The sequence below is a fragment of the Prinia subflava genome, chromosome 32, assembly GCF_021018805.1.
Source record: "Prinia subflava isolate CZ2003 ecotype Zambia chromosome 32, Cam_Psub_1.2, whole genome shotgun sequence".
Classification (NCBI taxonomy): domain Eukaryota; kingdom Metazoa; phylum Chordata; class Aves; order Passeriformes; family Cisticolidae; genus Prinia; species Prinia subflava.
Window position 1 is genome coordinate 1,180,534 of NC_086278.1, and position 69,890 is coordinate 1,250,423.

Consider the following 69,890-nt stretch of genomic DNA (forward strand, 5'->3'; position numbering starts at 1 on the left):
TGATCCAATTCCAGGAAAATTGGGATAAGCTGGGAAATCTTCTGGCTCATCCCCGGGATGCAGCTGGGGTGCACATCCCCCTAAAATCCCATTTTCCCAACATTTCCCTGATTCGGGAATGTCCTTTTGTAACATCATTAAAACTGACACTGGTTCCCCGATATTCCATTTCCATTTCCCCTCCAAAATCCCATTTTCCCACCATTTCTCTGATTCAGGAAGGTCCTTTTTTCCCAGTGCTCATTCCCTGATATTCCATTTCCTTTCCTCCTCCAAAATCCCGTTTTCCCAACATTTCCCACATTCAGGAACGTCCTTTTTTTTAACACCGCTAAAACCGATGCCTGTTCCCCGATCCCGATTCCCCACGGGGATATTTTGGGATGGATTTTTCCCGCCACACATTCCCAGATCCCGGCTGACCTGGCGGATTCCTTCCACTCCATCTCGTCGCCGTCGTGCTGCAGGGTGTCCATCTCCGTGAACAGCGTGGGGTTGGGGGGCTCGTCGTCCTCCCCCAGGATGTAGCGGAGCCGTTCGGCGGCCGGGGACACTGCCAGGGAGGAAAGGAGTTAATTCCATGGAAAACAGGGAGATCCCGCTCCGTTCCCACAGGGAAAGGCCCCGGGGGTGGTTTGGGGTCACAGAAAAGGGATAAAAACAGAGGGAAATTGGAGAAAAATGTTTTGAGGAGGAGGAATGAGGGAAATCCAAATGATCCCATCCCGAATTCCCTGTGGGAAGAGGTGCGGGATGCTGGGGAAAGGAGGAGTGGGATGAAGATCCAGGAACCGATTCCCATCACATTCCCCTTTCCAGGAGTTTCCTGTGCCCCGTTTCCAGGGCCATCCCACATTTTCCCTCCCACAGATCCCTTTTTTCCAGGCTCCATCCGCTCCCCACCCTTCCACCACAGCACGTTGGGATTTCCCACTTTTCCCACTGTATTCCTGAGGGGAAGCGGGGAATGACACAAATCCATCATTCCTGCAGGAAAAATTCCATTTTTTTCCCTGCCAACAACTGGGAAGGGGCATTTATGGCCCCCTGCTCCCTGTGGAGCAACCTGGGAATGGGACTGGGATCACGGCACCCTCGGAGCTCCTGCCAGGTGGGAAAAGGCTTTTCCATCCCAGCACATTCCCGGTGCCCAGGGGAGGGTGACGAACTCCCAGGAAAGAAAAAAAAGTTGGATTTGCTCTTAACCCTCTCCATCCTCGGGGATTTTTCCAGCAAAACTTCCCAGTTTTGGTGGATTTGGGGAGAAATCCAAGCCCTGGGTGTGGCAGGGATGGGGATGAGCCCTGGATGCGCCAAGGAAGGGGTGAAAATCCACCTGAAATCCATGGAAAAGGGGTGTTCGGAGTTAAATCCTGTATTTCCTAATTCAGCAGGAATGATCCAGGCTTGAAAAATGTGAAATGTTTTTTGGAAAATCCTCCTTTTCTCCAAGCTGAGAATAATAAAGTTGGGTAATGCAGCACTTAAAAATCAGGGAATTCAATTACTGTGGATAAATGGAGGGAAAAATGGGAATATTGCAACTTGTCCATGGAAATGGTGTATTTGGAACACAATCCTGCACCTCCCAACACAGCAGGAATGGTCCAGGCTTGGAAAATGTGATTTTTTTTTTTGGAAAATCCTCCTTTTCTCCAAGCTGGGAATAACAAAGTTGGGTAATGCAGCTCCTCAAAAATCAGGGAATTAAATTGGACAAATGGAGTGGGAAATGGGAATTTTGCCCCTTTCCCTGCACGAAGCAGACGAGCCCAGGCTCGAAAAGAAGAGGATGTCCCTTTAGGCTGAGCCTACTTAAACCACTTAAGCCCCTCTAAGCCGAGCCCAAAGCCCCACAGTCCAGCCCTGCCGCCATTCCCATGAATCCCTTTTTATGATTATTAATATTCCCGGGAATTCTGGAGCCGGGCTCCGTGCCTGGAGGGTTTCAGGCTCCCTAAGCCCGGCGGTTGTTCTCGGAAAAGGGATGAAATGGGTGAAATCCTGGTCAATCCCCCACCAAGCCTGAAATTCCCAAAACAACCCCAAATTTGATGAGCTAAACAAACAAAAAAATTTGGGATTTTGCTGGAGATCTCTGTCCTGGGTGGGATCTGTGGCAGAAAAAAAATTGGGATTCTTGTCCTCAATTTTGGGGTTGCTGCTCCCGGCTCTGCCCAAATTCCCTCTTTGGAGGTTTAAAATGGATCCTTCCTCCCTCAGCCTCTCCCAGGGCCTCATTTTGGGGTCTCGGGGCTGTGTCACCCCTGAAACCCCCAAACCCGAAGGAAATCTTGCACAGGAAGAGCTTTTTTAGCTTCTCTTCCTTATCCTCCCAGATTTTAGGGAATAAATCCAACTTCCAGCTCCCAGCTTGTGTTTCCCTCGCTGCCCACGGTGCTCAACCAACCCCGCCGGGGCTCGGCCAGGCAGCCAAAATTCCTGGGATTTGTTCACCTGGAGAACCCTTTCACGCCCGGGAGGGCACCCGGCTCTCCCTGCTTTGGGGTTTTAATTCCTGGGAATTCGATCCAGCTCGGAAAATCCCGGGAAGCCGCAGGTGTTTGTTGGACAGGGGGAAAGTGATGGGGAAGAGGCCAAACCCCGCAAACCACCCCAAAATCAGCCCCCGCTCCTTGAGGGGGATCCAGATCTCCCTGAACCAGATTTTAGGATGGGGAAAACTCTGGGATTTCCCGCTGTGGATTCCCAGGGAATATTTAGGATCATTTCCACAGGAAGCAGGACAGGAATGATTTAAATCTCCTTTATCCGAGGTGCAGCCGCCCCTTCACATCCCAACCCTGACCCAGCAACAAAACCTCGTCTCGGGATCCTTTTCCAAGCCGAAATTCCTGCTCTGGCTTTGGGTAGAGGGAATAAAACGGGATAAAATTTGGGAATGAGGGAATGTGGCACTGCCGGGGCTCCGCGCTCCGGCCAGGACTGAGCCTGGTTTAAGGTCCAGCGTTATCCAGGGGCTGCCGTGGATTCTGCACAGCTTTTCCCTGGATTTTCCTGCCTCAGACGAGTCCCCACCTCCCCAAATCCCAGGAGACCCGGGATGCACATCCCACGGGATTCAACGCTCCTTCCCTGCTCAGAAACCCCCAGGTTTGAGACATTTCCAACCCTTTCAAAAATCAACATTTCCACCGAGGAGCGGCGGGAGCCGGGAGCTCCCCTGTTTATTTTGGGGATGAGCTTTGGATCCCCGTGCCCAGAGCTCATCTGGAAGCTCCCAAGTTGCTTTTATGAGAGAAAAATAGGGAAAAAAAAAAAACCCACGGAGCTTTTCCCCCTCCCACCGCGGCCACCACGGAGCGCCGGGAAAAAAAAAAAATCCAACCCCAAACCCTACCTGGAGTTGTTTCCATTTCTTCCCCCATTTCTCCCCGGCTTAACCCCAAACCTTCGCTGCGCGATCCCAAAAAACGCCAAAGCTCCGGAGTTCCTTTATCCTTTATCCACTGCGGCTCGCTAAACTCCCGCGGCTTAGGGAGCAGATTACCGGGAATAAAAACCTTTCCTCTCCTTTGGCTCCCATGACGGGAAGTTACCAAATCGCCGGGATGCACTCGGAAAAGCAGCGGGAAGCGGGAGGAGAAGCGCAAAAATCCAAGATCTGGGGTCGCTCTCCGTGGGATTTTTCTTTCCCGCTGGCAGCGGGGTGGGAGAGGCCCCTCCGAAATCAGGGGTTTATTTTTCAGGGAAAAAAAAAAAAAAAAAAGCAGTGGAATGAGGGAGATTTCCTGGCATTTTGTGGGGCTGAGGGGGTTTGGGGTGGGTTTTTTCCTCCATTAAATGAATTTTTCTGTCCAAACCCCCAAAGCAGCCCAAGAGTTATCTCCGAGTGGCATTTGGTGCCTGTGGGAAGGAGGGAAAAGGAGGGAAACGGAGGGAAAAATAGGGAAAAAGAAGGAAAAGGAGGGAAAAGAGGGAAAGGGAGGGAAAAGGAGGGGGGGAAAGGGAAAAATAGGGGAAAGTAGGGAAAAGGAGAGAAAGGGGGAAAAAAACAGGGAAAAGAAGGGGGAAAGAAGGGGAAAAGAGGGAAAAGAAGGGGAAAAGAGGGAAAAGAAGGGGAAAAGAGGGAAAAGAAGGGGAAAAGAGGGAAAAGAAGGGGAAAAGAGGGAAAAGAAGAGGTCGTGCTCCCGCTCCCGCCTCCTCCGGGGGCACGAAGGAGCCACCAGCAAATAAAAAACCTCTTCCCGTGCAAAAAAAAACCCTGGAAAACTTCGGCTCCCGGAGGGAAAAGCGGAGCTGAGCCCCCGCCCGCCCCGCTGGGCCTGAACCCGAATGCAAATTTCCAGCGGGGGGGCTGGAAAAATCCCAGCCCATGGAGGGGCTCGGCAGCCGCTTTCCCGAGCGAAATGTTAATCTTCCCTAAGGAGATTTCCCCGGAGCGGCAAAACCCGTCGGGAACAAGGCGTGATTCCCGAAAGTTGTCTGGATCCTGAACTCCAGCAGGAAAACCCCTCCAAACCCACCCCAATTCCATTTAAACGGGAAAAAGCCATCAGGAACAAGGTGTGACTCCCAGAGCTGGTCTGGAACCTCAATTCCAGAGGGAAAACCCAATCCAAATCCCATTTAAATAGGAAAAAACCTGTTGGGAACAAGATGTTATTCCCAGAAGTTTTGTGGAACCCAAATTCCAGCAGGAAAACCCCATCCAATCCCATTCCAATGGGAAAAAGCCATCAGGAACAAGGTGTGATGGCCAGAGCTGGTCTGGAACCCCAATTCCAGCAGGAAAATCCCATCCAATCCTATTTAAATGGAAAACCCCGTTGGAAATAAGGTGTGATTCCCGGAAGCTTTTTTGAACAACAATTCCAGCAGGAAAACCCATCCAAATCTCATTTAAATGGGACAAACCCATCGGGAACAAGGTGTGATTCCTGGAAGATTTTTGAACACCAATTCCAGCAGGAAAACCCCATCCAAACCCATCCCAATCCCATTTCAATGGAAAAATCCATCAGGAACAAGGTGTGAGGCCCACAAGTTTTCTGGAACCTCAATTCCAGCAGGAAAACCCCATCCAAATCTCATTTAAATGGGGAAACCCATCAGGAACAGGGTGTGATGCCTGAAGCTTGTCTGGAACCCAAATTCCAGAAGGAAAACCCCATCCAAATCCCACTTAAACGGGAAAAACCCATCGGGAACAAGGTGTGAGGCCCACAAGTTTTCTGGAACCTCAATTCCAGCAGGAAAACCCCACCCAATCCCATTCCAAAGGGGAAAACAAACCCGGGAATGGTCGGGAGAAGCAGCACCAACCACGCGCTCAACGAATCGGAGACTCAACGGGTTGAGCTGATTCCAACCTCACCCGAGGCCCCCGGGGTGCTCCACAGCCCTTCCCGGTCTGTTTTTTTGGGAACTCACTGGTCCTGCTGGCGTTGTCGTTGCCGCTCTCGGGCCAGCCCTGGCCGCCGTCGTCGGTGTCCGAGTGCTCGCGGTGCCCGAAGTGCCGCTCGCTCTCGCTCCGGTCCCGGCTGGAGCCCGGCGACCTCCGGCGGCGCCGCTTCCTGCGGAACCCGCGCGGCACCGGCACGCCGATGTAGATGGAGTGGTAATCTGGGAATTACCAGGGGAGAGAGAGCCTGGGATCCCGGTTCAAATAAACCCAAAATTCGGATTTCAGGGAGAAAATGGTGTGGGCGGGGCGGGAATTGCAGGGGGAAAAGATCACGTCAGAGGGAGAAAAATTCCTGGTGGAAATGATGTGTGTGGATCGACAGTTGGAATAAAAAATCCCCTTTTCCAGATAAAAAAAGGCAGGGAGGAGTTTTCCCTCCTCCCACCAGGCCTAAAGCACTCCCAGGAGCCTTTTCCAGGGATTTACCAGGAGCTTGGATGGATCCACAGGCACGGAGAGCCCACTGCCATCTGAGACATTCCCAGGATTTCACTCACCTTCCTCATCCTCGAATTTCCACTCTGGGACATTCCCAGGATTTCACTCACCTTCCTCATCCTCGAATTTCCACTCTGGGACATTCCCAGGATTTCACTCACCTTCCTCATCCTCGAGTTTCCACTCTGGGACATTCCCAGGATTTCACTCACCTTCCTCATCCTCGAATCTCCTCCGGGAGCCGCCGAGGCCGCGCTCGCTCATCCCATCCTCGTCCTCCAGCATGGTCCCGCTGCTCTGGGGGAGCTGGGGAAGGATTGGGAATGGGATTTGAGTAGGATTGGGGATTTTTATGGGATCTGGGAGGGGAGGAAGCTCTCTGCACACCTGACAGGACTCCCTGCTGTGGAATCCTTCACCCAGGAATATCCCAGTGGAATTCCTGGTGGGAGAGGCGGGAGCTTCCCTGGGATCAGCGGGGACGCTCCAGCACCGCCTGTGCCATCCCTGTCCTGTCCTGTGCCACCCCTGCTCTCCTCTCCCCATATTCCCGAAATTCCAGCTGGATTTCCCCAGGATTCCATCCCCGGCCTCCAATTCCTGCTGCTCAGGGGGTCCATGAAGTGTAGGAGAACATTCCAGAAATTTCCCGGCACAATTTCGCACACAAATTGCGAGGAATTCCAGAGCCCGGCACAATTTCCAGACAGGAATCACCCGGAATTCCAGAGCCTGGCAGAATTCCCGACACAAATTTCCAGGAATCCCAGATCCCCCCATTATTCTGGGGTGGCCTCACACATTCCAAGGGATTTCCCAGCACAGATTTTCCTTTCCCCATCCCAAATCCCACATTTCCCTGGAATTTCCTGGAATTCCAGAGCCCCCCGTTATTCCGGGGTGACCCAGCACATCACTAAGGGATTTTCCAGTGCAAATTTTCCTTTCCCCATCCCTGATCCCACATTTCCTTTCCACTTCCAGCTGTTTCCTTGTTTGATTCCGGTGGGATTTTTCTGGCCTTTTGCCAGGGATGTTGATTATTAATTAATTAACGGCTCCCTAATTAGCTGACCTCCAGTGATTGCCTTTCACACTCGGCTGCCCGGGCATGGCTGTTTCTATTCCCGGCCGCCGGTCGATGCCACCCAAAGTCACTTGGAGGGCGATCCCGAGCGGCATTCCCGCATTTTCCATCTATTTCGGGGAGAAAAATCCCAGGTCCAGCCAAAAACCTGGGAATGGTGGGAGCTGCTGGGCCTGGCAGGGTGGGCTGTGCTGGGGATGGATTCCTGACGCTTTTCCCCTTCAGAAAATCCAGTTTATCCCGGTCCAGATCAAACCCAGTTTATCCTAGTCCAGCTCAAACCCAGTTTATCCCGGTCCAGCTCAAATCCAGTTTATCCCAGTCCAGCTCAAGTCCAGTTTATCCTGGTCCAGATCAAACCCAGTTTATCCCAGTCCAGCTCAAGTCCAGTTTATCCTGGTCCAGATCAAACCCAGTTTATCCCAGTCCAGCCCAAATCCAGTTTATCCCAGTCCAGCCCAAACCCAGTTTATCCCAGTCCTGCTCAAACCCAGTTTATCCCAGTCCAGCTCAAGTCCAGATTATCCCAGTCTAGCTCCAGCCCCATCCTGGTTAAGATTAAAATTCTGTTTCCAAGATTTGTAATTTTTTCCGTCAATCCAACGCTTTTGGCAGAAATTGATTTCATTCAGGGGCAAACAAATTTAAGGGCTTTCCTCTGGAGGGAAAACCCAAACTGGGGAGTTTTAGGGATAACGTCACCCACAAGCCTTGGCTTCCCAAAAAGATTTGGGGTGAATCCTGAGGATTTTAGGAAACTGGAAAAGCAGAAAAAGCAGGAAAACACCCTCCAGCCTCAGGCAGGAATATTTGTACTCTAAAAATGACCTTTAAAAGATGAAGGGTCACAACCCCCAGGAAATTCCGGCAGGTCGGGGTTCCTGGGTGATGGACTGGGATACAAACCCTTCCAGCTGGGATAATATCGGGAAAACCAGGATTTTTTGGGGAATCTGGGTGAGCTGGGAAGCACAAAGAGCCCCTGGGGTAAAGCCAGGCTTTGTTAGGCACAGATAAATGAAAGGTCCAGATCGATTCCGGGCTCGGAGAATCTGGGATTTTTCCATTTTTCCGTTGGGTATTTCCCACACGGAGCTTTTCCCCCTGAAATCCCTGAAAACCAACCCGGAGCAGAACCGCTGGAAAACCCAACCCCAATTCCATGGAAATCCAGGCAGGGAAAGCAAAGCGCTGCCACCATTCCCATTAAACCCCCCAAAAAAACGAGGCCTTCCCCCTCCAAACTCACCTTGAGCTCCCCAAAAAAGTGTCCGGGAAGGGGCTGCGGAGCGGGATCAGGGAGAGCCGGGATTGCCTGGAGTCAGAGCTGCTCTTCCCAACATCCATCGACCGCGGTGCCGGCGGCTGCGGCTCCGATGGGTTTTGGGCAGCGCCGATCGACGCGGGGGGCGCGGAGGATCACGGGGCGCCCCGGGAGGAGGAGGGAGCGCGGAGCCCACGGAACCCGGCCTGCACCGGGATGGGTTTTCCATGTGGGACCACCGGGATGTGGATTTGGGTTTTCTGGGGTTGTGGGGGGATTTTTTTTCCATGGATTTTGGGTTGTTGTTGAGGGATTTGGGAAGGGAACTGCTCTGATTTCCGTGCTCTGGGTCCGGATCTTAGGGAATGGTAGGAATTTTCAGCAGTGGGATGATCCCAAATTCCCCTCAGTGGGATGACCCCAAATCCCTCACTGGGATGACCCCAAATCCCCATCCATGGGATGATCCCAAATCCCCAGCACTGGGATGATCCCAAATCCCCCATCCATGGGATGATCCCAAATCCCCCATCCATGGGATGATCCCAAATCCCCAGCACTGGGATGATCCCAAATCCCCAGCACTGGGATGATCCCAAATCCTGCGCAGTGTGATGAACCCAAATCCCCTCAGTGGGATGATCCCAAATTCCCATCCATGGGATAATCCCAAATCCTGCTCAGTGCGATGATCCCAAACCCCCTGAGTGGGATGATCCCAAACCCCATCCATTGGATGATCCCAAATGCCCACACTGGGATGATCCCAAATCCCCTGGAGAGCCGGGATCAGCCCTGGCAGACCCCCCCCAGCCTGGGCGGGTTTAGGATCAGGATTGCCCCTGGAATTATTCCCAATTCCACATTTTCCTTTCCACATCCATGAATTCAGGGTTGGGAATCTCGGCCATGACTCCGCTCCCGTTTCCGCCCGGATTCCTCCGCTCCCTCCAGCCTTTTATCAGGAATATCAATCAATCCCCATCCAACGGCTCCCGGCCCTCCATTCCAGAGAAAACCGGGATTGGGAAATGGGATTTGGAGCTTTGGGCTCATCCCAGAGTGGGGCTTTTCCCTCGGGAATGATCCCATGGCCCGGCCCGGGTGGGATCCCAGCTTTATCCTGACTCCCGTTTTCCTCCCGGCTCCCCCGGATTGGATTTTCCCTTCCCTATGGAGCAGGGACGGCTGCATTCAGCAGGAATTTGGGAATGTCCTCAGCACCCCAGTAATGTCAGATTCTGAGGAAAGATTTCAGGATTTCCTGCTTTTCCCGTTTTCCAGGCATTTTGTTCTCCGTGGGAATCGCTGAGCTGGGAGCCCAAGCTGAAGGAAAATCCATTTTTCCCAATAATGTCAGGATGAATCCCGGGATGAGAATCTGCTCCCATCCCCATCAGGAAACTGGAATCCAGGTTTTGTCCTGGAAATCAAGAGAAAATTACGGAATTTTGCTCTTTCCCCTCCAAATCCACAGAAATTTATTGGAATTTATCACCTTGCATCCCTTGACGTTTTATTAAATTCCCAGTTTTTATTAAATTTCCTGGAGAGAGGAAGGTGAAAGGAGCAAAGGAAAATCCCTGGAGCCCACAAAGAAATAATTCCCTGAATATCCGAGCTCATCCCAGGAAAAAGCCAAATTCCCTGCACTTCCCATCTTTTACCTTTCCCACCTCCAAAAACCGCCGGATTTTGGCCCAAAACGTTCTCCAATGTCCCGAAGGTGTTCCAAGGGGAGAATCCCGGATCCAGAGGGGTTTGCCTGGGAATCGGGGCTGGTTTGGATCAGGCTGGGAATGGTCGGGAGAGGGAGACAGAGCCCGGGAGCCGCGCGGGCTTTGGGAATCCGCGGGCTCCAGGCCGAGCTCCCGTTCCCAAACTTCCCAATCCATGAGAATCGCCACGGAATTTCCACGGGATTTCCACGAGATTTCCCCTGCTCTGGGGAAAAATGGAATTTGTGCCTCTTTCTTTCACTTTTCTCCCTCTTTTTTTCCCCTTTTCCCTTCACATTTTCTCCTACTTTTTTCCCTTTTTTTTTTTTAATTTTACACTTCTGTCCCAATCCCTTTTGCTTTTCCATTTTTAACTTTTCCTTTCCCTTTTTTTCCCCTTTCCCATCCACTTTTTTCCCTTTTCCCTTCACATTTCACTTTTTTACTTCTCCTTTGATTTTTCCTTTGTTTTTTCCTTTTCCTTTCACTTTTCCTCTTTTTTATTTCCTGTTTTTCTCTTTCCCTTTTTCCTTTTTGTTTCTCTGTCTCCGTTTCCTTTCACTTTTTCCTTTTAATTTAATATTTTCCCTTTTCCTTTCCCTTTTTGTCTCCATTCCTGTTATTTCATTTCCAGCTCCCAGGACACCTTTGCCATCCCCAGGTCATGGATGAGGCCCTGGGGCCTCGGCACAGGGATCCAGTGGGGTTTTCTGGGATAAAACTCCACATTTTTTGAGATAAAACCCCAACATTTTCTGGGATAAAACCCCATATTTTTGGGGATAAAACTTCACATTTTCTGGGATAAAACCCTACATTGTTTGGGATAAAATCCCACATTCTTTAGGATAAAATCCCACATTTTGGGCGATAAACCCCCACATTTTCTGTGCTAAAACTCCACATTTTTGGGGACAAAACCCCACATTCTTTGGGATAAAACCCTACACTGCTTGGGATAAAATCCCACTTTTTTAGGGATACAACCCCAACATTGTTTGGGATAAATCCCCACATTTTCTGGGATAAAACCATACATTCTTTGGATAAATTTTCCTATTTTTGTGATTCCTCTGCTCCAGGGTCACAGCAATCCCTCCCCAGTTTTTAATTCCCAGATCCCAAGAGATCCGGGAGGGAATTCCCACCTGGATCAACAAAATTGGGCTGAAAAATGAAAACATTGGGAAAGGCAATTCCTCACCTGCTCCTTCCAGCTCGGGCTCCAGCAGAGGGAATTTCCTCCATCCCAGGAAATATCCCAAACAAACCCATCCTGGTTTTAAACATTCCTGGATTTTCCCAGGAAATCGGCGGGAATAAACGCCCCCAACCCAACAAGGACCTCCTGTCCCTGACAGGGTGGAAGTGACCTTGGAAAATTCCATTTATTGGGAAAAAAAAACCTCAAATCCCCCCTCACAGCCCAGTGAGGAGTTCAGGCATTCCCAGGTTTTTACAGTTTTCCCAAAGAAAGTTCAGGAGCCCAAGAGGAAAAAACCCCATTTTCCCACAGTTTTCCAAATAAAATCTTCAGGACCTGAGAGGGAAAATCCCATTTTCTCACAGTTTTCCCAAAGAAAACTACGGAAACTGAGAGGAAAAAATCCCATGTTTTACAGTTTTTCCAATGGGAGCCGAGAGGAAAAATCCCATTTTTTCCAGGTTTTCCCAAAGAAAGTTCAGGAGCTGAGAGGAAAAAACCCTTTTTTTTCCCACAGTTTTCCAAATAAAACCTTCAGGATCTGAGAGGGGAAATCCCATTTTTTTAGTTTTCCCCAATGAGAGCCAAAAAAAAAAAAAAAAAATCACATTTTTTACAGTTTTCCCCCCAAAGAAACTTCAGGAGCTGAGAGGAAAAATCCCATTTTTCACAGTTTTTTATAAAAAAACCTCTGGACCTGAGAGGAAAAAACACATTTTTTTTCGTTTTCCCCAATGACAGCTGAGAGGAAAAAAACCCCATTTCCCCCATAGTTTTTCAAATAAAACCTTCAGGACAGAGAAGGAAAATCCCATTTTTTTACAGTTTTCCCAACTGGAGCTGAGGAAAAAAAAAAAACCCACGGTTTTTTTCCCAGTTTTTCCCCAAGAAAGTTTGGGAGCTGAGAGGAAAATCTCCTTTTTTTCCCACAGTTTGTTCCAAAGAAACTTGGGAAGCCAAGAGGAAAAACCTCATTTTTCCACAGTTCTCCAAATAAAAACCGTCAAGACTGGAGAGAAAAAAAAATCCCATTTTTTACAGTTTTCCCAACAGGAGCTGAGAAAAAAAAAATCGCATTTTTTACAGTCTTCCCATAGAAACTTCACAAACTGAGAGGAAAAATCCATTTTTTTCCAGTTTTTCCCAATGGGAGCTGAGAAGAAAAATCCCATTTTTTCCAGTTTTCCCAATGGGAGCTGAGAAGAAAAATCCCATTTTTTCCAGTTTTTCCCAATGGGAGCTGAGAAGAAAAATCCCATTTTTTTACAGTTTTCCCAATGGGAGCTGAGAAGAAAAATCCCATTTTTTACAGTTTTCCCAATGGGAGCTGAGAAGGAAAAATCCCATTTTTTCCAGTTTTCCCAAAGAAAGTTCTGGATTGGAGAGGAAAAATCCGATTTTCCCGCACGTTCCGCTGCGAGCTCCGAGTCCTCCTCACACGTTGCTGCAGCAGGCGGCTCCTTCCTCCTCCTCCTTCCTCCTCCTCCTCCTCCTCCTCGGGGTTCCCGGGGCTCACCGGGGCGTAGCCCGCCCTCGCGGAGGGCAGGCACCAGCACCAGCCGGCGCCGCGCAGATCCAGCGGGGCCCGGCCCGGCTCCGGGAGGGGCGCGAATCCAGGGAATCCAGGCGGGGAGCGGATCTCGTTGAGCTGCTGCCAATGGAGCCAGGCCATGGCCAGGCCCAGCACCTGCGGGAAGGGACGGAGGGGTCAGCGGATAATTCCCACTCCAGGGATTGGGGCATTCCCAAAATCCTCCCAAAATCCTCCCAAAATCCCGGCTCAGCCTGGGTGAGGTTGGGGTGGGAGGGAGCTCGAAGCGCACCCTGGTCCCACCAAGGGTCCCGCAATTCCCGAGATCCAGGGGGATCCAGCCTGGCCTTGGGCACTGCCAGGGAATCAGGGGCTCTCACGGCTCCTCTGGGAATTCCAGCCCAGCTCCCGCCACCCCTCAAAGGAGGGAGCTTCTTCCCAAAATCCCATCCAAACCTGCCCATGGGAATCCTGGATGGGTTTGGGCTGGAAGGGGACCCCAAAGCCCATCCAGTCCCACCAGGGGGCTCCAACCCGGCCTTGGACATTCCCAGGGATCCAGGGACAGCCACAGATGCTCTGGGAATTCCAGCCCAGCCCCTCCCCACCCTCACTCCATCCCAAAATCCCACCCAAATCTCCCCTTTCCCCAGTGGGGAAGCCATTCCCTGTGTCCTGTCCCTCCAGCCCTTGTCCCCAGCCCCTCTCCAGCTCTCCTGAAGCCACTTCAGGCCCTGGAATGTGCTGAAAGCTCTCCCTGGATCCCTCCCTTCTCCCAGTGAACATTCCCGGCTCTCCCAGCCCAGATCCAGTTCCAGTTCCCAGTTCCAGTTCCGAGTTCCTTTCCTTTCCTTTCCTTTCCTTTCCTTTCCTTTTCCTTTCCTTTCCTTTCCTTTCCTTTCTTTCCTTTCCTTTCCTTTCCTTTCCTTTCCTTTCCTTTTCCCTTTCCTTTCCTTTCCTTTCCTTTCCTTTCCTTTCCTTTCCTTTCCTTTCCTTTTCCTTTCCTTTCCTTTCCTTTCCTTTCCTTTCCTTTCCTTTCCTTTCCTTTCCTTTCCTTTCCTTTCCTTTCCTTTCCTTTCCTTTCCTCCTGGAAGTGGATCCCAAGGGGATTTCTGTGGATCAACAGCCTCACCAAGCCAGAAAAAAGCAGAAAATCCCATCCCTGGAATTCCCTCCCAGCACTGAGCCCATCCTGGAGCCTTCAGCTGGCTCCTGCCCCATTCCCACTTTCCCAGTCCCTCCGTGGATCCTCAGGGATTCCGGGATTTTTGGGATCCCTGGGAACGGGATCAATCCCAGTCCTGCGCTGGCGCGTGGCTCCAGGGCTTTCCCCGCTCTGGGAATTCGGGATTCCTGCCCTTGGGGTTGGAACAAGCACTGCAGGTGCTGAAGGGAGAAGTCTGGGAATCTCTGGGGATCTTTGGGAATCTCTGGGAATCTCCCGTTATCCCAGAGCTCCGGAGCGCGGCTGCCTCGCCCTGTGTGGGATGTTGGGAACGCCGGGATAACGGGATTGCGCCGAGCCCCGCCCAACGGCAAATCCTTCAAAACTGAGATTTACAATCCCATTTCCACGGGTGTCGAGCTGCAGCCTCATTCCCATTGTTCCGCTGTCATCGTTCCCAATTAAAATCCCGCTCCCGATCCCGTGAAGCCAGAAAAACCCTTTGAAATGAGGGAGTTTTGGGCAAATCTGTCATTTTTCCCTCCCGGAAAGATTTGTGATCGCGTTTCATGGAAACAGAGCCAGGTCTGTGGTAGGATCCCTCCTGCTCCTCCCGCTGAGGAGTCCCAGAGAAAATGGGGAATTCTGGAAGGGAATAAAATCATCCAAAGCCATAAATCAGGATCCCGAATCCCAGAGAAAATGGGGAATTCGGGAAGGGAGTAAAATCACTCAATGCCATAAATCAGGATCCCGAATCCCAAAGAAAATGGGGAATTCGGGAAGGAATAAAATCATCCAAAGCCACAAGTCAGGATCCTGAATCCCAGAGAAAATGGGGAATTCTGGAAGGAATAAAATCATCCAAAGCCACAAGTCAGGATCCTGAATCCCAGAGAAAATGAGGAATTTGGGAAGGAATAAAACCATCCAAAGCCCTCAGTCAGGATCTCCAATCCCAGAGAAAATGGGGAATTCTGGAAGGGAGTAAAACCACCCAAAGCCATCAATCAGGATCCCGAATCCCGGAGCCGTCGCTGCCGGCTGAGTTACGATCCCATTCCCGGCCCAGCCCGGCCCTAAATTCCCTCTCCCGCTTAATGAGAACGGCGGAGGCTGTCAGGAATTATGGATGATCCAATATCCGAGGGCACCGCGTTTTCCCGGCGCGCCGGCGGATCCATGGATTTTACGGCACGGCAGAGCTCGGGAAGAGGCGCTGCGGGGGAGAACGGGAACAGAACGAGCAACGCCAAGGCTGGAGAAATGAGAAAGCGGAATTTTTTCCTGGGATGGGGAGCCGGGAGAATGGCTTGGGAATTGTTGGATCAGAAGTCAGGGCACTGCCTGCTCTTCCTGCCTGGAATTCGACTCTTCCCAGGCTTTTTGCTGCGGGATTTGAGTGTCCAGGGGGTGGAAATCCATGGAAAAGCTGCTCCTCTAGGGGGCAAATGAATCCCGGGAGCTTTGCACAATGAGGGAATTCATAAAACTTCCAATGGGAATCATGGGAATTCCTCGGAATTCCTGCCCATGGAATGAGGCGGTCCCAAAGGTCCCTCCCAACCCAAAGCATTCCGTGATTCCGCTAAACCAAATTCCTGTTTCCCGTGTAAAATTCCAAGGCTCAGCTCCATCCCAAGGCCCAGCTTTGCTCATGGTGTCTCCACTGGTCCCTTTGGATCAGTTTTCCACTGGGAATTGGGGCTGGAATCACCCCAGATCCTCCCTGGACAGATCCTCTCTTCCTCCTCTGGAAAAGGGGCTCAGGAAGTTTGGGAAGCAATGAAGGAAAAGGCTCAAACTTCCATTTCCACCTCATTTTCCAATGGGAAAAGGGCCTGGAAGTCCATGGATGTGGGATGGGCTGTGCCTGACTCCAGCAAGGAAAATTCCCTGCAAAAATCCCCTTTTCCATGGAAATACGGGAACATTCCCCAGTTCTGGCCGGATCCTGCTAACCCGGAATGCTGAACCATTCCAGGCTTTCCCAGAGCTAACAAAGCCCAAAGTGGGAGTTTTCCCCTCCATTTTTGACTTTTCATTCCCTAAACTGGGATTTTTTGAGAGATCAGATGGAAAAATCCCGTTTGTTCCCTTTTCCTGCTCTGTTAACGCTCGGCAGCCGCTCCAGGAGCCCCCGGAGCCGTGGGGAGGTTGGAGAGCAAACAAATCCCAAATAAACCTTCCGAGGAAACATTCCTTTCACACAGGGAACGTTTTCCATCCCTGTCACCGGGAGATGAAGAGGCTGGCCTGGAAAATGCCCGGCTTGAGGAAAATTCCATGGTTTTTTTAGGGAATGGAGTCATCCATCTCCGGGATTGACGCTCCGGGGAGGGAACGGCCGCCCCCACACAGAGGATCTGGGATGCGGAGTCTGGAGATGGATGGGACAGAGGGAAAAACAATTCCCCGGGATGGATGGGAGCCCTGGGCAGGGACTTCTGGGGATTCCTCTCCTCTGGATGTGGCACTTTCTGCTTCTTCGGGATGGGAAAAAAATCACGTTTTTTTAAGGGAAAAACCAAGGATTGCAGAGGTTTTCCTGTTTCTGTTTTATGGCTGAGAGGGGCAGGGAATGATCCTGGGCCTGGAGCCCCTCTGGAGCTGGGCTGGAAGAGCTGGGAATGTTCACCTGGAGAAGGGAGGGATCCAGGGAGAGCTTTCAGCACATTCCAGGGCCTGGAGGGGCTCCAGGAGAGCTGGAGAGGGGGTGGGGACAAGGGCTGGAGGGACAGGACACAGGGAATGGCTCCCACTGGGAAATGGGAGATTCCAGTGGGATTTTGGGAAGGAGTGAGGGTGGGGAGGGGCTGGGCTGGAATTCCCAGAGCAGCTGTGGCTGCCCCTGGATCCCTGGGAATGTCCAAGGCCGGGCTGGAGCCCCCTAGGATGGTGGGAATTGTCCCTCTGGATGGGATTTCAGGTCCTTCCCAACCCAAACCGCTCCAGGATTCTCTGGAATAACATCAGGAGAAAAAAAAAACTCTGGAAAGGCCTGGGAAGGACCGAGCTGGAGCCGCAATTCCCTCAAAGCCTCTGGAAGAAGGACGGCGGAGTTTCTGTGCCTCATTTCCAGCCCCGGCACGTCCCCGGCCCCGCGGAGGATCCTGCTGGAGGCGGCGGCACAGAAAGGATGGATGAGCTGGAAAATCCGGGGCTGCTGCCTGATTAAACAGAGGCAGCCCGAGGCCACGGCGGGTTTGGGGAGGGAAAGGTCCCTGGGAATGACAGGGAAGGTGCGGTGGGATGAAGGGCGTGGAGCTGGAACACGGGAATTTGGGATGGGGAATGGGAGAAAAAGAGAATTCCAGGGGCTGATCGAGGTGGGGTTTGTGTCTTTGGAGGGGGGAAATGAACACAGCCTCTCCCATGGGATTGGGGCTTTCCCGTTAAAAAAGGCCGGGATGTTCCCGGGTGTGGGGGATCCCGGATTCCCCGGCTCCCCAGCCTCGGGAGCGGCTCCTGCAGGCTCAGCGCTGGATCCAGGTGGGATTTTCCCTGTCCCAACTCTCCAATCTCAGCGAATCCCGCCAGGATCAGCTTCCCCTGAGCTCAATTCCAGAGACAAAGCCTCTGGCTCCCACCTGGACATGGGAAAAGCGGAGAAAACCTGGGAATTCCAGCACTTCCCGCAGGATGGGAAGGTCGGGTGGGGTCGTCCCCCACCCCCGAGCCAGGGGGAAGAGAACACAACAATTCCCACTCTCCAGGGGTGCCCCAAGCCAGCCAGAACTTTCCTTGGATCATTTTTTCAGGATCCAGGAGCTGGTGCTGCCCCCAGATCCAAGGAAAACCTGGGATGCCGGGATGAGGGATGGGAACCAAGCTCAGATCCTGAACCCCGGAGCCCTGGAGCTCAGCCAAGGGCAAAGTTTGACTTCAAGGGAGAGGAATAATGAGGAAAAGTGGGAAAAACCCCAAAGCTGGGCTCAGGATATGGATCAGAATCCAGGACATGGATCAGAATCCCAGGACATGGATCAGAATCCGGGACATGGATCAGAATCCGGGACATGGGTCAGAATCCAGGACATGGATCAGAATCCCAGGACATGGATCAGAATCCAGGACATGGATCAGAATCCCAGGACATGGATCAGGATCCCAGGACATGGGTCAGAATCCCAGGACATGGATCAGGATCCCAGGACATGGGTCAGAATCCAGGACATGGATCAGGATCCCAGGACATGGATCAGAATCCCAGGACATGGATCAGGATCCCAGGACATGGATAAGAATCCGGGACATGGATCAGAATCCAGGACATGGATCAGAATCCCAGGACATGGATCAGAATCCGGGACATGGATCAGAATCCGGGACATGGGTCAGAATCCAGGACATGGATCAGAATCCCAGGACATGGATCAGAATCCAGGACATGGATCAGAATCCCAGGACATGGGTCAGAATCCAGGACATGGATCAGAATCCCAGGACATGGATCAGGATCCCAGGACATGGATAAGAATCCCAGGACATGGATCAGAATCAAGGACATGGATCAGAATTCCAGCCTTCCCTGCGGCCTCCCGGAATTTTCCCCCGGGGAGGTTGGATCCCTACAAGGGGACGTTTTCCCTGTGGGACAAAGGGCAGGGCTGGCCCAGCTCAGTCCCTGCGCTCTTCCCAAAATTCCCGGCTCTGTCCTCTCCTCACACCAACCCCTTCCCACACAGATCTGCAATTCCAGGCCAATCCAATCCTCTCCCCATGGAGATGGAGCTGCCTGAGGCCTGGCAGCTCCTGGCAGCACCATTTCCCACTGAATTCCCTCCAAATCCTGGCAGGATCCAACCCAATCCATCTTCCAAGAGCTGAAATCCAGGAGCAGATGGGGAGCGCGAGCTGCTCCGGCTCTGCGGGAGGAGCTCGTGCTGAGATCCATCAGCATTCCCGCGGATTTCCCAATTAACAGAACCACTCCAGATCCATCAGCATTCCCGCGGATTTCCCAATTAACAGAACCACTCCAGATCCATCAGCATTCCCGCAGATTTCTCCCCAGCATTCCCAATTAACGGCACCACTCCGGATCCATCAGGGCCCCTCATTCCCGCAGATTTCCCAATTAATGGCACCACTCTGGATCCATCAGGGCCCCGCATTCCCACGGATTTCTCCCCAGCATTCCCAATTAGCCGCCGGCTGTTAATGGATGAGGCCGCGGGGGGCGGCGCCGATGGGTCGGGATGGGGTAAATCAGTCCAAGCCCCGTCCCAGCCCTTTCTCCCCCCGTTCCTGCCTTTCCTGCAGATGCCCGATGCTCGTTTGGAAGGAAACATTCCCAAAAAGTTTGGGAATGACAGCCAGGAAAGCCTCCCCTGCCTCAGGGTTGCACCTGAACCATCTGCGAGCCCAAAGTCCAGCTCTGACAAATTATCCCAAATTTCCCCCCAGCTGCTGCTTTATCCAAGCCCTTCCTGATTTGGTGCCAGCAGAAAACCGGGAAGAGTTTCAAAAATGAAGCCAGGAATCTTTTGATTCCCGTTGGGATCAAACCCCGCCCCTGGGAAGTGTCACCCCCAGCAGTCCCAACAGAAGGGAAGATTTCTGCTCGTGGGCCTCGGAATAAATCCAGAAAAAGGCCAAAGCCACAGCAAATCCACACGGTTCGGTCAGGAATAACTCAGGGGAGAGGAGGGGCTGGACACAGCGGAATTCGGGATTGGGATTTATCCAGTGTGGAAAACAGGATTGGGATTTATCTGGGCCAGAATTCAGGGCTGGGGTTTATCCAGGGCAGAATTCAGGAGTGGGATTTATCAAAAGCAAAATTCAGGACTGGGATTTATCCAGGACAGAATTCAGGACTGGGATTTATCCAGACCAGAATTTGGGATTGGAATTTATCCAGGACAGAATTCGCGATTGGGATTTATCCAGAGCAGAATTCGGGATTGGGATTTATCCAGACCAGAATTTGGGATTGGGATTTATCCAGACCAGAATTAGAGATTGGGATTTATCCAGACCAGAATTTGGGATTGGGATTTATCCAGACCAGAATTCGGGATTGGGATTTATCCAGACCAGAATTTGGGATTGGGATTTATCCAGACCAGAATTCGGGATTGGGATTTATCCAGACCAGAATTCAGGACTGGGACAGGGTCCCATTCCCTCTCCGTTTGCCGAGGGCTGGGAGAACGAACGGGGCAGGATTTGCTGGGGCAGGATTTGCTTCCAGGGCCGTTATTGGATCCCAGACTGGATTCCAGGAGGGATCCAAGCCCGTCCTGCCAGGGATGACTTCCTGCCCCAGCCACAAATCCCGGATGGAATTGGGATCCCAAAGGATTCCTCTCCCCCTCCAGCCCAGGGAAAGGAGCCGAGGCCTCGGATCAGCTCCTCCAGTCAGGGACGGAGCTGACAGCCCCAAACTGGGGGCTCATCCCTGACCCCTGGGGGTGTTCCCAGCTCGGAATTCCAGGAATCCGGGAGAGGATTCCCGAGGATGCCGCCCGTACCTGAGGCAGCAGCAGGGAGCAGACGATGGCCAGGGTGGCCTGGAAGTTGTCCTTGAGCCAGAGCCCCACGGCGTGGATGCAGCCCCGGACGTGGATGGTGCCGAGCAGCTCCAGGCGCTGGAGGAGCGGAGAGAGGATCCCAAATTCCTGCTGGATTCCCGGGAACCGCGGCTTTCCCGGGAGTCTGGTCAGGGACAACCCCAGACCGGGGAGTTTTGGCCCAAATCACCTCCCCAGGGGAGATTTTTGTTCTCACGTTTCCAAAGGAAGTTTTGGAGCCCAGGTGCAAACGTTGTTGGGATTGGATCCCAACTTTTGGGGCCCTGAGTGGGACCTGGGAGAGATCCTGGAGCATCAAATTCCCTCAGCTGGGGCCTCTCTGAGCTGGGAATCCCCACATTTCTGCAGGGAATTTTGTGAGAATTCCTACATTTCTGCACTTGGGGGATCCCTGAACGGATCCTGGGCTGATCCCCCCACCCCTCTCCCACTGGGAAGGTTTAAGGGAATTCCCAGGTGAGAATCCCTGTTCTGGGGGGGTGCTGGGATCCCTCAGCTCCAAAAGGGCCCCAAAATTCCAGGGAAAAGGCCCCAAATTGAGCTGGGAGCAGCTGCATCCCAGCCTTGCTTGGGAACGGGAATTCCCGCAGGGAGCGTTTGATTTTTGGGATTTGGGAAAGAAGGAGCAGCAAATTCCCCAAAATTCCGAGGTCACCTCCTTGTCCAGGGCGCGGTACCCGCACAGGGTGTTCACCACTCCTCCGGGAGCCTGCGGAGAACGGGAAGGGATTGATCCCAGGAAAAACAAAGGGATTGATCCCGGGAAAAACAAAGGGATTGATCCCGGGAAAAACAAAGGGATTGATCCCGGGAAAAACAAAGGGATTTATCCCGGGAAAACCAAAGGGATTTATCCCGGGAAAACCAAAGATTTATCCCAGGAAAAGAGCAGAGATCGCAATGAAATCAGGAATTCCGGGGTGCCCAGCACGGGACAATCAGGGGCCCCCCAGGCCAGTCCCTCGGACTTTGGGGTGTCCCTGGGACTGAGGGGTGCTCAGGGCAAATCCCAACCCAAACATTCCAGGATTCCAGGATCCCGGAGCCCCTCTGGATCCGGACTGGGAGAGCCGGGAATGTTCACCTGGAGAGGGGAGGGATCCAGGGACAGCTTCCAGCACATTCCAGGGCCTGGAGGGGCTCCAGGAGAGCTGGAGAGGGGGTGGGGACAAGGGCTGGAGGGACAGGACACAGGGAATGGCTCCCACTGGGAAAGGGGAGATTCCAGTGGGATTTGGGATAGAATGAGGGTGGGGAGGGGCTGGGCTGGAATTCCCAGAGCAGCTGTGGCTGTCCCTGGATCCCTGGGAGTGCCCAAGGCCAGGATGGAGCCTTCTGGGACAGTGGGAATTGTCCCTGGGTGGGGTTTAAGGTCAGGAAATTCCCAAGGGATTTGGCTCTCCCAGTTCTTTTCCTGGAATTCTGGGGCTGTGCTGGGCTGGTCCCTGAATGAACGAGGCCAAATCCATCCCAAGGTTTTGGTGCTCCCCAGGTTCCCCTTTCTCCCAGAGATTCCGGAGCTTTTGGTGAGGTCTCACTTCCCAAAAAAACCTCTCCAGGTGTCAGAGCCACAGCCGGGGGCTTTCCCTCTTGGAAAAAACACGGAGATTCCATGGATTCAATGGATTTTCCTCCTGGAGCATCCTCCAGACCCAGCTCAGGGAATCCTGGAATGGTTTGGGTGGGAAGGGGCCTTAAATCCCATCCCACACCAGGGACACATCCCAAAATCCCGGGCTGCTCCTCAGCACTCCCAAAAAGTTTCCCAAATTCTCCCACTCCGGATTGAGGGGATTTTTCCCTCTCCCTGCTCAGGTTTTGGGGTTTTTTTTGCCAAATTGTCCCAAAAAACCCCACAGGAGTGTGAAAATATCCCAAAAGCGCCCTCGGCTCCTGCAGCCCATCCTCACTGCAGGAATTCCTAATTCCATCCCCAGGAGCCTCGGGACTCGTTAATCAAGGCCCTGATTAGAGAGGATCTCAATCTGCATCTCATTTGCATATCAGGCCCACACTGCTGATTAAACCCCTCCACATTTCCCTCTTTTTCCATTAAAATCCCCTGGAACAATGCGGGACTGATGAGGAATTGTCCTTGGGCCGGGGCTGGGATCCAGCGCTGCCATTCCCGGAGTTCCGGGAGCTTTTCCTGCCGGGACTGAGCTCTTGGTGGAGCTTTCCAGCCTTGCTGGGATGTTTGGAGTTTCTCCTGGATCCTGAGGTTTTATCCTCGGGTGGATTCCGTGGAGGAGCAGGGTTGGATTAAACAATCCGGGCTCGGAGCGCTCCGCCAAAAATCCCGCCTTGGTTTGGATTCCCAAATGTGGGAATTCCCCCCCAGGAGAACCTCCTGGCTCTGGAATTCTGCTCCCTCTGGAGCCTGGCTTCATCGTTGGGGTTGGAATTCCAGCTTTTCCCAATCCCAAGGATCCAGAGGGATCTTTGGGCAAAGCCCTTCCAGCCCTGCTGGCAGCAAATTCCTCAAAAATCCCCAAATTCCCCACAAATCCCCACATTCCCCACATTCCCCACAAATCCCCACATTCCCCACAAGTCCCCACATTCCCCAAAAATCCCCTCGATGGGAGCCAGGACTGGGATCCCAAAACCTTCCCAACCCCGCGGGGCCCGGATGGGAATGGGGCTGGGGGAGGATCCAGGCTGGGATGGGGCAGAGTCAGATCCCGAAATCCTGGAATGGGTTGGGTTGGGAAGGACCTGAAATCCCATCCAGAGCCCCCCTGGGACAATTCCCACTGTCCCAGGGTGCTCCAGCACGGCCTTGGACATTCCCAGGGATCCAGGGGCAGCCACAGCTCCTCTGGGAATTCCAGCCCAGCCCCTCCCCACCTTCATTCCATCCCAAATTCCCAGTGAAATCTCCTCTTTCCCAGCGGGAGCCATTCCCTGTGTCCTGTCCCTCCATCCCTTGTCCCAATCCCTCTCCAGCTCTCCTGGAGCCCCTCCAGGCCCTGCAAGGGGCCCCAAAATTTCCCTGGAATTTCCCTTCTCCAGGGAAACATTCCCAAGCCTTTCCAAGCTGCTGACAATATTTTTTTCCCCCAATAATCCATTTCCAGACCTTTTCTACCCCCGAGCTGGAAACCCCAGCATTCCCAACAATTCCTCCGTTATCCCAGGATTCAGCCTCCATGATCCCAGAAAATTCCAGACTAATCCATAGATAAACATTCCCATTCCAGCTCCTTCCTCCTCTCCCACCGAAATTCCCTCAAACCTTTTTCCAAGTGGGAATGACAGAGCAGAAACCCTTTGGAGTGGAAAAAGGGTTGGGAAGAGGGAATTTCCGGGGAATTTTGGCATTTTCCAAAAATAAACGTTCCTATTCCAGCTCCTTCACCCTCTCCTACTGAAATTCCTTCAAACCTTTTCCAGGTGGGAGTGACATTAAGCAGAAACTCCTTGGAGCAGAAAAAACGGCAGAAAGTGGGAATTTCCCTGGAATCTTGGTGTTTTCCATAAATAAACATTCCCATTCCAGCTCCTTCATTCTATCCCACCAAAATTCCCTCAAACCTTTTTCCAAGTGGGAATGACAGAGCAGAATCCCTTTGGAGCGGAGAAAGGGTCGGGAAGAGGGAATTTCCTGGGAATTCTGGCACTTTCCATAAATAAACATTCCCATTCCAGCTCCTCCCTCCTCTTTCGCCAAAATTCCCTCAAACCTTTTCCAGGTGGGAATGACAAAGCAGAAACTCCTTGGAGCAGAAAAACCAGTGAGAAGAGGGAATTTCCCTGGAATTTTGGCAGCTTCCATAAATAAACATTCCTATTCCAGCTCCTTCTCTCTCTCACACCAAAATTCCCTCAAACCTTTTTCCAGGTGGGAATGACAAAGCAGAAACAGGAAGAGGGAATTTCTTGGGAATTCTGGCGTTTTCCATAAATGAACAGGTCCCATTCCATCTCCTTCTCTCTTTCACATGAAAATTCCGTCAAACCTGTTTCCAGGTGGGAATGACACAAACCAGAAACCCTTTGGAGCAGAGAAGGGATCAGGAAGAGGGAATTTCCGGGGAATTTTGGTGTTTTCCATAAATAAACATTCCAATTCCATCTCCTTCACCCTTTCACACCAAAATTCCCTCAAACCTGTTTCCAGGTGGGAATGATAGAGCAGAAACAGGAAGAGGGAATTTCCCTGGAATCTTGGTGTTTTCCATAAATGAACAGTGCCATTCCAGCTCCTTCTCCCTCTCACGCCAGAATTCCCTCAAACCTGTTTCCAGGTGGGAATGCCACAAACCAGAAACCCTTTGGAGTGGAGAAGGGATTTGGGAAGAGGGAATTCCCGGGATCCGGGCTCACCCCGCGGACGCAGCAGGAGTGGGGCACCCCGCAGGCCAGGGCGCCGCTGCCGTTGCACCAGTGGTACCGGTTCACTTCCCAGTCCCGGAATTCGTCCCCTCCACAGCAGGAAAACTGCGGGAAAAACACAGGGAGAGGGGGAGGGGGGAGCTGGAAAAACCCGGAATTCCAGGAGGGAGCCCTGCTCCAGAGAGATTTGGGGCTGGGGTTTGGGGAATAATCCCTCCCTGGGAGGGTGGGGAAGGCAGGGATGGAATTCCCAGGGAATTCCCCAGCCCTGGAGCACCTGGAAACTCCTTAAAAATCCTGGAAAGGGGGTTTGGAATCAGCCCAGTGCCCCTGGGATAACAGGGAATGGATTCCCATGGGTAATGGGAGATAATTAATTGGGATAATGGGAAGGAATTCCTCCCTGTGAGTGTTAGGAAGGGCTGGGACGGAATTCCCAGAGAAGCTGGATCCTTTGGAAGTGTCCAAGGCCAGGCTGGAACAACCTGGGATAGGGGAAGGGGTCCCGGCCCATGGCAAAAAAAGGAATTTTAAGATCCCATCCAACCCAAACCATTCCACAATTCCAACCCAATTCCCTGCACTTCCACTCCCCAGTGTTTCCCTGCTCCCAGGGAAGCTGAAGGGTAAAAAAAGCGGGATTTTTTTCCCATTTATGCCCATTTTAGAGGGATTCTGGCGTGGCTTTCCCAGAGCCTTGGATCCATCCGCGGGATCAGCCCCATCCACACTTCCATGGTTTAATTCCAGGTGACAAATCCCGCTTTTCCCGAGGCAGGGATGGCTCCGGCAGCGCCCTCAGGGATGGATTTTGGTGGCTCTCAGCCATCCTAAAATCCCCAAAAATCAAGGATTTCTCTTCCTGTCAGGATAAATTGGGATCACATCCCGCAGCTCCAAAGGGAAAGGAGAATAAACAATCTCCTTTTCTTCCTCTTTTTCCCGCAGCGAAGATTAAAAAAAAAATTCCAATCAAAGTCACTCCGTGTCCTCCCCGGAATGAAAATGAGGTTGTTCCAAACCAGCTCATCCCTCCTCACAGAAAACAACCGGAATTTGAGATTTCCCCCAAAAGGAACAGCCTGGAACGGCCAGGAAAGGTTGGAGTGCTTGGAAAAGCAGGAAAAAAGGGATTTTTCCCATATTTTAAGCACCAAACTCATCCAGGGGCAGATTTTGGGAGCGGTTTTTCCCTCTGCTCCCCTTTGCCAAGGAAAAATTCTTGGGATCCTCCTGCCCTGCTCCACCCCAGGCAGAGATTTAGGATTCCCAGATTCCCACCTGGAAATCCTGGATTTCTCTTGGTGCGGGGGAGAGGGACAGGCTCCCAAAAACTGCACGGAAAAAGGGGAGGAAAATCCCAAAGGGGAGCAGCAGATGGGAAAAACGCTGGAAAAATGCCATGGAATGGTGGGAAAATGCCATGGAATGGTGGGAAAATGCCAAGAATGGTGGGAAAATGACACGGAATGGTGGGAAAGGCCATGGAATGGTCCAGAAGGAGCCTGATCCAAGATTGTTTGGAGACGCAGGAATTCCCAGAAATAAATCCGTTTTTCCTGGAGATCCGTGGGTTCCCAGGGCTCTGGGAAAAGCCCCCGTTGGGAATTCCTGGCTGCTCCTGGCAGCTCCAAGTCTCACCCACGCGGAATTCCAGCCTCACCTGGGGGAGGTTGGAGCAAAACTTGGGGAGAATTCCAAACTTTCCCCAAATCTGAGGCCTCTGGAAGGTTCCCGGCCTGGTTTTGAGCTCGGCTCAGCAAGGCCGGGCCTAAAGTCCCAAAGGCAAGGAGAAGCCCTGGAATTAAAGTTTAAATTCCAGAGGGAAGGAGCTTCCCAGGCTCCTTTGCCCCAAATCCAGGGATAAAATCTGCGGATTTGGGATGCCTCAAGATAAACTGAGGGAATTTGGGCTGAGGTGGGAACATCCCAAATCTTCTGGGAGCAGCTCGGCCTCAAAGCCGGGCCCTGCTCCCCCAGTCCCACCTGGGACATTCCCAGAGTTCCCTCCTCAAATTTTGGGATTTTCCATGGGTTTTTTCCCATTTAGGAATGCTCAAAGCTGGGCCCTGCTCCCCCAATCCCACTGGGACATTCCCAGAATTTCCCCCCCTCAAGTTTTGGGATTTTCCATGGTTTTTTTCCCATCTGGGGATACTCAAAGCCAAGAAATTCCCACCAGAAATATCCACACTGAGAACAGGAGCAATCCCAAATCCCGGGGGAATTCCTGGGAATGGTTTGGTTTCATCCTGGGGGGATTTTCCAACCTCAGCCATTCCATGGAAAGATTGGAATTCCCTCTCCCCCCAGCCCCCACAAATCTGGAATTTTCCTGTGGGAATCAGGGCCTGTCCTGCTGCTGGGGGCTCCGGGGAAAAGGGATTTTTCCAAGGGTTTTTGTCTCCCTGGGGAAGATTTAAAATTTATTGATTTGTTTCCCTCCCCCCTCCCTCTCTGGGGCAGATTGGGAAGAGATTTAAAAATTCCAGGCAGAGATTTCCCACCAAAACCTGGGAATGGAAAATATCCCAAAACGATTCAGGCCTGGGAGCAGCTGAGGCTCCTCACAGGGCACAAAAATCCCAGGATAATTCCCAAAAAATCCCCCTGGGTTGAGCTCAGGGAAGGCAAAACCGAGACAAAAAATCCCATGGAAAACCCAACCAAGGTGAAGATACCCAAGGAAAACACCCCAGGGATGGGAATGACTGAAAATCCAGGGAAAACAGGCCATGGGATTAACCACCCCTTGGAAAACCTCCCCCTTTTCCCATCCAAACCTTTTCCTGCACAAAATCCAGGATATTTTTGAAGTCCAGGTCATCGTAGTAGTGCCGGATCCCCTCCTGGATGTTGGAGTGCAAGACCTCGTTCATCTGGGATGGAGAAACCCAAAACGTGCTGGAAGTCAGGGAAAACAGCTCAAAATTCCACGTTTTTCACGGCTGGCACCGGAGGAGGGGTTTTACCCCATCCCAAGGTGATTTCCTGGGATAAAATCCAGCATTTTGGAGCTGCCTGGATCCATTCCCAGCACATCCAAACAGACCAGGAATCTTTATCCACCTGATTTTTCCTGTTCCGTTCAATTTGATCCCAAAGCTCCTCCAAACTCCTCAATCCCACGGAAAATCAGGATTTTAACCCCTGGCCCAGGGTTCTGCTGCCTCTGAGAGGGGAATTATCCATGGAAAAATATTCCAGAGGTGGGAGCAGAGCCCTCACAGAGGCCTGGATCCCTCCTGATCCAAGAAATCCCTCGGAATTCCAGCAGGGAATGGCGTGGGTGGGCTGGGGCTGGCACTTCAGGGAATTAATTAAGCACTAATTGGAGGGAAAAGGCATTTTAGGGGTGCCTGGGAATGTTCCTGGGGAGTGTCCAGGGCAGAGCCGGAGCAGATTCTCCGCTCGATTCCCAAAAAACCCACCAGGCGGGAATGTTAATGGAGGGAAAAGGGAATTTTTCCCTGAGGTTGGAGCAGGTGGAAAAAGGGAGGGAAGAGGAAAATTCAGTTTTCAAATCGGCCGTGACAGGAAAATGAGAGGTTGGGAAGAGCGGGAGCGAGAGAGGACTCGGGGAGGAGGAAAACGTGCCGGGAATGATTCCAGGGAATGTCGAACAGCCCCGGGGAGCTTCGGGAATGTTTCCATCCCTGGTTTTCACCAAACCATCCATTCCTGGCTTTCACCATTTCCTGCTGGTTTGGCCCCAAAAAGGCTCATCCCGAGCCCATTTTCGGGAATGACAATTCCGGTTTTGGGAATTACAGTTCAATTCTCGGGAACCCCTCTGGAATTCAATCCCGATTTCCCAGGTGGGAGTGGAACCTCCCGGGGTTCTGCTCCCTTTCCACCCCTCCCTGCCCATCAACCCCCCGGCCTCATTTGCATATCAACGAAGCTGATTTGCATATCGAGCAGCTCGAGGCTTCCCGGCTGATCTCATCTCAAATCCAATTAATGCCGGGATTGGGGAGTTTGATGAACATCCATTGTTCCAGAGGAGGATTTGCGCTTCCCACATTTCCAGGTCGGATTTGTCCCTCCCCCCCTTCCCTCCCTCATTGTTTGGGGTTTAATTAAGGTTTGATATCACCCCATTAAATTAAAATGAACTTTAAATCAATTGAAATTCAAAACTCCTGCTGCATCCCGGAGTTCCACCCCGAGGAATCGCAATTCCAGCTCTGGGAATGACAATTCCATGGTCAGGAACAACCGTTCAATTTTGGGGAATAACAATTCAGATTTTGGAATGGCCATTCCATTTTTGGGAATAACAATTCAGTTTTTGGGACAAACCATTCAATTTTTGGGTATGGCCATTCCATTTTCAGGAATAACCATTCCATTTTTGGGAACAACAATTCAATTTTTGAAAATAGCCATTCAATTTTTGGGAATAAGCATTCGATTTTCAGGAATAACCATTCAATTTTTGGGAATGGCCATTCCATTTTTGGGAATGACCATTCAATTTTGGGGAATAACAATACGATTTTTGGGAATAACCATTCAATTTTTGGGACTGGCCATTCCATTTTCAGGAATAACTATTCCATTTTCGGGAATAACCATTCAATTTTTTGGAATAACAATTCAGTTTTTTGGAATAACAATTCAGTTTTTGGGAATAACCATTCAATTTTTGGGAATAACCATTCGATTTTTGGGAACAACAATTCTGTTTTTGGAAAGAGCCATTCAATTTTTGGGAACAAGCATTTGATTTTCGGGACTAACCATTCATTTTTTTGGGAATAACAATTCAGTTTTTGGGAATAATCATTCTGCTTTGGAGATAACCATTCCAGTTTTTGGGAACAATGGAATTTTCAGGAATTCCAGGCCCCGGAGGTGACGCCGGGGCTGTCCCCGCTCCCACCTTGTTCTCGAAGATGATCTCCATGAGGATCAGCAGCAGCTCCGTCAGGAAGATCAGCAGCAGCACCCAGAAGAACTGGAATGAGGAAAGGACGGATCAGCCGGGATCCGCGTCCGGCTCCAACGCCCAGACACTGGGGAAGCAGGGAATTCGTCATCAGAATTCCGGGATTTCCCGGGATTTGGGCTGAAATTCTGCCTTGGTGGCCATGACCTGTCAGCATCCATCCCGGAGAGGGGGACGGGGAAGGGATTGGGAAGGGATCGGGAAGGGATTGGGAAGGGATTGGGAAGGGATTGGGAAGGGACTGGGAAGGGATTGGGAAGGGATTGGGAAGGGATTGGGAAGGCATTGGGAAGGGATTGAGAAGGGATTGGGAAGGGATTGGGAAGGGATTGGGAAGGGATTGGGAAGGGATTGGGAAGGGATTGGGAAGGGATTGGGAAGGGATTGAGAAGGGATTGGGAAGGGATTGGGAAGGGATTGGGAAGGGATTGGGAAGGGATTGGGAAGGGATTGAGAAGGGACTGGGAAGGGATTGAGAAGGGATTGGGAAGGGATCGGGAAGGAATTGGGAAGGGATTGGGAAGGGATTGGGAAGGGATTGAGAAGGGATTGGGAAGGGATTGGGAAGGGATTGGGAAGCGATTGGGAAGGGATTGGGAAGCGATTGGGAAGGGATTGGGAAGGGACTGGGAAGGGATTGGGAAGGGATTGGGAAGGGATTGAGAAGGGATTGGGAAGGGATCGGGAAGGGATTGGGAAGGGACTGGGAAGGGATTGGGAAGGGATTGGGAAGGGATTGGGAAGGGATTGGGAAGGGATTGGGAAGGGATTGAGAAGGGATTGGGAAGGGATTGGGAAGGGATTGAGAAGGGATTGGGAAGGGATTGGGAAGGGATTGGGAAGGGACTGGGAAAGGATTGGGAAGGGATTGGGAAGGGATTGAGAAGGGATTGGGAAGGGATTGGGAAGGGATTGAGAAGGGATTGGGAAGGGATTGGGAAGGGATTGAGAAGGGATTGGGAAGGGATTGGGAAGGGATTGGGAAGGGATTGGGAAGGGATTGGGAAGGGATTGGGAAGGGATTGGGAAGGGATTGAGAAGGGATTGGGAAGGGATTGGGAAGGGATTGGGAAGGGATTGGGAAGGGATTGGGAAGGGATTGAGAAGGGACTGGGAAGGGATTGAGAAGGGATTGGGAAGGGATCGGGAAGGAATTGGGAAGGGATTGGGAAGGGATTGGGAAGGGATTGGGAAGGGATTGGGAAGGGATTGGGAAGGGATTGGGAAGCGATTGGGAAGCGATTGGGAAGGGATTGAGAAGGGATTGGGAAGGGATTGGGAAGGGATTGAGAAGGGATTGGGAAGGCATTGGGAAGGGATTGGGAAGGGATTGGGAAGGGATTGGGAAGGGATTGGGAAGGGATTGGGAAGGGATTGGGAAGGGATTGAGAAGGGATTGAGAAGGGATTGGGAAGGGATTGAGAAGGGATTGAGAAGAGATCAGAAAAGGATCAGGAAGGGATCGGGAAGGAGCCTGAGGATCTCCCCGGCACAAAGCTCCAAACAAATTCCGGATTTCACGGAGAAACTTCCCAAGGAAATCTTTCTCCGGCTCTGGATGCTGAGTCAGGAAGAGCCGCTCAATTCCGATTCAATTAACGCGGCCCTTAACGAGCTCATCAATCCCAATTCCCAAGAAATGACGCTGATTCCCACAGAAACCTTGGGAATTGATAAATCCCTCCCCATGCCGGGAGCTGCTCCTTCCCTCCCTTAAAGATCTCCAAGGTTTCACTCCTCGTTCCTTATTCCAATCGGGATATTCCGACCCCGGCACACGGAATTGGGGCCGTTCAGTTCCTCCCTCCGGACACAAATCCCGCAGGGTTGGAGCTTCCAGGACATCGATCCCGAGGGTCTGGGGCTGTTGGGAACTGCCTGTTCCCTGTGGATAAATGGGAACGGAGCTCTGCGGGGGCGGGAGATGGATGGAGCTCTCAGCCGCCCTGAGCGGGCACAAATCATCCCCAGTTCCAGGGGGAATTCCACGGCTCCGGGGAGGAACGAGCCGGATCCTCTGAAACACGAATCCCAGACCCTTGGAAACACAAATCCAGGCTTAAACACGAATCCCAGATCCTTTAAACAGGATTCCCAATCCTTTAAAACACAAATCCAGGTTTAAACACGAATCCCAGATCCTTTAAACAGGATTCCCAATCCTTTAAAACACAAATCCAGGTTTAAACACGAATCCCAGATCCTTTAAACAGGATTCCCAATCCTTTAAAACACAAATCCCGGCTTAAACACGAATCCCAGATCCTTTTAAACAGGATTCCCGATCCTTTGAAACACAAATCCAGGTTTAAACACGAATCCCAGATCCTTTAAACAGGATTCCCAATCCTTTAAAACACAAATCCAGGTTTAAGCACAATCCTGGATCCTTTTGGACAGAAATCCTGAATCCTTTAAAACACAGTCCTGGATCCTTTTAGACATAAATCCAGATCCTTTTAAACGTGATCCCAAATCCATTTAAATACGCATCCAGATGCTTTTAAAAACTATTCCAGATCCTTTTAGACAGAAATCCTGGATCCTCTTAAACACAAATCCTGGATCCTTTCAGACACGGAATTGGATGCTTTGGAACAAGATCATGGATCCTTTTGAACAGAAATCCTGGATCCTTTTAAAACTGAATCCAGGTCCTTTTAATCAAGATTCCTGATCCTTTAAAACACAAATCCTGGATCCTTTTAGATACGAATCCAGGTCCTTGTAAACTCGATTCCCAGTCCTTTAAAACATGATCCTGGATCCTTTCAGACACAAATCCCTTTTAAAGACAATCCCAGATAATTTTAAACATGATCCCCCATCCTATTTAACAGCAATCCTGGATCCTTTAAAACATGATTCCAGATCCTGTTAAACACAAATCCTGAATCCTTTAAACACCAATCCAGGTTTAAACACCATCCCAGAGCTTTTTAGACACAAATTCAGATCATTTTAAAATGGACCTGGATCCTTTAAAACCCAGTCCCGGATCTTTTAAAACCCAAAGCCAGATCCTTTAAAACCTAGACCCAGATTCCTTAAAACCCAAACCCTGATCCTTTAAACCCAAACCCGGATCCTTTAAACCCAGACCCTGATCCTTTAAACCCAAACCTGGATCCTTTAAACCCAAACCTGGATCCTTTAAACCCAAACCCGGATCCTTTAAACCCAAACCCGGATCCTTTAAACCCAAACCCGGATCCTTTAAACCCAAACCTGGATCCTTTAAACCCAAACCCGGATCCTTTAAACCCAAACCTGGATCCTTTAAACCCAAACCTGGATCCTTTAAACCCAAACCCTGATCCTTTAAACCCAAACCCTGATCCTTTAAACCCAAACCGAGATCCTTTAAACCCAAACCCGGATCCTTTAAAACCTAGACCCAGATTCCTTAAAACACAAACCCGGATCCTTTAAACCCAAACCTGGATCCTTTAAACCCAAACCCGGATCCTTTAAACCCAAACCCGGATCCTTTAAACCCAAACCCGGATCCTTTAAACCCAAACCCTGATCCTTTAAACCCGGATCCTTTAAACCCAAACCCGGATCCTTTAAACCCAAACCCTGATCCTTTAAACCCAAACCCTGATCCTTTAAACCCAAACCCGGATCCTTTAAACCCAAACCCGGATCCTTTAAACCCAGTCCTGGATCCTTTAAACCCAAACCCGGATCCTTTAAACCCAAACCCTGATCCTTTAAACCCAAACCCGGATCCTTTAAACCCAAACCCGGATCCTTTAAACCCAAACCCGGATCCTTTAAACCCAAACCCGGATCCTTTAAACCCAAACCCGGATCCTTTAAACCCAAACCCGGATCCTTTAAACCCAAACCTGGATCCTTTAAACCCAAACCCGGATCCTTTAAACCCAAACCCGGATCCTTTAAACCCAAACCTGGATCCTTTAAACCCAAACCTGGATCCTTTAAACCCAAACCCGGATCCTTTAAACCCAGACCCTGATCCTTTAAACCCAAACCCGGATCCTTTAAACCCAAACCCGGATCCTTTAAAACCTAGACCCAGATTCCTTAAAACACAAACCCGGATCCTTTAAACCCAAACCCTGATCCTTTAAACCCAGACCCGGATCCTTTAAACCCAAACCCGGATCCTTTAAACCCAAACCCTGATCCTTTAAAACCTAGACCCAGATTCCTTAAAACACAAACCCGGATCCTTTAAACCCAAACCCGGATCCTTTAAACCCAAACCCGGATCCTTTAAACCCAGTCCCAGATCCTTTAAACCCAAACCCGGATCCTTTAAAACCTAGACCCAGATTCCTTAAAACACAAACCCGGATCCTTTAAACCCAAACCTGGATCCTTTAAACCCAAACCCGGATCCTTTAAACCCAAACCCTGGTCCTTTAAAACCTAGACCCAGATTCCTTTAAACCCAAACCCTGATCCTTTAAACCCAGACCCTGATCCTTTAAACCCAAACCCTGATCCTTTAAACCCAAACCTGGATCCTTTAAACCCAAACCCTGATCCTTTAAACCCAAACCTGGATCCTTTAAACCCAAACCCGGATCCTTTAAACCCAAACCCGGATCCTTTAAACCCAAACCCGGATCCTTTAAACCCAAACCCTGATCCTTTAAACCCGGATCCTTTAAACCCAAACCCTGATCCTTTAAACCCAAACCCTGATCCTTTAAACCCAAACCCTGATCCTTTAAACCCAAACCCTGATCCTTTAAACCCAAACCCGGATCCTTTAAACCCAAACCCGGATCCTTTAAACCCGGATCCTTTAAACCCAAACCCGGATCCTTTAAACCCAAACCCGGATCCTTTAAACCCAGTCCTGGATCCTTTAAACCCAAACCCGGATCCTTTAAACCCAAACCCTGATCCTTTAAACCCAAACCCAGATCCTTTAAACCCAAACCCGGATCCTTTAAACCCAAACCCGGATCCTTTAAACCCAGACCCAGATTCCTTAAAACACAAACCCGGATCCTTTAAACCCAAACCCGGATCCTTTAAACCCAAACCCTGATCCTTTAAACCCAAACCCGGATCCTTTAAACCCAGTCCCAGATCCTTTAAACCCAAAACCGGATCCTTTAAAACCTAGACCCAGATTCCTTAAAACACAAACCCGGATCATTTAAACCCAAACCCGGATCCTTTAAACCCAAACCTGGATCCTTTAAACCCAAACCCGGATCCTTTAAACCCAAACCCTGATCCTTTAAAACCTAGACCCAGATTCCTTTAAACCCAAACCCTGATCCTTTAAACCCAAACCCGGATCCTTTAAACCCAAACCCTGATCCTTTAAACCCAAACCTGGATCCTTTAAACCCAAACCCTGATCCTTTAAACCCAAACCGAGATCCTTTAAACCCAAACCCGGATCCTTTAAAACCTAGACCCAGATTCCTTAAAACACAAACCCGGATCCTTTAAACCCAAACCCGGATCCTTTAAACCCAAACCCGGATCCTTTAAACCCAAACCCGGATCCTTTAAACCCAAACCCGGATCCTTTAAACCCAAACCCGGATCCTTTAAACCCAAACCCGGATCCTTTAAACCCAGTCCTGGATCCTTTAAACCCAAACCCGGATCCTTTAAACCCAAACCCTGATCCTTTAAACCCGGATCCTTTAAACCCAAACCCGGATCCTTTAAACCCGGATCCTTTAAACCCAAACCCGGATCCTTTAAACCCAAACCCGGATCCTTTAAACCCAGTCCTGGATCCTTTAAACCCAAACCCGGATCCTTTAAACCCAAACCCTGATCCTTTAAACCCAAACCCAGATCCTTTAAACCCAAACCCGGATCCTTTAAACCCAAACCCGGATCCTTTAAACCCAAACCCGGATCCTTTAAACCCAAACCTGGATCCTTTAAACCCAAACCCTGATCCTTTAAACCCAGTCCTGGATCCTTTAAACCCAAACCTGGATCCTTTAAACCCAAACCTGGATCCTTTAAACCCAAACCCTGATCCTTTAAAACCTAGACCCAGATTCCTTAAAACACAAACCCGGATCCTTTAAACCCAAACCCGGATCCTTTAAACCCAAACCCTGATCCTTTAAACCCAAACCCGGATCCTTTAAACCCAAACCCGGATCCTTTAAACCCAAACCCTGATCCTTTAAACCCAAACCCGGATCCTTTAAACCCAAACCCTGATCCTTTAAACCCAAACCTGGATCCTTTAAACCCAAACCCTGATCCTTTAAACCCAAACCCGGATCCTTTAAACCCAAACCCGGATCCTTTAAACCCAAACTTGGATCCTTTAAACCCAAACCCGGATCCTTTAAACACAAACCCGGATCCTTTAAACCCAAACCCGGATCCTTTAAACCCAAACCCTGATCCTTTAAACCCAAACCTGGATCCTTTAAACCCAAACCCTGATCCTTTAAACCCAAACCCGGATCCTTTAAACCCAAACCCGGATCCTTTAAACCCAAACTTGGATCCTTTAAACCCAAACCCGGATCCTTTAAACCCAAACTTGGATCCTTTAAACCCAAACCCGGATCCTTTAAACCCAAACCCGGATCCTTTAAACCCAAACCCGGATCCTTTAAACCCAAACCCGGATCCTTTAAACCCAAACCCGGATCCTTTAAACCCAAACCCGGATCCTTTAAACACAAACCCGGATCCTTTAAACCCAAACCCGGATCCTTTAAACACAAACCTGGATCCTTTAAAACCTAGACCCAGATTCCTTTAAACCCAAACCCGGATCCTTTAAACCCAAACCCGGATCCTTTAAACCCAAACCCGGATCCTTTAAACCCAAACCCGGATCCTTTAAACCCAATTTCCCTGTTTTTCCATAAAAACACCGAAGAGCCGCAGCTGCCGGCCTCGCTCAGCTCCAAGAGCCCCTCCAGCGCCTCTTTCCCTGATTGCTTTTGTTCCCGGGATTTATCCTGGAAGGGACAATTCCTGATCGGAACAAGGGCTCTGATTGCCACCGCCCTTGCTCCTTCCGCCCTCAGCAATTCCCGGCTTTTCACCTCCCCATCCCACAAAACCCAGGCTGGGCAGAGACGGGAGACGCTTTTCCCTGGGAATTTGTACCCCAGGATGGACCTCGGAATGGGGGAAAATACAGTGGGGACTCCGAATCCAAGGAATTCCCTCCCTGGGATCCCCTGACCAGGGAGGTGCCTCTGGACCCATGGAATCCCCTCCTTAAGACCCTCCAGTCGTGGTGGAGAGTCTGGATCCATAGAATTTCCTCCCTGGGATCCCCAAACCATGGAGGCAACACCAAATCCATGGAATTCCCTCCAAGGGATCCCCAGAGCACAGAGGTGACTCCGGATCCATGGAATTCTCTCCTGTTTTTGACTTCAGATCCACGGAATTTCCTCCTTGGGATCCTCAAACCATGGAAGTGGCTCCAAATCCATGGAATTGCCTCCTTAAGACCCTTGAGACGTGGTGGAGACTCTGGATCCACAGATTTCCCTCCCTGGGATCCCCAAACCATGGAGGTGACTCTGGATCCACGGAATTCCCTCCCGTTTTTGACTCCAGATCCACGGAATTCCCTCCCTGAGATCCCCAGACCATGGAGGCGACTCTGGATCCATGGAATTCCCTCCCTGGGATCCCCATGGAGGCGATTCCGTATCCATGGAATTCCCTCCCGTTTTTGACTCCGTATCCACAGAATTCCCTCCCATTTTTGACTCCAGATCCACGGAATTCCCTCCCTGAGATCCCCATGGAGGCAATTCCGTATCCACGGAATTCCCTCCCGTTTTTAACTCCAGATCCATGGAATTCCCTCCCGTTTTTGACTCCAGATCCACGGAATTCCCTCCCTGGGATCCCCATGGAGGCGATTCCAGATCCGTGGAATTCCCTCCCATTTTTGACTCCGTATCCACGGAATTCCCTCCCATTTTTGACTCCAGATCCACGGAATTCCCTCCCTGGGATCCCCATGGAGGCGACTCCGTATCCATGGAATTCCCTCCCGTTTTTGACTCCAGATCCACAGAATTCCCTCCCTGGGATCCCCATGGAGGCGATTCCAGATCCATGGAATTCCCTCCCGTTTTTGACTCCAGATCCACGGAATTCCCTCCCGTTTTTGACTCCGTATCCACGGAATTCCCTCCCGTTTTTGACTCCAGATCCACAGAATTCCCTCCCTGGGATTCCCAGACCATGGAGGCGACTCTAGATCCATGAAATTCCCTCCCATTTTTGACTCCAGATCCACGGAATTCCCTCCCGTTTTTAACTCCAGACCCACAGAATTCCCTCCCGTTTTTAACTCCAGATCCATGGAATTCCCTCCCGTTTTTGACTACAGATCCATGGAATTCCCTCCCATTTTTGACTCCAGACCCACAGAATTCCCTCCCGTTTTTGACTCCGTATCCACAGAATTCCCTCCCGTTTTTGACTCCGGACCCACAGAATTCCCTCCCGTTTTCGGCTCCGTACCCATGCCGTTCCCTCCCCGGATCCCCCGGCTCACTCACGGCTCGGAGCAGGGCGCGGTTGTCGCGGAGGCTCCCGACCATGCCCACGAAGGACACCAGGAACACGGTGAGCCCCAGCAGCAGCAGCAGCACGGCGGGCGCCAGGAAGATCCCGTCGAGCGTGCGGTGCCGCTGCCGCTCCGCCTCGGCGTAGGCGCCCACGGCCAGCAGCAGCAGCCCCAGCGCCTGCGCCGGACCGGGGGTTCAGGGGCTTGGGGATTTGGGGATTTTCAGGGGTTTGGGGATTTTTGGGGGGGGGTGGGGGGATTTTGGGGATTTTCAGGGTTTTCAGGAATTTTGGGGGGGTTTGGGGGATTTTTGGGGGTTTGGGGATTTTTTGGGGGGGGTGGGGGGATTTGGGGGATTTTCAGGGTTTTCGGGAATTTTGGGGGGGTTTGGGGATTTTTGATGGTTTGGGGGGATTTTGGGAATTTTCAGGGGTTTGGGGATTTGGGGATTTTCAGGGTTTTAGGGAATTTTGGGGGGGTTTGGGGGATTTTTGGGGGTTTGGGGATTTTCAGGGTTTTCGGGAATTTTGGGAGGGTTTGGGGATTTTCGGGGGTTTGGGGATTTTTGAGGGTTTGGGGGGATTTGGGGGATTTTCAGGGTTTTCGGGAATTTTGGGGGGGGTTTGGGGATTTTCGGGGGTTTGGGGATTTTTTTGGGGGGGTTTGGGGGATTTTGGGGATTTTCAGGGGTTTGGGGATTTGGGGATTTTCAGGGTTTTCGGGAATTTTGGGGGGGGTTGGGGATTATCGGGGGTTTGGGGATTTTTGAGGGTTTGGGGGGATTTGGGGGATTTTCAGGCCTTTCAGGATTTTCAGGAATTTTGGGAGGGTTTGGGGGATTTTCGGGTCTTTGGGGATTTTTGGGGGCGGTTGGGATTTTCAGGGGGTTTGGGATTTTGGGGAGTTTTGGGGATTTTCGGGGTTTGGGGATTTTCAGGTGGTTTTGGGATTTTCGGTGGTTTTGGGATTTTCAGGGGGTTTTCGGGATTTTTGGGGGGTTTGGGGATTTTTTGGGGGGGTTTCAGGGGTTTTGAGGGGTTTGGGGATTTTCAGGCCTTTCAGGATTTTCAGGAATTTTGGGAGGGTTTGGGGGATTTTTGGGGCTTTGGGGATTTTTGGGGGGGGTGGGGGGATTTTGGGGATTTTCAGGGTTTTCAGGAATTTTGGGGAGGTTTGGGGGGGTGGGGGGATTTGGGGGATTTTCAGGGGTTTGGGGATTTGGGGGATTTTCAGGGTTTTCGGGAATTTTGGGGGGGGGTTGGGGGATTTTCAGGGGTTTGGGGATTTTTTGGGGGGGGGGTTGGGGATTTTTGGGGGTTTGGGGATTTTTGAGGGTTTGGGGGGATTTGGGGGATTTTCAGGGTTTTCGGGAATTTTGGGGGGGTTTGGGGGATTTTTGGGGGGTTGGGGATTTTTTGGGGGGGTGGGGGGATTTTGGGGATTTTCAGGGTTTTCGGGAATTTTGGGGGGGTTTGGGGGATTTTTGGGGGTTTGGGGATTTTTTGGGGGGGTGGGGGATTTGGGGGATTTTCAGGGTTTTCGGGAATTTTGGGGATTTTGGGGATTTTGGGGGGTTTTGGGGATTTTTAAAAGGTTTTGGTGATTTTTGCAGGGGGGGTTGGGATTTTTGAGGGGTTTGGGATTTTTGGGAGTTTTGGGGATTTGGGGGAGTTTTGGGGATTTTCGGATTTTCAGGGGGGGTTTCGGGATTTTTGAGGGGTTTGGGGATTTTCAGGGTTTTGGGATTTTTGGGGGTTTTGGGGATTTTTAAAAGGTTTTGGGGATTTTTGCGGGGGGGGGTTGGGATTTTTGAGGGGTTTGGGATTTTTGGGAGTTTTGGGGATTTGGGGGAGTTTTGGGGATTTTCGGATTTTCAGGGGGCGTTTCGGGATTTTTGAGGGGTTTGGGGATTTTCGGGGTTTGGGGGATTTTCAGGGGTTTTGGGATTTTTTGCAGGGATTTTCGGGATTTTTGAGGGTTTTGAGCTTCTTGGGGTGTTTGGGATTTTGGGGGTTTTCAGGATTTTTAGGGGTTTGGGGATTTTCAGGGGTTTGGGATTTTTGGGAGTTTTCAGGATTTTTAGGGGTTTTGGGATTTTCGGGGGTTTCTGGATTTTCGGGGTGGGTTGGGATTTTTTGAGGGTTTAGGATTTTTCAGGGTTTCCAGGATTTTTAGGGTTTTTGAGGCTTTGGAATTTTCAGGGGTTTAGGGATTTTGGGCATTTTCAGGGTTTTCGGGATTTTCAGGAATTTTCTGATTCAAGGTGGAAAAAAAAAGTCTCCAAGGGAGAGGGGGAGGTGGGAAACATCCAAGGAAAACCCTCATGGCTCTGGAACGTTCCACAGCCCAGGAGCTCAGGGCTGCCCCTGCTCTGCCTGGGATAACAAAAATCGGGATATTTCCCACATAGGGAATGTGGATCCACCTGGAGCATCCACGGATTCCAGACAGGATTTTCCAGGTTCTCCCTGCCTGGAAATGCCTGGATGCTCCCCTTGGACCCTGAGCCCCAAAATTCCCCAATTTTCACCCATTTTGAACCTCCTGGAGCACTTGGAGCCTCCTCCCTCTCTCCTCACCCAGCTCCAATCAATCCCAGCACTTTCCCGAGGGATTCTGATCCTGATTCTGATTCCCAGCGGGAAAATCTGAGGAAGGTTTTGGGATGGACACGGGGAGTGGCCGTGAACGGCTTTTCCAGGGATGAGAACGTCCCTGGAAATCGGGAAGGGCGCGGAATTCCCGCGGCTGCCTCATCCCAGGGTTTTCCTTTCCTGTTTCCATGGAAAGGGTTCACCCCTCTGATTTCCCGTGGGAATCCTGAGCTGATCCAGCTGAATTCCTGAGCTTTCGGAGAACCCCGGGATGGGTGGGGATGGAAAAGGCCTCAGATCTATCCCGGGATGCTCCAGCCTGGCCTCGGACAGTTCCAGGGATCCAGAACATTCCTGGTTTGATTTGAGCTCAGGTCAGGTTAAACTCCCCATCCCTGTGGAATTCCCTGCCCTGGAGTCGTGGGATTGGGATAGGAGCAATTAAGGAATAGGGAATAATTAACAGCTGGCTCTGGGGCGGGAGGAGCTCCTGTCTCATCCCAAAGTCAGGTGGGAACTGGGAACTGGGAACTTGGAATTGGGAACTGGGAATTGGGAACTGGGAATTGGGAACTGGAAACTCTGAACTGGGAATTGGGAACTGGAAACTCTGAACTGGGAATTGGGAACTGGGAACGGGGAATTGAGGATTGGGAACTGGAAAATGGGAACTGGGAATTGGGGATTGGGAACTGGAAAATGGGAACTGGGAATTGGGAACTGGAAACTCTGAACTGGGGATTGGGAACTGGGAACTGGGAATTGGGAACTGGGAACTGGGAACTGGGAATTGGGGATTGGGAACTGGAAACTGGGAACTGGGAATTTGGAACTGGAAACTCTGAACTGGGAATTGGGAACTGGGAAGAGCTCTCGCAGAGCCGTGAGCTCCTCCAGAGGGAACGTTGGGAATGGCCTTTTCCAGAGGAAAAAGCAGGAATGGCCTTTTTTTTTCCAGAGGGAATCTCAAAATCCCGATTTTTAGCGGGGTCGGTTGGAACATCCGCTCTCAGTTTTGTGGGGAAAAAAATTTCCATATTTTTTACATTTTTGGATTTTCCAAGGAAAGTGAAGGAGAGTTTTTTTGGGGAACAGAAAATCCCAAATCTTTGCTCGGCCGGATTAAAACCAAGCCCCAATTTCCTGGTTCAAAGCCGCTCTCCGGCTCATCCCGGGCTCATTCCCGGATTTCTCCGGCTGTAATGAAATCCCTGGAAAGAATCCACTGGCTCCAAATCCAATTTTTCACAGGCTGGGACAACCCTGAGCTGGAAAACCAGGAATCATCAACGGGAACCAGCCCAACGCTCATCCCTCGGGATTTTATTCCAAGGAGTCAAATTTCTAAAGGGAATTCCCACAAAATCCCGGTTTTATCAGGAAAAAACATCCCGGGAACACCCCCGGCCCGTCCATGGGGTTAACGAGGCTTGGAGGGTTCTCTCGGAATTAATTGGGCTGCCATTATGCAAATGAGGCCGGAATTAGGTCAGGCTGAAAGGCCCCGGGAGCTGCACAATTCCATGGATTCCCTGAGCAGAATTCCGGGAACATCCCAGGGATGGAGGCGGGAGCGCTTGGAGCCATCCAAAGTGGGGTTTTTTGGGGTTGTTTTCCGTTTTTTGGACAAATCCGAGCCTCTCGCTGGTGGATTCTCCATGGAGCTCTCCCAAAGTTCTCCCCAAAATCTGGGAATTGGCCCAGGGTTCATCCCAAAGTGGAATTGGGAGGAAAATCCCGCAGTTCCTTCAACACCCCAAAAACCCTTGGGAAACCCCAAACTGAGTGGGGTCGGCTCCTCAGGAATCCAAATATTGGGATTTCCCCCGGATTTGTTTGGAATATTGCACAAGTCCCACCCAAAACTCCAACCTGGGCCAGAAACGTGGGAGAAATCCGGAATTTTTGGGGTTTCTGGGAATGTCACAGAGGTCTGGCCCTTCGGAGCTTTCCCACCTGACAGAGCCTGGGAAATCCGGGAGATATTCCCAAAAAACACCAATTTTTGGTGATTTTTGGGGTTGGCCCAAGCCCTCGGGCAGGAGGGCTGGGCCGAGTTCATTTATGGGTCAAAAACCAAAAGCGAAATTAAAATCATTTCCGGGCACCTGCATCGGAATTTCTGTGCTCACACCTGAAATTCAACCCCGCCCCGGGGTTATTTAACCCCGGCGAGGAAAGATTCGGAAATAAAGCCAGAATGAGGCAAAATCGACCCCAAAAAGAGCCCCCAGAAATGGGCGGGAGTCCCGCTTTTCCCCTCCCCTCTCCCGCAGGTGTTCGCACACCTGCACACGGAAATCCCGCCCTGGGCAGAGTTCGGGGATTCAGAACCGCCTAAAAATCGCTTTATTTGGATTTTTTCCCAAAAAACCGCAGCTCAACCCCTCGATGTCTGCAGGGGGAACGTGGAGGCTAAAAAAAAATGGATTTTCCTTTTTTTTTCTGCTCCAAACGGGACTCGCTGCCACAAAGGAATCACGGGGGAGGGGGGATGCGCTTGGAAAATCCCCCAAAACCCGCGGGTTCACCCCAAAATCGCCCAGTTTGGAGCCCAAAATCGCCCAGTTTGGAGCCAAACAGCCCCAAAATCGCCGAGTTTGGTGCCAAACAGCCCCAAATTGCCGAGTTTGGAGGCGGCCCCGGGGGCTTGGAAGCGCCGCGGGTTTTCCTCAAGGATTTGGGGCTTTGGGAAGGGGAAATCGGGACAGAGAAAAGCGAAAGGGGCTGGAAAAGGCAAATCCAACCCGGGGGCTGGGGAAACACCGCGGGAAAGGTGGAAAACCATGGAAAAACGCGGGGAAACCTGGGAAAACAAGGGGGAAACGGGAAAAAAATGGGGAAAAAATGGGGAAAAAACGGGGGAAATGGGGAAAGAACGTACCGAGAAGAGCGTGGCGTAGGCGGAGAGCGCGAATTTGATGCCGTAGTAATAAAAGTGGGACTCGCGGCAGGTCCGCGCCATCCCGGCGGCGCTTCCCGGCTCATTCCCGGCTGGAATTCATGCGGGGAGTTTGAACTTGGCCGATTTCCGCCGGCAGGAGCCCAGCGCGGCCGCCTTAACCCTTTAAAGGCTCCGAGCCGGGAGCTCCTGCCCGGCTGGAAAAGGAGATTTTTTTTTTTTTTTTTTTTTTTTTTTTTTTTAATTTTTTTTATTTATTTTTTTTTCCATCGGGGTTATCCCGGGATTTCCCGAGGATCGGACTGTTCCAGGCTCGGGAGGAACCGAGGGATCGCCTGCGCTCCTCCGAGCCACGCAGGGCTCTGGGACTTCTGCGGATTCCCTCGGATTTTTGAGCCTTTGATTCCCCTGGGATTTTGAATTTTTTTGATCCCGCTCGGATTTTGATCTTTTAGATCCCCTCGGATTTTTATTTTATGATTCCCGCTCGGATTTTGATTTTTTTGGATCCCCTCAAATTTTGATCCTTTTCAGCCCCTTGGATTTATTTTTTTTTTTTAATTCGCCTAGAATTTTGGGGTTTTTTTTTAGATCCCACTCTGGTTTTGATCTCTTGGACCCCCTCAGATTTCGAATTTTTTTTTTTTTTTTTAATCCCACTGGAATTTCTTTTCTTATTTCATCACCGTCACTTTGAACAACCCCAAGCCAAAACTTCACTTTAAAAGTCAGGAAAGTTCTTTCCTAAAGCACCGAACTTGGCTCAGCTGCGGAGTTTTCTGGGAATTTGGGAGACCCCGAGCAAGGGGAGACCCTGGACAAGGGAAAGCCCGGGCAGGGGGAGACCCCAACTGAGGGGAGACCCCAACAAAGGGGGTGAAGGGAAGATCTTGGTCAAGGGGAGACCCCAACCATGGAGAGACCCCAACAAAGGCAACACCCCAAGTAAAGGAGACTCTGCTCAAGGGGAGACCCAAAATGAGGGGAGACCCCAATCGAGGGGAGACCTCAACCATGGAGAGACCCCAATTGAGGGGAGACCCCGATCAAAGGGAAACCCTGGAAAAAGGGGGATCCTTTTGGTGAGGGGAAGATTCTGGTCAAAGGGAGACCCCAACAAAGGAGGCACCCAAACCAAGGGGAGACCCCAATCGAGGGGAGACCCCAAGGAAAGGGGGAGAAGGGAAGATCCTGGTCAAGGGGAGACCCCAACCATGGAGAGACCCCAATCGAGGGGAGACCCCAATAAAGAGGGGCCCTGGCAAAAGGGGGAACCTTTTCGTGAAGGTCTTGGTCAAGGGAGACCCCAACAAAGGGGAGACCCTGGCAAAAAGGGGTCAGTTTTGGTAAAGAGAAGATTCCGGTCAAAGGGAGACCCCAATTGAGGGGAGACCCCGGTCAAAGGGGAGACTCCAAGTAAAGGGAGACTGGAGAAGGGAAGATCCTGCTCGAGGGGAGACCCCAATTGAGGGGAGACCCCAATAAAGGAGGACCCTGGCAAAAGGGGGAACCTTTTGGTGAAGAGAAGATTCTGGTCAAGGGAGACCCCAACCGAGGGGAGACCCTGATCAAAGGGAGACCCCAGGAAAGGGAGACTGGAGAAGGGAAGCTCCTGCTTGAGGGGAGACCCCAATTGAGGGGAGACCCCAGCAAAAGAGGGACCCTGTTGGTGAAGGGAAGATCCTCACCAAGGGGAGACCCCAACAAACCAAGGGGAGACCCAAACCATGGGGAGACCCTGATCAAAGGGAGACCCCAACAAAGGGGAGACCCCAACAAAGGAGGCACCCAAACCAAGGGGAGACCCCAATCAAAGGAGACCCCAATTGAGGGGAGACCCAAACAAAGGGAGACCCTGGCAGAAGAGGGACCCTGTTGGTGAAGGGAAGATCCTCACCAAGGGGAGACCCCAACAAAGGGGAGACCCCAATCGAGGGGAGACCCAAAGTAAAGGGGGAGAAGGGAAGATCCTGGTCAAGGGGAGACCCCAACCATGGAGAGACCCCAATCAGAGGGAGACCCTGGAAAAAGGGGGACCCTTTTGGTGAAGAGAGGATCCTGCTCAAGGGAGACCCCAACAAAGGGGAGACCCTGGCAAAAAGCGGTCAGTTTTGGTAAAGGGAAGATTCCGGTCAAAGGGAAACCCCAACAAAGGGGAGACCCCAACCAAGGGGAGATCTCAACCAAGGGGAGACCCTGATCAAAGGGGAGATTCCAAGTAAAGGGAGACTGGAGAAGGGAAGATCCTGTTCAAGGGGAGATCCCAACAAACCAAGGGGAGACCCTGATCAAAGGGAGACCCCAACAAAGGGGGACCCCAGTCAGAGACCCCAACCAAGGGGAGCCCCCACTGAAGGGGGACTCTGGCCATGGGGAGACCCCATCCAGGGGAAACCCCAAACAAGGAAAACCCCAACCAAGGGAGACCCCAAACAAGGGAGACCCCAGCCCAAAGGAGACCCCAACCAAGGGAGACCCCAGCCCAAAGGAGACCCCAACCCAAAGGAGACTCCAGCCCAAGGGAGACCCAAACCAAGGGAGACCCCATCCAGGGGAAATCCCAAACAAGAAAAACCCCAGCCCAGGGGAGACCCCAGCCCAAGGGAAGACCCCGGCCCAGGGGTTCCCTTCATTTGCAGCCTGACTGCTGAACAAGGGGCCTTGGGTGGGATGTGAATCCCGACCTGGCAATCCCAGGCTTTGCCTGGAATTTTGGGCTCTCTCCCCTTCTTCCCTGACCCCCAGCAAATCCTGAAGCTCCCCTGGGATCGCTTGGAACGCCCTGAGCACATCCCGGGAATCAACACCCAACATCCCACATGGGGTTCATTCCAAATAAAACCTGGATTTGGGGCTGCAGGGATGGGAAATTTCTCCTTTTGGGGATGTGTTGATAAAAGGCAACAAAACCCTTCTATCAACGCCCTTCCAAAAGGAGGAATTTGCCTCCCACGGGGCTGAATTTGGCGTGAAATCCCGCGTGGAAATCAGGAATGGCCACAAGGATTTTATTCCCTTTAAAACTCCTTAATTTGAATTTTTTTGATTTTTTTTTCCACTAATTGCCCATCAGGGCATTGACTCGGATGATGTTTAACTTCCCTTCCAACCCTGTGGTAAAATTCCCTCCACCAGGAGCAGAGAGCTCCTTAAATTCCCCTTTTTTTTCCTTTCTTTTTTCCCCCCCAAGGAATTAAAATCAAATTCCCTTTGCTTTCCCTCCCAGAGAGGGAGACGCCGTTCCGGCAGCGGAAATTCTCCCGTTCCACCCCCAGGGATGAAGAAGCAGAAACCGACCGGGAATGATCCTTTTATTTCATTTATTCCATTTAATGGGCAGGGCCTGCTGGACATGTTGCCCGATCCGAGGAAAACACAAACAACCGAGGTCGTTTATGCGGTGCTTTATTGAGGGCCCTGGGAGCCGTGGACTAGCGTCCAAGATCAGAGCCCCATCTCACAGAAATTTCACCGGGTTTTTATATGTTTCTTTACATGATTTCTTCATCGCAACAAAATCTTAATTTTAACACCTGGTACTACTATCTTCTTGACATTTAGGTTCCTGCCAAAAAGTACATTCCTTAGATAAGTGATTATCTCTTAGCTACACTGCTTACATGACAAGTTTCACCATAAAGTTCATCTGCAGGTTACACACGGCCTACCAAGCCTTAGCATGACTACGACTACTAATGTCAACTATAAGGTTCTCTACTAGCTAAATACAGTTTATTTTAATCAAATGGCAACAACTTCCCCCCTTTTGAGCATTCTTCAGTCTTCTGCAAGGATGCTCAATTCTCAGTCGTCATCGGGTCTTTCAAATGCTGAGTTCTCTCGCCTAATGACATCTTCATATTTCGGGGGAGTCAAGTGAGACAGTTGCATCTCGTTGGTTCTTGTCAAGGCTTTCATCACTCTTCTGGTACGTTTTGTTTCTTTCTCGATGACTCCTAAAACACACTTATATACTAGCCAAACAATTAATAACAGAATTACAATCAACAAAATGTACTGTATTACAGATGAAACCCATCCAGAAACCTGAAGCCCTAAAGATTCAAAAATTTCTCCGATCCAATTATGTTGTGCTTCCTTTTCAATATCTTTTGTTTTGGATTCAATGATTTCTAATTGAGAGATATCTTTTTCTACTGGTTGAATGTCATGCACCGGATTCTCCAGTGGCATAGGTCGGTTCTATTGCAGAGTTCCCCTTAAGGCATTAAGGATTTTATTTAATGACATGACATAACTGAATATTGTCTGATCACCTTGCACATGCAGATCCCCTTTTAACACAGTAGCAGGGTTATGGTTTCCTGTATAGAATTTCATATGTTCTAACTCCCACCCGCTCTCTGGGTTTGATTCTAACTCTGAGCAATGCTAACGGCAATGCCTGTGGCCACTGTATTTTTGCCTCTTGGCAAATTTTCTTAATTTGTCCTTTGATTGTTTGATTCATCTGCTCTACCTGGCCACTAGATTGAGGTGGCCATGGGGTGTGTAGGTTCCAGGATATGTTTAGTACCCTGGCCACTTCTTGTACAATTCCTGTTATAAAATGTGGGCCTCTATCTGATGACAGTCCTAACGGCACCCCGAATCTTGGAATGATTTCCCTCAACAGTGTTTTGACCACTTCTTTTGCTTGATTTGTTCGGCAAGGGAAGGCTTCAGGCCAGCCTGAAAAGGTGCATACATACACTAAAAGATATTTGTAATTCTGCGCTTTTGGTAACTCTGAAAAATCCACTTGCCAGTAATCTCCTGGTTCTGGTCCCATCTGCAATTTCCCTAGCTGAATCTGTTTTCTAACTATTGGGTTATTCTTTAAACAAATTGGACACATGCCATTTACCCGTTTTGCCAATGTTAACATCTGGTTAGAAATCACTTCTCCTTTTAGAAATTTTACCAATGCTTCCGCTCCCCAGTGGCATTTATGATGTTCTGTTTCCAGGATTGCCTTCATGATTCTGGCAGGCACTACAACTTGTCCCGTTCCTGTTACAGACCATCCGGTTGCATTTCTTTGGGCTAGCAGCAATGATGCCAGTTTTTCATCGTCTGGAGAGTACTTTGGTTCCTGCAATAGATGTGGGGTTACTGGGCTCACCTTAGTTGGTATCAGGGCCATCTGAGTCCATACTTGTCTGGCTACATCTCGGGCTGTCCAGTCTGCCATCCGGTTCCCTTCGTAAATTTTTCCTTCTTCCTTCTGATGTCCTCTAACATGCATCACCGCCACCTTCACAGGTTGGTGGACTGCATCCAGTAGAGCAAGAATTTCAGTTTTATATTTGATAGTAACTCCCTGAGAGTTCAACAACCCTCGTTCTTTCCACAAAGCTCCATGAATGTGGACGACTCTGAAGGCACATTTGGAATCAGTCCAAACGTTCACTTTTTTCTCCTTGCTTAATTCTAAAGCTCTTGTTAATGCAATAATTTCTGCTCGTTGGGCTGAGGTTCCGGGAGTCAAGGCTTTTGCCTCTACCACGGTTTTTACTGTTGTTACAGCATACCCTGCATACCTGGTTCCGTTCTCCACAAAACTGGATCCATCAGTAAACAATTCCCAGTCCGGGTCCTCCATTGGGGTGTCCTTTAAATCGATTCTGCTAGCATGCACCTGCTCAATCCCTTCCATGCAATCATGTGCCAGTTCTCCTTCTTCCTGCTCACTGCGGAGAAATTCTGCTGGGTTAACATGATCAGTCATTTTCAGCTCCACATCGTCCTGTTCTCTCAGGATGGCTTGGTATTGCAGCATCCTGCTGGACGAAAGCCAGTGACCCCCCTTTTGTTCCAGAACTGCCAGTACCATGTGAGGCACAAATACCTCTATTTTCCTCCCCAAAGTCAATTTTCTGGCCTCCTGGATGAGGATCACTGTGGCCGTAACTGCCCGCAAGCATGACGGCCATCCAGCACTAACTGGGTCCAGTTGCTTCGAGAAATACCCCACCGGGCGTTTCCAGGATCCGAGTCTCTGAGCCAGCACCCCAAGTGCTAATTTTTGCCTTTCATTCACATATAACTGAAAATCTTTGTTGAGATCTGGGAGGCCTAACGCAGGGGCTTCTTTCAAGGCCTGTTTTAAGTCTTCAAAAGCCTTTTTTCTTTGTCGGTCCCAGTGTAGCTGCGGTTCTTTCAGGGCCTCATATAAGGGCTTAGCTAAGAGCCCAAAATTCAAAATCCACAGCCTGCACCATCCTACCATTCCTAAAAAGGACCTCAGTTCGTGGTGGTTCCTCGGCTGGGGTATAGCACAGAGAGCTTCTACTCGATTGATTCCTAATTTTCTCTGACCCTGTGTAATTTCACATCCCAGGTAAATAACACTTTGTTTCACCAGCTGGGCCTTCTCCTTTGATACCCGGTAGCCAGCTTGGCCTAGCATGTTCAACAGTGCAATTGTCAACCGGAGGCAAATTTCTTGTTCTTCTGTTGCTAGAAAGATATCATCCACATACTGCAATACTACATAAGAGAAAGGAGATTCTCTTACCTCCGTTGTCTTCTATACTTCCAATTCCTTTGCCAGCTGATTTCCAAATATCGTAGGACTGTTTTTGAAACCTTGAGGCAGCCGAGACCAGGTGAGCTGTCTCTTTCTTCCAGTGTCGGGACTCTCCCATTCGAATGCAAAATGTTTTCTGCTTTCCAATGCCAGAGGGATGCAGAAGAATGCATCTTTGAGATCAATCACAGAAAACCATTTAAATCTTTCGGACACAGATGTTAACAATGTGTACGGGTTAGCCACCACTGGGTGAATGTCCTTTACTATTTCATTAATAGCTCTCAAATCTTGTACTAACCTGTACTTACCATTTGGTTTTTGTACGGGAAAAATTGGAGTGTTGTATTCTGACTCACTCTCTTGTAAAATTCCTTGGGCTAGGAACTGAGTGATCAAAGGTGCTACCCCTTTTCTTGCTTCCAATTTAATTGGATATTGTTTTACCCTGACTGGTTTTGCCCTTCTTTTAGTTCTACCACTACCGGCTCCGCTGCTTTGGACCGTCCTGGATTTCTTGTTTCCCATACCCAGGGAACTACTGCATCTTCAATTTCTTTAGGTATTGGAGAGGGGTCTACTTCTCTAATCACAAAAAGCTTAGCAATCTCCTTTTCTGGGAATTCTAATTTCACCCTCCCTTGATCAAAGGATATCTTGACATTCAAAAATGACAGTAAGTCTCTCCCGAAAAGATGTTTAGGGGAGTTGGGCATATATAAAAATTGGTGATCCCATTCTTTTCCTCCAAATCTTAAGTGTGAAGGCTGCAAAAAGGGTCTTTCTTCTACTTGTCCTGTTGCCCCCACTGCTTGTATGGTAGTGTCACTCAAAGGTCCTAACCGTTTATTCAGAACAGAATGGGTAGCGCCCGTATCCACTGTAAATGCTTCCTTTTTCCCATCAACTTCAAGCACCACAGTCAGACCTTCCTCTAGTCAGCTCTGATTCTGATAGTTGCTCAACACCAATGCTTGGGCAACCCCTTCTGGATTCATCGGGTAACCCCCTGAATTACCAGATACCCCTCCCAGCCCAGCTTTCACAGGACACTCATTTTTCCAATGTCCTATTTGTCGGCAGAAAGCACATTGATTAGAGGCAAGCCCCTCCTGTTGGAGTCCTGGGGAAACCATCCCTCTTCCTCCTGTTCCCATTTTTTGAAATCCTGCCCTTCCTTGCTCTCGCCCTTGCCCGAAACCACCTCTACCCCTTCCTCTCCCAGCGTTCGTTTGCTGCAGCACTGCCAACAGGCTCGCTTGTTGCTTTTTGTTAGCTTCTTTTTCTCTGTTATTGTAAACCTTCCAAGCTATTTCTAGCATTTTATCCAAATCCCGAGTATCCTGTCTCTCTAATTTCTGCAGTTTCTTACGAATATCTTCCTGGGTCTGACCTAAAAAGATTAAGGCAAGCTGCAATTTTCCTGCTTCACTATCAATTTCCAAATCTGTGAATTGCCTGGCTGTTTCTTTAAGTCGTTCTAAAAATGCCGAGGGTGATTCATTCTTATCTTGTCTCACTGAATACAATTTTGACCAGTTTAGTGTTTTGGGCATTCCAGTCCTAATTCTTTCCACTAACAACTCCTGATATTCTCTGATAGATTCCTTTCCTTCATTTTCATTCGGATCTTACCCTGGATCATCACTGGGCACCAAGTCTCCCAAAGCTCCTCTGCCTGGATGCAGCCCGACCACCCCCCGAGCACGCTCCTCCATTGCCCGCAGCACCATCTCCCCTTCGGTGGAGTCCACCAGGGTGTCCAACAAAACCTGCACATCGATCCAATCTGGATTCTGTGTTTTAACAATCATCCCAACCACCCGTGCTACTCTTTCAGGATTCTCACGGTAACTCCCTGCTGACTGTTTCCAAATCACCAGATCTCCTGGGGAGAAAGGCACTTTCACGAGCACCTTCTCTCCTTGGGGCTCCATAGCTTCCCTTAAAGGGGCAATGAGCTGGGGTTCCCTGGGATTCTTACGTCCTTGCCTAGTTCGTGCCGCGAGTGGAGTATTTCACCGATTTTGGGGAGAAACAGGGGAAGGTGTTGGGGGACGCACAACAACTTTTTTAGCATTCCCTGGTACTACTGTTATGTTTGCCTCCTTTGTCCTGCCCCCCCTCCCCTTCCTCCCCTGCACTGCTCTCCGGCACCGGCGGACACAAAGAGGAATAGGGTGAAACAGAGGGGAGGGGTGAAACAGCGGAAGGAGGTGACAGCAGAGGATGCTGAGGCAGCAGGGGACACCGAGGCGGCAGGGGACACCGAGGCGGCAGGGGGTGCTGAGGCAGCAGGGGAGGGTGGGGCGGACGGCGCTCCGGGTGACACCATTAAAGACAAATCCTCCTCTGGTCGAGAGGTTAAGGCTAAGCACTGAACACATTTAGATCTCCCTCTACAGCTCCCACACCCAGATTCTTTCATCTCCAATACCATTATTCCACATTCAGTCTGCCACTCCTTTTTACTGCGCAGTAAATAAAACAAGTCCAAATACTGTACTTCATCCCATTTTTCATTTTCCTTTAAATACTGCATTAGTGCATTCAGGGTATCATAATCCACAGTACCATTTTCTGGCCATGCCGGCCCCTCTCGCTCATATTCTGGCCACCAATGATTACAATATTCAATCATTTTGTCTTTATTCATCTCTTGGAAAAACCTTTCACTCTTCCACCTTTTCAATAAACATCCTAACGGAGTATTTTCAGGTATACCCTTAGAGAACTGAACCATAGACTTAAGAGCTCTAAATGGCATTTTGAACCGGTTTCACCTACAGCTGTACAACAACTCAACAACAACTAATATGCAGCAGCGTACAAAACAATAATAACCCCAGTCAATATTGACAGTTCAACAAATCAATCATACCACATACTCACATTCACACAGCAAAATAAATACCAGAATAAATACCAGACCAATACCAACTTGCCGCTTCTCGACGCCGCGAGGGGCAAGTGCCGGACCTGCGCAGCTTTCGCCGCGTCTGACAGCCGGCGCCGAGGCTTCCCAGACCAACCAGACGTCTTAGCCCAACCCGGCGAGGATTGCCACCTCGGCTTATGGGCAGGCACCCAAACCAGGAAAATAAAGCACCTTCGGGCTTACCTTTCGCAGTCGTCCGCCAGGCGCAGGGGTCGGGCACGAGCCGATGACTTCCCGAGAATCCCTCGGTGCCGGCGTGGAGTGGATCGAAACGCGAACCGCCCCAGCTGCCTTCGGAGTCCTGCCGCGGTCGCCAGAAAACTGTTGCCCGATCCGAGGAAAACACAAACAACCGGAGTCGTTTATGCGGTGCTTTATTGAGGGCCCTGGGAGCCGTGGACTAGCGTCCAAGATCAGAGCCCCATCTCACAGAAATTTCACCGGGTTTTTATATGTTTCTTTACATGAGTTCTTCATCGCAACAAAATCTTAATTAATTTTAACACCTGGTACTATTATCTTTGTTATAAACGCCAGGACAAATTTATTGCCAAATTCAATAGTTTGGTTTATTAACATCCAAATCACAAAATTTAGAATCAAATTATAACAATTTCAAACAATAAAAACAAAACAATACGAACCCCACGAACAGCAAACTTACTTGACCGAAGTTCTCCCGGGAAAAGTAGAGCCAAGGGTGACCCCAGAGACACAGGACCTGGCAGCCTTGTCTCTAGCTGGGTTCACAAACTTGCCCACCTAAAGACCCAACTTAAATACACTTAGTTTCCCCCTCGGCAACTTTCCTCCCATTGTTTCTCTAATCATCGACCATTAACTTTATTTACATTAATTCCCGAAAGGGTCCCCGGGCACATTCAAATGCTAATGTCCAGAGTTAGTCCTTGCTTTGAGTAACTGTCGTAGAGGTGTGTGATGACCGGTGTAAGTCCTCGCTGGCACGTCTTTGCTGGCACGTAGCGTTTGACCTGTTGCGAGTCCCAATGAGTTGAGCTGCACGTAGGCAGGGGCAAGTCGTTCTCACCTTCCATTTTTGGAACCCGGAAGATCAGGGAGGTGCTTTACAGAAATTCATACAATATATATCACAGTTCCCAATCTATAATTATTTATAAAACATGAATTAAATAACCATATTTCCCACAACTCCCCCATTTCTTTTCTTTTGTCAATAATTTTAATTCATGTTTTGTATTTAACTTAATTGTTTTCCTCTCTCGAGTTTCCCGTTCCTTGGAGAAACACCTGACCAGCGATTCCTGAACCATGTTTGCCTTTTCTGCTTTTCTTCTATCTTTCCAATTCCCATGTCCCTGACTGCCTTTGAGTGCCAGCTAGTTACTTGTGTCTTAACAGGGGTAACTTTTTGGAGGAGCCTTATGTCACACTCCCTAGAGTGATCCGCAGAGGCTTCCCTCTGTCTGGCCCAGCGTCTGTCGGGTTGCAACCGAACAACGGGGAAGTTTCTTCGCGACAGCAGGGGCTCTCTGCTCGGACCCTCGGGGTGGTTCGGACGGCACACCTCCTTTTTTAAAAATTCCCCACCGAGATTACTTTACTTGCTCTGCCACCCACGGCACTACATTAGTTCGACGGCACTCCGTGGCTAACACTTGGGCCTTTAGATCCAATTTTCCCTTTAACCCCTTTTCGTATATTGAATACCACCCGGGATACTTTGGTTCTATCAATCCCAAACGTGTGGCACAGTTTAAGAATCGCATAGTCAGAGTCTGTTTTTCCTCAGAACACCTGGGGCATAACCCCAGCGGCCCCCCCACCCCCACTTGCAGTGCACCACCCAAATTTCAAGACAATAATTGTATTTGAAATGGATATATGGATTGCAGGGGGGCATCCAGGTTCAGAGCAGCGCATGGATATTTCTTCTGCCATTTGTTTCTGATATCCTGGGGTTGGAGTTCTTTCTCTTTAAATTTCTGGAGCTCCGGATTCACCCTTCCTGATGTTCTAACACCTTCCTTCTGGTTACCCTTCCCTCTCTCAGTCCTCCTTGTCGGGTGGTTATTAAGTTTCCTTTGAGGCTCCTCTAGGCTGCAGCTTAATGTTTCCAGGGTGTTGGCATCCTCAGTGCAGCCGGACCCTCAGATCTCCGGGGGAAGAGATGACCTTCCATTCGGGGTTTTCCCTCGGGGCTGTTAGTTTCTTAACCCTGGAGGCGTGTGTCCAGCCTCTTTCAGCTGTTCGGATGGTTGTATCTGTAGTTAAAAGGACAAGAAAGGGTCCCTCCTAATGAGGGGTTAATGACACCGCTTTCCAAGCTCTGATCAGTACTTTACCTCCTGGTTGTATCTCATGAATATACATCGAAATCCTGCAACTTCCTCAGATTGAATTTACCTAATACAAAATTCCAAACCAGCCCAATACTACAAGAATATTGTATAAAGAGAATCCCTGTCATGTCTACCATTCAGAAAATCTGAATATTAGAACAAGTTATCTAATAGTACATTCACACCTTTACCATAAAAACAATTTTGTCCCTGGATCACTATGATTCTCACCTCACTATCCACCCAATGTACCATACCATCCAGAATTTTTCCCCTTTTTTGTACTGTTACAGGAAAAATCAGAAAGAAAATTTTACTTCTTATTAAACATACAAACAATTCTTTTTACATCCTACCAATACTTCTGACAGTGTCCACTGGATATATAGCGAGCAAACAATAAACACTAAGACTACTCCAAATCCCATAGTATTAACACAGGTTTTAGCTTTTTAAAGAAAAATTCAGTTTAAAAAATCATAGATGAGCACAAACAATTTGGGCTTATTTCAAGAATCAAACTCAGCACATTCAGAGTGATTTGGCATACAAACAAACATTCATAAAACCCAGTATCCTACAATGCTCGGTGACAACAGCAGTTTCCAGGACAATCAGCTGTTAAGGTTACACACATCCTCACTCAGTTTCTACAGCCTCAGTGTAATGAGTCTGCACTGCTGCTAATTAACTGAACTACAAATTTATATTCCAGACCCCTACTCAGCACATTCTCAGATACACACAGCCAAAAGAAGGACGCAACTTGAGTGAGACAATGAGACCACCTTGTCCCTATTTTCGATGTGCACCCTGCCATGGCCATTCTCACTCAGCCTCCAAGAAGCATCTGCCTTCACAACTGCTTCTCACCCTTGCTTCAGCCACCCCTAATGATCAGCAAAATTAACACAATTCCAGAAGCACTATCGGACCTTTCAGCTCTGCTGTTAGCTTGATGGCGACACTTCTTATTTTGGTTTGTAATTCCACTGCCTCGTAGCAATTGTGACTACACTCCTCAGATCCTCCCCAGGACCGAAACTGGGCGGGGTTTCAAGCAGCAGCAGTACGGAGTTCTAACTCCGGGGAATTTACCAGAATTGCCTCATATTTCAATAGCCGGGATTCAGTAAGCCATTTAAAACATACCCCACCGGTTTCCTGGCTCCCGCCCACTCCTGTGTAAGAACTCCATACGCCGTGTGATTGCTAACATCCACGAAAAGCTGGAACTCCCGGTTAATATACCGGGGCAGTTCCCATCAACTACTCGTGCAGATCCGTCTACAAACCATTTCTCACAGACAGGATCAGCTGCAGACCCCTATTTCAGCGTGGCAAGATACAATCCTGCAGCAGTAGCTGAAGTGACTTCTTCCCTTCATCAGAGAGCCAATTCAAACAGTCAGTGAGTAGTACAACTTAATAAAGGATAACTTTAAGCAAAATTTGTACAAATTAAGAGAAAAACTTAAGACCTCACCCATAATCCTGGGGGAGTATTTTAACAAGACAGAAAAAAACAAAGCACACCAAATAGAAGAAACTATTACAAAGAGCAGAACTTACTCTGTAATAAACCATACATTACTTAAATTCGGAACTTAAAACCCAGAAGTTTTCCAAAGCCAGGAGTCACTGTAAACATCAGGCCCCGGTAATCAGACAGCTTTATCTAGTACAATTATCAGAACATTAACACTACTGCTTTTTACTTCAGTCCAAAAAAACTTCACAAACTTAGCCTTTCTTAACAAACAAACTCGAGATAACTTGTGCCTAATTCCCAAAGTAAAGCTCCTGTATTTGCTATACATTCTTGCGTATTATTAAACTTAAATACACAAGCAAACACCGACCAAACTTAACACCGGTGACAAAATGCTGCCTCTCATACCTCACTTACTCTCCACCAGAAAAACACAGGCACCAGGGCAACCTCAAGGTTCACATCCTCCAAATTGAGGAGCAAGTAAGAAGACATAATATCAAAGGGACAACACAAACCATCTAAAATTAAGAATCCCGGTTCCCAACTAGATAAAATACATACAGAATAGGAACTGCAAAGAATAAAGAAAAATCCTGTAACTACCAACACAGAGAATTATACCACTTTCCCAACTTAATACTAGAATCCTGACTCCAATTACCATTCCAACACTATCTCGACAGAAAGATTTAGTTTCCTGCCTCTCAACAGCCGCTTTAATTTGGACTTCACCGGCCACATGCTTCAACCTTTTGAAAGAAAAACTGAAACACACAAAACCCTTGCAGTACACTGTCTGCCAACACAAATGCCATATTCCTGCTCAAGCTGACAATCCGAATTCAAAATGTAGCAATTGTTTCAAACATAGACGAGCTACATCCACCATACTATCAACCTTTTGATTTGCACAAAATCCTCACATACAGTAGACAGACAACTAAAAGGAAGATATATTTTCAGCTTTTCAAGAACAAACACCTAGGTATTTCCTACGCATAAGTATAGCTCCCATTCTTGGTCTCTTCTCTCAATACTTTTATCTATTTTTGCTTCTTATTTCGCCTTACAGGGCGGTTTTCTGCCCCGGGCAGCCTTGTCTAATCACTTTAAAACTGCCGCTTTCCTTCGTCTCCCGGCAACCATGGACTGACTCGCCCTGCCGCTTGCGGGAAGGGGCGGGTTTCGTTCCATTCCCACGTTAGTGAAAAGAAAAAGAAAAAAAAACAACTCCGCCGATCTCGTCCAGGAGAAAAAAAACTCTTAAAGCAAAATACACAACTCTAGGGAGTCTCCAAAATGTATTCAGCCTGAAGTAAAAGATCTACCACCACCAAGGAAAAGAGTAGGCAAGATTCCTTTTAATCCCTTTTCTATCTTTTTCTCCTTTTGCAGACTCACGTGAATTTTCGCATTTCTAATTTGCACGCTTCCCAACACCACTAGTTATTCTCTAATGCATTCCAATTCACCTTTGGTAATTTCTGTTTTGCTCTACTGTCAAATTTCTTACGGGAATGCTTCTTTTCCCCCATTTTTCCTCCCGGGCCATTCTTGCTCTCACACCAACTGTCCCACCCCGAATCCCTCCCGGGCTCTTCAAGATCTCCTTCGGGGGTCCTGGTTTTAGCCAGGGCTCTAACTGGTATATACCTGTCTGGTTTATTCTTCCACCCTTCGTTTTCCTTACCCTTCTTCTCTTTTTCTCCATATTTTAGCGTCGGTGGCCGAGGTGCGGGGTCAGGACCAGAAACGGGGGCAGGATTCCCTCTCGGGAATCTCCTTGAACGGGAGGGAGGTTTCTGGAGTGGCCGCTGAGCTCGGGGCTCCGCATGGGTCTCGGATGGCAGTGTTAACTCTGCCCCTGAGAAGGCCGGGGAGGAGGAAGTGGTAGGGGTAGGGGCTGGCAGGACGGGGGCCACCGAGCCGTGAGAGAAGTTTATCCCGTAGTCCAGTTCATTCCGTGTTTCCCTTTCCTCAGAACACAGCTTTACTCGTACCTCATACCATAACAGAACATATGCCAATTCCTCAAATTCTCTCCTTTTCTTCTTCGCTACATGTTCCCACAGAGCTTCCCACGCCCATTCGTCAAAAGTACCAAACACAGGCCATATAATATTAGGTCCTATCTCCTTTCCTCCCCAAACATTCATACACAAATAAATCATCCGATCTTTAGATGCTCCTCTCCTAATTGGGCATTCTTGCCAACCTTGCAACAACTTTCCTAATGGACTTTTCCGAGGAATTTCAAGATCAGCCCTCGCTGAGGTTTCCCTTAAAGAATCCTCCCGATCTCTGCTGAGATCTGATCCCATACTCCCCGTGGCACAGAAGTTATGGGATACCAAAAATTAAATCCCGAGTTTCCGAACTCGATGCCGTTAACTTAATGATCCAGCGGATGACCGTTCCGTGGATGTTCGGTTAACGGCGGGGCTCTGTAACCGCCACCGAAAAAATTAAGCGACCCCCCTGGTCGCGGTCAAGAAGGCTTACTCGTCCCCGAACTCAAAAAGGGACGTCCTCTTTCCTTCAGGACCCCTGGTGACCTCCCCCACCCCGTCGGGTAGCACTCACACACGAAGCGAAATATCACACGTTCCAATCGCTTCCCCGTCGGTCGGCCGTGTCCCTCGCGGGAGCAGCGGAAACGCGACCTTAAGGTCCGCTCTCGCTTCGTGATAAATCACGTCTCATTCACACACACACTCACACACACATACACGTTCTCAAGCACTTGGTCACCCCCACTCAACCACGCTATACTTACGGTCCTTTTCCTGCGTGGATTCTTCGTGCACTTAGATTTTTACGAGTGAAACAATACCGCGGTTCCAGGGGAAAACCCCTGCTGAGTTCCCGAGCCCCCCCAAGCTAGCTTGTCCTAATGCCTAATCCCTTTGCTGTTGTGGGTTCTGGGTTCGTAAAGCCAGTTCGTTCTTCCGGACTTACCCGCTCTGCCAGGCCGCTTTTTACGGCGGGGCGCCCCCCGGTCAGAAGCAGGGATCCGTAGAATATTCAAAACTGGCCCCGCTGTTGGGCGTCAAAATTGTTATAAACGCCAGGACAAATTTATTGCCAAATTCAATAGTTTGGTTTATTAACATCCAAATCACAAAATTTAGAATCAAATTATAACAATTTCAAACAATAAAAACAAAACAATACGAACCCCACGAACAGCAAACTTACTTGACCGAAGTTCTCCCGGGAAAAGTAGAGCCAAGGGTGACCCCAGAGACACAGGACCTGGCAGCCTTGTCTCTAGCTGGGTTCACAAACTTGCCCACCTAAAGACCCAACTTAAATACACTTAGTTTCCCCCTCGGCAACTTTCCTCCCATTGTTTCTCTAATCATCGACCATTAACTTTATTTACATTAATTCCCGAAAGGGTCCCCGGGCACATTCAAATGCTAATGTCCAGAGTTAGTCCTTGCTTTGAGTAACTGTCGTAGAGGTGTGTGATGACCGGTGTAAGTCCTCGCTGGCACGTCTTTGCTGGCACGTAGCGTTTGACCTGTTGCGAGTCCCAATGAGTTGAGCTGCACGTAGGCAGGGGCAAGTCGTTCTCACCTTCCATTTTTGGAACCCGGAAGATCAGGGAGGTGCTTTACAGAAATTCATACAATATATATCACAGTTCCCAATCTATAATTATTTATAAAACATGAATTAAATAACCATATTTCCCACATCTTCTTGACATTTAGGTTCCTGCCAACGGGTACATTCCTTAGATAAGTGATTATCTCTTAGCTACACTGCTTACATGACAAATTTCACTATAAAGTTCATCTGCACGTTACACACGGCCTACCAAGCCTTAGCATGACTACTACTACTAATGTCAACTATAAGGTTCTCTACTAGCTAAATACAGTTTATTTTAATCAAATGGCAACAGACAGGCAGGAGGAAAAGCGATGGAATTGATCCCAAAATCCCGATTTGAACGGGATTCAGGGCAGGGAGGTGGGAGCAGCCCCGGGTTTATTCCTGGTTTGTTTTTTTGGGTTTTTTTTTCCCGGCTGGAAGCGCTGCTGGAGCTGCGGGATTTATGGGATTTAATCATTAACAGGGCATCGATCCCGGGAATGAATCGCTGACCGTGGGTGGGGGGAAGGGAAAGGGGGAAAAAAAGGGGGGAAAGGGGAAAAAAAGGGGAGAGGGGGAAGGAAAAAGGGGGGAAAGGGAAAATACGGGATTCCAGCAGCTCCCAAGGGGGGGTGGGGGTTAAACTCGGAGCAGGTTTTTAAATCCCATCCCAAATTAAAGATTTAATCCTTGAAGTCCTTAAATTCCCCCGGGATATTTTCCTCCCTCCAGGAAATCCCAGGGAGAGAAATCCCAACCTGGGATGCTCCAAACCAGGAGATTTCCCCCTCTGAGTGCCAAAAAAAAAAAAAAAAAGAAAGTAAAACCAACCTGGATTTAGGAAACACTCCCCAATTTCGAGGTGCAAAACCTCCACGTGCCCGGCGGGGGGCGGCTCCAAATCCCAAATCCAGGTTTGGGGGGCTCCAAATCCCAGAAGCACCCTGGGAAGAGGAGGAAGAGGAGGAGGAAAACAACGGGGTTAAGAACGCCCCACCTGGGAAACCCCACCCCGCTGGATTTAAATCCCAGCCCGAGCCGGTTTTATCCCGGCCAGAATTCCAGGGAAACCCCAGTTCCAAGGGGGTTTGGTGCTTTGGGACCCGCAGCTTGGATCTGCGGGGGAGGCAGAGCCTGGAGCTGCTCCCGGTGTTCCTCATTCCCAATTTTGGGATCCAACCCTCGGCCGGGGCGGGCGGAGGAGCAGCCGGGACCTCGGGGATGGAGAATTCCCGGGAGGAGCAGGAGGGATTTTCCTCCAGGACCGGCGGGATTTGGGGGATTCGCTGTCCCCCGGCCCGGGGGGGTCCCGTCCCTGTGGAAAACTCCCGGGATAAGCTCGGGAAGGGCTGGCGAGGCCCGGGAAGGAGCCTTGTGCGGGATGTGAATCCCGACCTGGCAATCCCAGGCTTTGCCTGGAATTTTGGGCTCTCTCCCTTTCTTCCCTGACCCCCAGCAAATCCCGAAGCTCCCTTGGGATGGCTCGGAACGCCCTGAGCACATCCCGGGAATCAACACCCGACATCCCACACGAGGTTCATTCCCAAAAAAAACCCGGATTTGGGGCTGCAGGGATGGGAAATTTCTGCTTTTTGGGGTGTGTTGATAAAAGGCAACAAAACCCTTCCATCAACGCCCTCCCAAAAGGAGGAATTTGCCTCCCACGGGGCTGAATTTGGCCGGGAGAAATCCCACGTGGAAATCGAGAATGGCCACAAGGATTTTATTCCCTTTAAAACCCCTTAATCTGATTTTTTTTTTAATAATTCCACATTGTTGGAGCATCCTGGGAATGGGAAGGAGCAGGAATGTTGGGAATCCACGCCTGGAGCAGCCCTGGGATGGGCACAGGGGTCCCAGGGGGATCAGAGCTGGGCCGGGTTTGGCTGAGCCATAAAATCCCTCTGGTGTCCACCCCCAGACTGATCGATTGATTGATTAATTAATTGATTGATTTCCATTCAATTCAATCCTTTCCAAAGGACAGAAAACCTGAAATTCCCTCCAAATTCCCAAATTCCTGTGCCAACACCTCCGTGGTCCTTCCAGGACCTGCTCCCATGGGAACATCACCCGGATTTCCAATTCCTTGCTCAGGGAAGGATCCGGATCCTTTCCCCGGGAGAAAAAAATCCTTCTCCCTTTTCCCGGCGGGAAACTGAGGCAGGGCGGAGGGGAGAGCTCCCTGGAGCAGCCAGGGGTGGGGGAAGGGGGAGATTTCCTGGGAATGGCTCCGAGCCCTTGGGAGTCCCCATCCCCCCTCAGCCCTGCCCTGCCCTGGGGTTTGGCCTTTCCCAGATTTGCGGCCGCGCCCCAAAATCCCGGGGCGGGGCTGGCAGGGATTGGAAATCTCATTCCCAGCCCCCATTCCCCATTTCTGTTCCCACATTCCCAGCTCCTGTTTCCTGTTTCCATCCCCACATTTCCAGCCTGCATTCCCAGTTTCCATCCCCACATTCCCAGCTCTCATTCCTGGCTCCCATTCCCATGTTCCCACATCCCCACATTCCCATCCCCACATTCCCACATCCCCACATTCCCATCCCCACATTCCCATCCCCACATTCCCACATTCCCAGCTCCCATTCCCAGCTCTCATTCCCACATTCCCAGTTTCCATTCCCACATTCCCATTCCCACATTCCCAGCTCCCATTCCCAGTTTCCATTCCCACATTCCCAGTTCTCATTCCCAGCCCTCATCCCCACATCCCCAGCTCCCATTTCCAGCTCTCATCCCCACATTCCCAGCTCCCATTCCCAGTTTCCATCCCCACATTCCCAGCTCTCATTCCCAGTTTCCATTCCCACATTCCCAGCTCCCATTCCCACATTCCCAGTCTCCATTCCCACATTCCCAGCTCTCATTCCCAGTCTCCATTCCCACATTCCCAGCTCCCATTCCCACATTCCCAGCTCCCATTCCCACATTCCCAGCCCGCATTCACGGCTCCCATTCCCAGGTTTTTAGGGAATGCTGCCATCGAGCGGCCCGGGAGCCTCGGGCTGGAGCGGGAGGAGCGCTCGGCCCGGCCCGGACCCCTCTGGATCCCCCTGGAAACGCCGAGATCCCGCCGGGAATAAACCTCGGGATCGGTCCGGCTTCAACAACCGACCTGGGAGCGAAGAATTCCAGCGGCTCCCTCCGCACGCGCGGCTTCCATCCCGAATTCCTCCGGGATTTACCCGGGAGCGGCTCCTCTCCCCCGGGCCCGGGGTTTGGGGTCATTCCCGCAGGAAAAGCGGCGCATCCCGAGGGGGAAGCGGCGCTCCCGGCAGAATTCCCGGCAGCATTCCTGGCAGAATTCCCGGCTGGAGCAGCAGGGCCAGGCTGGTTCTGGCAGCGGCGGCGCTCAAATCCCTGGATCTGAACCCGGGCTGCGGGAAGGGACAATTCCCTGTTCCTAGCTGGAATTCCAGCGCCGGGAGGAGAGGGAACTGGGATTTTCATGGAGAGGGAACTGGGATTTTCATGGAGAGGGAACTGAGATTTTCATGGAGAGGGATTTTCCAGCCCTTTTTATTTTTTTCGGAAGGGCCCTGAGAGGGATGAAGGAAGGAAGCCGGGGGGGCCGGGGTGGGAAAAGCTTTTCCACGGGGAATCATTCCAAGGTTTGCTTTGTTCTGCGGGGATGCGAGCGCGCGGGGAGAGATCCCGCGGCTGCCGGGCTGGAAGGGTTTGGGATAAATAAAGATAAAATCATCGAGGAAATTATCGATAAAAGAATCGATAAATAATGGATAAAATAATGGATGAAATTCTCGATAAAATAATGGATGAAATCCCGGAGCTTTGCCGTTACCGGGATCGTTAAATCCCTGCTGGTTTTGGAGTCGGCCCCCAGAAGCGCACGGGGAGATTTGGGAGGAGAAGAGGCTGGAGAGGGAATGGGGGCAGGAAAATCGGGATCGGGGGTGCTGGAAAGGGGCAGGAGCCGCTTCCAGCGGGAGTCGGGACCGGGAGCTGCGGTGAGGGGGCTCGGAGCCCCCCGGGACCGGGGAGGGGACAGAGGGGACAGAGGGGACAGAGGGAAGGGACTGAGGGGACCGGGAGATGGAGACATAGGAGACCGAGGTACCGGGAGAGGGGACAGAGGGGACAGGGGTACAAGGGGAGGGGACAGAGGGGGACTGGGGGAAGGACTGGGGGCACCGGGGGATGGGGGGACAGGGGCCGAGGCACCGGGGGTGGGGACAGACGGGAGGGACCGGGGGATCGGGGGACGGTGAGGGACGAGGGGAGGGGACGGAGGGGCCCGAGGGGGCACCGGGGGAGGGGACGGGGCACCGGGGCAGGGCTGTCCCCGGGCTGGCTCTGCCCACCCCGCTCCGGCTCCGCCCGCGCCGCCCATAAAAGCCCCGCTCGTGCCTCGCCCGCCGCAGTCGGGTCCGCGGCACCGGCTGCGCCCCGAGCCCGCTGCGCAGCGGGCGGAACCGGCGGCGTCCGGAACCGAGCGCGGATCCGCATCCTGAACCGGGGAATCTGCATCCGGAACCGGGGAATCCGCAACCGAACCAGGGAATCTGCATCCGGAACCGAGCGCGGATCCGCAACCCGAACCGGGGAATCCGCAACCCGAACCGGGGAATCCGCAACCCGAACCGGGGAATCAGCAACCCGAACCGGGGAATCCGCAACCCGAACCGGGGAATCCGCAACCCGAACCGGGAAATCTGCACCCGGAACCGAGCGCGGATCCGCATCCCGAACCGGGGAATCCGCATCCCGAACCGGGGAATCCGCAACCCGAACCGGGGAATCCGCATCCTGAACGGCTGCATCAGGTACCGAGAGGAGCCGCATCCCGAACCGGCTGAATCCCGAACCGGCTGCATCCCGAACCGGGAGGGATCCGCGCCTGCTGCGCTGCACCTGCATCCCAGTGCGGTGCCGAACCGGGCCGGACCCGCAGCCCGAACCGGTAGGAATCCGAACCCTGGGGAAGCCGCAGCCGAGCCCGGCGGGACCCGAACCCTGAACCAGCCCCGGACCCGACACGGCCGTGCCCGAACCGGGAGGGACCGGAACCCGAACCGGGAGGGACCCGCACCCGACCCGGCCGTGCCCGAACCGGGAGGGACCCGCACCCGACCCGGCCGTGCCCGAACCGGGAGGGACCCGCACCCGACCCGGCCGTGCCGTGGCCACGCTCCCGGCTCCAGCTGCACCCAGGCTGGAACCCCAAACCTGCTGCAGCCTGACCCAGACAGGTCCTGCACCCCAAACCTGCTCCAGCCCTGCCCCCAAACCCGCTGCCCCCAAACTGGGAGGTGCCCGTGCCCTAAAGCAGACACGCACCCCAAATTGGCTGAGCCAAGAGGCATCTGCACCCCAAAACTGGCTGTGCCCTGACCCTCCTGCACCCTGAACCAGCAGGGCCCTGCACCCCAAAATTGGCTGAGCCAGGAGAGCTCTGCACCCCAAAGTGATTGAGCCAGGAGGGATCTGCACCCCAAAGCTGCTGACACAGGAGGGCCCTGCACCCCAAATTATCTGATCCAGCAGGGCCCTGCACCCCAAATTATCTGATCCAGCAGGGCCCTGCACCCCAAATTATCTGATCTAGCAGGGCCCTGCACCCCAAAGCTGCTGACCCCGCAGCCCGAATTACCCGACCCAGGAGGGCCCCTCGGCGCTGCCCTGCCGTGCCGGGGCCATGGATGAGTCCCCGGCGCTGGCGGCGGAGCTGGAGCCCCTCAACGCCTCCCTCAACGAGTCCTGGGCCAACCCGTTCGTGCAGCCGCCGTGGCAGGTGGCCCTGTGGGCCGTGGCCTACGCGCTGATCGTGGTGGTGGCCGTGGTGGGCAACGTGGTGGTCATGTGGATCATCCTGGCGCACAAGCGGATGCGCACGGTCACCAACTACTTCCTGGTGAACCTGGCCTTCGCCGAGGCCTCCATGGCCGCGCTCAACACCGTGGTGAACTTCAGCTACGCCGTGCACAACGAGTGGTACTACGGCGCGGCCTACTGCCGCTTCCACAACTTCTTCCCCATCGCCGCCGTCTTCGCCAGCATCTACTCCATGACGGCCATCGCGCTGGACAGGTCAGTGACCGCGGCCACAGGGACACTCCGGCCATGAGAACAGGGACAGGTCAGTGACCAGGGTCACAGGGACACTCCGGCCATGAGAACAGGGACAGGTCAGTGACCGCGGCCACAGGGTCACTCCGGCCATGAGAACAGGGACAGGACAGTGACCACGGCCACAGGGACACTCTGGCCATGAGAACAGGGACAGGTCAGTGACCGCGGCCACAGGGACACTCCGGCCATGAGCACAGGGACAGATCAGTGACCGCGGCCACAGGGACACTCCGGCCATGAGAACAGGGACAGGTCAGTGACCGCGGCCACAGGGACACTCCAGCCATGAGAACAGGGACAGGACAGTGACCACGGCCACAGGGACACTCCAGCCATGAGAACAGGGACAGGACAGTGACCGCGGCCACAGGGACACTCCGGCCATGAGAACAGGGACAGGACAGTGACCGCGGCCACAGGTTCACTCCAGCCACGAGAACAGGGACAGGACAGTGACTGTGGCCACCAGGTCACTCCTGCCCTGAGCCAAGGGACGGGACAGTGACCAGGGTCACAGTTTCCGGGGTCACGGGGACACTCCTGCCCGGAGCTCAGATCCCAGATCCCAGGCATGGGGCTCGGCTCGGCTCCGTCTGCTCCACCACAATTAACACAAAGCTCAATCAAGTGCTAAAAATAACCCAGCCCTGGCTGCAGGTGGCTTTGGGAATCCTTTGGGACTGCTGGGAGCTCGGGAAAGGCTCCGCAGTAGGTGCAAGGTGCTGGAGGAGCCTTTGGAGCAGCCTCTGCCTTCCCTTCCCTTCCCTTCCCTTCCCTTCCCTTCCCTTCCCTTCCCTTCCCTTCCCTTCCCTTCCCTTCCCTTCCCTTCCCTTCCCTTCCCTTCCCTTCCCTTCCCTTCCCTTCCCTTCCCTTCCCTTCCCTTCCCTTCCCTTCCCTTCCCTTCCCTTCCCTTCCCTTCCCTTCCCTTCCCTTCCCTTCCCTTCCCTTCCCTTCCCTTCCCTTCCCTTCCCTTCCCTTCCCTTCCCTTCCCTTCCCTTCCCTTCCCTTCCCTCCCTTCCCTTCCCTTCCCTTCCCTTCCCTTCCCTTCCCTTCCCTTCCTTTCCCTCCCATTCCCCTTTCAGGAATTGAGGCACAAAATGGCCTCACCTCACAAGTCCCATTCTCGTGCCAGACCCGCCGTGCCAGGAGCCATTCCATGGATTTGGGCTGGGTTGGGAATGTCTGAGGAGCAGCTCAGCCTGGGAAAAACTTCCTGGCTTGGGGGGTGTCCCCAGGCAAACCCACCCGGATTCCAGGGCTGGATCCAGCGGGAGAGGCCGGAGCCTGGGATTCCGGGATTCCGAGATTCCTCAGTCCTGCTGCCAGGGTTGGCTTTCCCTGCTGGATCCCAGATCCCGGTGGGGCCGTGATCCAAAGCTCAGCCGGATCCCAGTGGGACTGGGGGACACCAAACCCCCGGAACCCCCAGGATGTCCCTTCCCTGCTGTCCCTCCCTCCCTCTCCCGGGAATTTGGGTTGGGGACATTCCCCACCGGCCCCGGAGCAGCCTCGCAGCTCCCTCGCTGCGTTTCGGGTTTTTCCAAGGCCCCATTCCTGGGGCCAGCCAGGCCCTGTTGCCTCTCCCAGGGAATAAAGGGAATTCTGGCAGGGATCCGGGGTGGGGGGACGCTTTTCCTGCCATTTTCCAGCGCCTTTGGAGCTGCTGGATCTGAGATTCCCTTTGGGAAGCAGAGCCGGGGGTGGATGAGGCTCCCCAGGCATCAAAAACAGCCCCGGGTTTGGTTTTGTCTCAAAATCCTCTCCCTAAAATCCATGGGAATTGAGGCAACAATCAATAAAACCCGGAATATTTCCAGTTCCTCTCCTATGGTGCTGTTCCAGGAGGATCTTTGGGATCAACTGGAAAAGCCCCTTGGGGGCTGGGCTGAATTCCAGGGATTATATTTTTGGGGTGAATAATTTAATTTACAGCCTTTGATCCACCCCGCAAAAAACAGGAAAGCAAATCCAGGGAAGCTGCAGCAAAACAGGAAGGTCTGGGAGGCTGGGGCTGGAATTTTTTGAGGATTAGCATTCCCAAAACATCTTCCTGCACCTGCAGACCCTGAAGGGAGGCTCGGTTTTCCCCAGAAATCCAGGCTCCCGCCTGGAAGCTGCAGCCTCCGTGTGCTTCGGCTGCATCCCAGATTCCAGCCAGGAATCGGGAAGGGAGCAAATCCCATCCTCAGCCCCTCTGGGCATCTCCAAACCTTGGCAAATTCCCCTTTTCCCATGTCTGGGACCTGACAATGGAGCTGAAAGGCAGGAAAAGCAGGGATTTGTTCCAGGAACCTGCAAGGGAGGAATCGCTCCCGGCCGGCAGCAGAAGGATCTGTGGGAATGGGGAGAGCTGGAACTGCGATCGGGAATGGGATTGGGGAGAGCTGGAACTGGGATTGGGCAGAGCCAGGATTGGGAATGGGATTGGGAATAGGAAGAGCCGGGATTGGGATTGGGAATGGGCAGAGCTGGGATTTGGAATGGGGAGAGCTGGAACTGGGATCAGGAATGGGGAATGGAACTGGGATTGGGATTGGGAATGGGGAATGGAACTGGGAATGGGGAGAGCTGGGATTGGGAATGGGGAATAGGATTGGGAAAGGGGAGAGCTGGAACTAGGACTGGAAATAGGAAGAGCCGGGACTGGGATTGGGAATGGGCAGAGCTGGGATTGGGAATGGGGAGAGCTGGAACTGGGATTGAGAATGGGAACAGGGAGAGATGGATTGGGAATGGGATTGGAAATGGGCAGAGTTGGGATCGGGATTGGGAATGGGCAGAGCCAGGCTTGGGAATGGGCAGAGCCGGGATCAGGAGCAGCAGGACCGGGCTGGGGCTCCAGTCACAGCCAGGTTGGGGCTGGAATTCCCGATTTCCACCAAAATCAGGGAAGTGGCCTGGAATGAGCCTTGTGTTCCCAAAGTCCAGCAGCGCCATGGGATCCGGAGCGAGGGCTGGGAGGAGCCGAATTCTCCCCAGTTCCTCTCCCTGCAGGCAATTCCGCGAAAGGCCTTGGAAAAACTTGGAAAAGCCACCATGGAGCAAGTGGGGGTTGTGGTTTGAGCCGTGGAATCCGGGAATGGGTGGGATTGGGAGGACCTCAAATCCCATCCAGTGCCACCTTCCCCTATCCCAGGTGGCTCCAGCCCCTGTCCAGCCCAGCCTCGGACACTTCCCAGGATCCAGGGGAACCCACGGCTCCTCCGGGAATCCCGATGGAATTTTTTG

At 51.2% G+C, this 69,890-nt stretch overlaps 4 protein-coding genes across 10 annotated transcripts in view; 1 reads left to right on the forward strand and 3 right to left on the reverse strand.

The window, feature by feature from the left end:
- The window catches only part of SLC4A5 (solute carrier family 4 member 5), a 31,262-nt gene extending 30,720 nt beyond the window's left edge, over positions 1-542 (reverse strand). The window contains exon 1 of the mRNA XM_063420748.1: positions 424-542. Coding sequence (XP_063276818.1) covers positions 424-476 — 53 coding nt within the window. The 5' untranslated portion in view covers positions 477-542. The remainder of the gene's footprint in view (positions 1-423) is intronic.
- Positions 543-12,014: 11,472 nt separating this feature from the next.
- On the reverse strand, positions 12,015-43,862 carry LOC134562978 (tetraspanin-15-like). Its single transcript, XM_063420684.1, has 8 exons — positions 43,666-43,862; positions 38,180-38,365; positions 29,601-29,675; positions 27,496-27,591; positions 24,704-24,817; positions 21,030-21,083; positions 20,315-20,431; positions 12,015-12,826 (listed from the first exon to the last, which is right to left on the reverse strand). The coding sequence occupies exons 1-8, from the start codon at positions 43,744-43,746 to the stop codon at positions 12,446-12,448; spliced, it is 1,104 nt and encodes a 367-aa protein (XP_063276754.1). The 5' UTR covers positions 43,747-43,862; the 3' UTR covers positions 12,015-12,445.
- Positions 43,863-47,024: 3,162 nt separating this feature from the next.
- LOC134562979 (uncharacterized) lies at positions 47,025-64,088 on the reverse strand. 6 transcript variants are annotated; one of them, XM_063420690.1, is made up of 4 exons: positions 63,688-64,088; positions 61,404-61,516; positions 53,337-53,474; positions 47,025-47,639 (listed from the first exon to the last, which is right to left on the reverse strand). In XM_063420690.1, exons 1-4 carry the CDS (start codon positions 63,733-63,735, stop codon positions 47,540-47,542), a joined length of 399 nt encoding a protein of 132 aa, XP_063276760.1. In that variant the 5' UTR covers positions 63,736-64,088; the 3' UTR covers positions 47,025-47,539. The 6 variants fall into 6 exon arrangements, with proteins under 6 accessions (XP_063276760.1, XP_063276759.1, XP_063276756.1 ...); XM_063420689.1 differs by having other exon boundaries at positions 47,025-47,657; XM_063420686.1 differs by having other exon boundaries at positions 47,025-51,987.
- Positions 64,089-66,228: 2,140 nt separating this feature from the next.
- Positions 66,229-69,890, forward strand: part of TACR1 (tachykinin receptor 1) — a 17,500-nt gene continuing 13,838 nt past the window's right edge. For both annotated transcript variants that reach the window (XM_063420725.1, XM_063420726.1), the window contains exon 1: positions 66,229-66,620. In XM_063420725.1, coding sequence (XP_063276795.1) covers positions 66,229-66,620 — 392 coding nt within the window. The remainder of the gene's footprint in view (positions 66,621-69,890) is intronic.

What these genes read in the sequence shown, in the direction of transcription:
- LOC134562978 (XM_063420684.1), bottom strand. Translation starts at nt 43,746, where the DNA reads ATGGCGCGGACCTGCCGCGAGTCCCACTTTTATTACTACGGCATCAAA. An exon ending in CCTACGCCACGCTCTTCTCG is followed by an intron (nt 38,366 to 43,665) that starts GTACGTTCTTTC and finishes GGTCCGGCGCAG; the next exon opens with GCGCTGGGGCTGCTGCTGCT. An exon ending in GCTCCCTGCTGCTGCCTCAG is followed by an intron (nt 12,827 to 20,314) that starts GTACGGGCGGCA and finishes CCCTTCCCGCAG; the next exon opens with GTGCTGGGCCTGGCCATGGC.
- LOC134562979 (XM_063420687.1), bottom strand. Translation starts at nt 50,095, where the DNA reads ATGCTAGGCCAAGCTGGCTACCGGGTATCAAAGGAGAAGGCCCAGCTG.